Raw genomic sequence first — 72,089 nt, 5'->3', positions numbered from 1 at the left:
AAGGAGATAATAAACCCCCCAATGAAACAAATGAACGTGGCTAATACACGTACCATATATAACACACTAGAAAGAGAGGAGAGAGGCAGGTCTCAAGTCTCAACGTTTGGGTGCATGTCTCCACATATATACTGAGCCTGATTCTTTGTGGCCGTATGGATGAGCCAAACTGTGTGCAATTCTATAATATTAATAACAACTATATTAACACCGTCTTGTGAACTTTTTTGTTCCAAAAAAAATGATGTCTATATATATTTCATAATTAGTTCTAGAAACTTAAGATGCTAGAGAGTACTATTATTTGACTTTTATATTGTTTTTAATTATATGTATTCAATAGGTAATATTAATATATTATTATAGCTGCAATTCTATAATATTAACACCGTCCTCTGAAATTTTTTTTCCAAAAAAATGATGTCTATATATATATTTCATAATTAGTTCTAGAAACTTAAGATGCTAGGGGGTACAATTATTTGACTTTTTATATTTTTTTTTATATATATTCAATAGGTAATATTAATATATTATTATAGTACTAAATAAAATTATAAAAATCATCTAATGTGATGTTCTAAATTGAAAATAATATATATATGGAATCTGCATTAATTTACCTTTTTTAAGAAAAACATTGAAAGTCATGCCAATGCCATCCACAATAATTTACTTGTTAACTCGCCATATGGTATATATATATATACTTGTGAATTTTACATCAGGCCCATGCTGTAGATGATTGGGACTTGTACCATGGGCTGATGTAAAATTCCAAGCACTAGTGCATTAATATTTTATGTTATTTTACTTTAATCTTAAACAGAATTTTAAAGAAAAACACATTTATTATTGTTCTTCATATAGATACTTGTCAAAATTTGATACCAGACGCGCAGTCATGAGTACCAACCATATATTTCCTCAAAAAAAAAGTACCAACCATATATAGATATATGATTGACACTTCATTTTCATAAATGTGTTTTATATGTTTCACTCTATATGTTAAGTTATAGCTAGCCGGTCCCATAATTATTAATATTTTAAGAGAATCTTTTTAATTTACCCCTCAACTTCATTTTCACATATTGTTTACTCCCCAACCTTTACATCTTGTTAATTTTTTTTTTTTTTTTTTTTTTTTGTAAAGTACACCAACTTGATCTCTTTAATGTGTCGGCTAAAGAATGGACTACTTTGCACCTCTTTCTTATAAATAGCTAGCATTCCATGTTGAAACAAGAAAGAGAAAACACCATAAAAATATTCCTGGTATATATACAAGATATTTTTTTGAGCTACATAAGAGTTTTGAAGATTCTACTGAGACTAGCTAGCTGATCAGGTAATATATAATGCATGCGTATTAAGTTTATTAAAATACCTAGACTTTATTTTTGACTTGTTTGTACTTTGTACCATATTTTGCTTATCTGTATTTGTCTACTTGCACAAAGTATGGGTATATTAGTGCCTAGTTGTTGTTCTTCAAAAGATATGTATTTTGCTCGTAGCTTAGACATGCATGCATGGTTCTTAATACTTGCCTTATATGCATGTTAATTTCAAGAGCAGCAAATGCTCATTTTACTTAAACCATTTATTTGCTTAACTTTTTCTTCACAAGTTTATCTAAATGTAATATAGAATCCTCATCTATATATGTACATGTTATATATATGCAGTGTTGTAAAATGTGGTTTTGTTCATGCATGCGGCCGTATATGCGGAAGTACGTACATATGCGGTTTTACTATATTCTGTTAAAGAAATATATATAAAATAAAACTAATTTATATCTAAATACTTATTTAGTCTAGTGATTTATGCTCTTTACCATATTATAAATGTTATAGATTCTATTTTTCTCCACCGCAAAATAATTTTTAGATTTTTTTTTTCAAGTCAGCATGTACCATATATGTACCAATATATTCAAAACTGCGTGAAATTTTGTATGCGAAAGATCACTGCATAATAAGCATATGCAGCTGCATTTTACGACAATTGTTATATCAGTGTATCTTCATTTCTATGAAATATGTCTTTATTAATTTGTACAAGTGCACAGTTCCAAAAATATGCTTTACCCTTCTGGTATCTCCTAGTTCACGGAATTGTGATTTCACATCAACAATCAACATCTCTTTTTCTTGGTGAATTGTGATTTGTGATATCACATCAACATCTCTTTGTCCAAGAAAGCGACAATGCTAATTATATATGGGACCTTCCCTTGCCCTTTTTTTCTCGTTGCAGACACGAGTTCAACTCTTAATTCAATTTGGGATCCTCTCTAGTAGTATAGTACTCTTTTTTTTTTTTTTTTTTTCTGAGAAAACTACACACAGTGACTATCTAGGAAGAAGTATGGCAGCTGTTTCTTCAGATCTGAACCATTAATTTTTGTAGCAAAAAATGGCTCATGTTTGTTAATTCTGATGGAAGATCATTTGATCAAATACAAATGACGACTTATAATTATATATTTATTATGGTATCAATTTAGGATGGCCGTTTTATTGTAGCTATACAGTATTGCAACAATTTTTGTTACAGTTTTTGTATTGGACCGTGTTGCATGCCTTCTTTTTCTTTTCCTCTATCGAAACTTCTTAATTTCTCTCTTCTTTGTTCCGATATCATTTTCTCAATATCTTCTCTTTTCTCTGCTCTATGTGCGGCCAGCAATACATTTCTTTTTCATCAGAATGGAGCACACAAATTATAATAAAATGTAGTGCATACTTTAATGTTTACTTATTTTGGTATGATTTAATTTACATAAATACATTTTTTTTGTAATTGCTCAAAAACACTTTTTACCTCTCATTTTCTTTCATTATTTCTTCATTTCTTACTCGCCTCTTATTTTTGTTTGTCTCATCATTTCTCTTAGATTTATATTTTTGTTTGTCTCATCATTTCGCCTCAAAAAAATCAATATATATACTTGCTAGATAAAATTTCTGTATAATGTTATTTTATGCTGTAGATTAACTCTACATATAGACACACACACACACACACAATGAATTTTATTGATTTTTTAAGCTGCTCATTTTGTAATCAAAAGCTGATTACATGATAGTAACTTTGGAGCTTGAAAATGGATTATAAATATATGAGCATTGTTTTTATTTGATGAAAAGGGTATCGATTGATTTTGAAAGGAAATTTTCAAGTTTTTATATACTGATTTTTGTATTTAAATATTATATATGTTGTAAAGTAAGAAACTTATGCATTCGATTTTGATATAGAACATAATTAAATAAATGATGATGTATGATTACACGAAATGAAGTTTCCATTGGAGAGGATCCAAAACATTTCCTGTGCCCATGTCATCATAACATAAAAAGTAAAAAGGGCAAAATAAAAGGAAAAAATCACAGTTCCTTTTCTATTGGCTCGGAACAAAATGGCATTATCTAACCAATGAAACAAGTAGGCCATATATGAAATAATTATTGTCTATCTCAATCGTCGCCCCCCCCAAAAAAAAATCTTGATTGTTGAGTATGCCATATATAAAATGTTATGTTTTGCTACTTTGGTCTACTTGCATGAATTATATATATATATATCTTTCATTCGTCTTATTGTGCAGAAAATAGCAATATATCACAATAATTATATATTTTTAAGTTGGTAGTACTTTACTCACTGGGAAAATGATACATTTGTCTTATATATATAAATTTAGGTTCGACACGTTTAAGGCAATATATATATTAATTAGAATGATTTATTATGCCTTGAAAATATCTTGTTAAATAAGAACATATTATCAAATTTCATTTTTTGTCATCTCTATGTGATTATATAAATTAAAGTCATTTAGCCATTTGTAGTAGAAGTAAATACAAGTACCGTAAAAAACAATTTGTGCTCGGGAAATAGATTTTTTTTTTTATAAACCATAATTAGAAAAAAGATATTTTGATGAAACCAACATGATTACGTTTTTTTTACAAAAACCGTAAGAACCGAAATGCCATTTCGGTCCCAACTATTTTCACGGATTTCGAGAAAAAATACGTTAAAAATTGTGAAAATACATGGGACCGAATTGTCATTTCGGTCCCCAAAAAAAATTTGTTGTCAAGTAATAAACTTCTGAGAAAAAAAAATATAGAACATAAATAAATGATGATGTATGATTACACGAAATGAAGCCTGATTCCACAAAATAAATTATGTTAGTAAAGCCTGAATGCCTGATTCCACGAAATTAATGAAGTTCCCATTGGAGAGGATCCGAACCGTTTCCTGTGTGTCCATGTCATCATAAGATAAAAAAGACGAAATAAAAGGAAAAAAAGAATAGTTCCTTTCTTGGTAATTTTCTATGGCTCGGAACAAAATGGCATTATCTAATCAATGAGACAATGACACAAGTAGGCCACTGACCGTTGAATAAAAATAATAATTGTCTATCTCAATCACCGCCACACACACACCAACCCACCAAAAAAAAAATCTTGATTGTTAAGTATATGCTATATGAAATGTTATGTTTTGCTACTTGCATGAATTGCATATATTTCATTGGTTGCACAAAATTAGTAATATATCGCAATAATTATATATTTAATTTTAAGTTAGTAGTATATCACAATATATATATATATATATATATATATATATATATATGAGGTGGGCTACGGTGAGTTGCGAAGTAAAGCTACTATTTTACTTCACGCTCATATTTTGCGATTTTAAAATTCAAAACGTCGATCCGAACCGTTCATCTTGTTCTCCATATTGAAATGTGCTTGGAGACCAAATTTTACATTTTTTGAAATTTTTTTACTATTTATTAAGCAATTTTGAAAGTCGCTGATCTGATGGTCTAGAAAATTTTACTGTTTCTTACTGTTCACAGCAAAACAGCAATCTTCAAAAATACTTAATAAATAATAAAAAAATTCCAAAAAATGTAAAATTTGGTCTCCAAGCACATTTCAATATGGATTAAACATCTAACGGTTCGGATCGGTCATTTGGACTTTCAAAATAAAAATACAGCGTGAAGTAGAAACGCATTTTACTTCGCAACTCACCGTAGCCCATCTCTCTCTATATATATATATATATATATATATATTAGAATGATCTTTTATGCCTTGAAAATATCGTATTAAATAAGAACATATTATCAAATTTCATTTTTGTCATCTCTATGTGATTGTATAAATTAAAGTCATTTAGCCATTTGTAGTAGAAGTAAATACTAGTACCGTAAAAAGTAAAAAACCAATTTGTGCTCTGGAAATGTGGCACATCTAAATAGTTAATTGTTATATAGAAAATTTTCTGCTGTTTGGTAACTGAACTAGGATGATTTAATCGGACAAAAAGTCTATTTTTGGACAGCACGGATCGCTTTTAGAATGCCAGATAAGACAAATAATATTTTAGGTCTCTTTTGCTTTTTGCTTTTTTCTTTTTGCTTTTTGCCTTTTGTTTTTGTATTTTTTTTCCAAGCAGAAAAAAATGCATGGCTATTTATATTACATCAAGCTCCAATCCAACGATGCGCTGGCTCTGACAGATTTTTTTTTTCTTTTTTGTCACAGTTTTTTTTTAGCAATTCATGCTACACGTTACAAAATGGATTCAAATCCACCACTGTCGTCAACCTACAAGACCCTCTTTGCTAACCATCCCCAACTACTTGACCCCAGTAGGATCGCCGCCGCAGAATGCGATCTCCCAATAATCGATCTTAGGGATCTAACTAGTAGCAACTTTGATACAGTACAAAAATGTAAAAATGAAATTGTTTTAGCTGCTTCAGAATGGGGTTTTTTCCGGGTTATAAACCATGGTATTTCCCATGATCTACTTTTGCAGTTGAGAAAATTTCAAATGAATTTATTTCATGAACCCTTTGAGAAAAAGAAAAAGGAGAAGTTGTTAGAATTAGCACCGGAGAATTATTGCTGGGGTACACCGTCTGCAACCAATGTGGAGCAGTTGTCATGGTCCGAGGCCTATCATATCCCCCTCAACTCAATTAGTGAATCGGTTGGAGATAACATGAGGTAATGATAATTAGTAATGTTTCTTGTGTAACTAATTCAATTTAATAAACACATACATCTTCTTATTTTCTACCTTTTTAATTTTTAAAAAAAAGGCAGTTAATTCATTTTATATAAAAGAAAATTAACTAAAATATTTGTGTACATTATGTAAAGTTTAAGCTTTCAAAATAATTTACAACTGTATCATATTGATTATTTTATTTGATAACAAGTAGAAAAATCATTCAAGATGTGTCAAAGGCAATGTCAAGACTAGCACATGAGATGGCATCAATACTGGGAGCAAAACTAGGAGACATGAATGGGAAATACATTAAAAAATGTTGTACATCCAACACATGCTACCTAAGGCTGAACCACTACCCACCATGTCAAGAGCCAAGCGGTGCATTTGGATTGGCACCACACACTGACAGTGACTTTCTAACGGTGTTATATCAGGATCAGGTCGGTGGATTACAACTGATGAAGGGAGGAAGCTGGGTCAATGTCAGGCCTAATCCTGGCGCTTTAATAATCAATATTGGAGATTTATTCCAGGTATATATTTACTTTAATAAATATTAATAATCAATATTGGAGATTTATTCCAGGTATATATTTATCCTGGCGCTTTAATCATCAAAGTTCCTTAATTTGAAAATGAATATTGGTATTTAATTTGTTTGTTTAACTTTTGATTTGGGCACATTTAAGAATTTTTTTTTTATGAAACCAACATAATAATTTTTTTTTTACAAAAATCATAAGAAATGAAATGTCATTTTGGTCCCGCAAATTTCATATTTTTTTTATTCGGGACCGAAATGACATTTTGGTCCGAGATATTTTCACAATTTTTCAACATATTTTTTCTCGAAATATGTGAAAATGATTCGGATCGAATTGCCATTTCGGTCCACAAAAAAAGGAAAATGAGACCAAAATGACATTTCAGTTCTTATGTGTAAAAGACAAATCAATCAAGTTGGTTTGGTAAATTTTTTTTTTTTTTTAATTTATGGTTTCTAAAAAAAAATTCCACATTTAACATCATTGCAAATTAAAAAAAAACATTGCAGGCATGGAGCAATAACTTGTACAAGAGTGTGAAACACAGAGTTGTGGCAAACTCAAGATTTGAGAGATTTTCTGTGGCGTATTTCTTATGCCCATCGTATGACACAACGATTGAAGGCTATTCAGATCCTACAATTTATAAAAGATTCACCTTTGGAGAATACAAGCAGCAAATAAAAGAAGACGTTCAATTAACAGGCCACAAGATTGGGTTAAGTCGATTTCTACGCTAACGATAAAAGATACTTTTTTGAAGAGGAGAACAAAAACTAATAAAAAAACGTATGGGATTAAAATTCACTGTTGATTTCGTGCTCCAATTATGTTTCACATTTTTTATTTCTTTTATAAAAACTCAAACAGCTAATTAAATATGATCTTCATAATGCTTGAAAACAAATTTTATATGTTTTGAAATTCTTTTACTATTTTTTAGATAGGTACAAAATCATTGTTTTTAATGGTTTAGAATCATCTGAAAATAATGATTTTGTATATATCTAAAAAAATAGTTAAAAAAAAAATCTAAAAAATGAAAATTTGGTCTCCGAGCACATTTTAATATAAAAATCATGTTGAGCAGTTTGAATTGACTGTTCGGACTTTAAAAATAGAAATACAAATGTGAAGCATGACTAAAACATAAAATCAACGGTGCGTTTTAACTCTACAATATATATATATATATATATATATAGGACTTGGCTACGGTGCTATGGGTAGCTAAGAGGCCTCCCGTGCTACGGCTCAATATTCGACTTTTCAAAATTCTAACGGTCGATCCGAACCGTTTATCTTGTTCTCCATATTAATATGAGCTTGGAGACCAAATTTTACATTTTTTGGAAATTTTTTACTATTTTTTTAGATTGATTGAAAATCGCTGTTTTTCAGACAAATCTGGACCATAAAAAACAGCAATATTCAATAAATCTAAAAAAATAGTAAAAGATTTCCAACAAATGTAAAATTTGGTCTCCAAACACATATTAATATGGATAACAAGATGAACGGTTCGGATCGACCGTTAGGATTTTGAAAAGTCGAATATTGAGCCGTAGCACGGGAGGCCTCTTAGTTACCCATAGCACCGTAGCCAAGTCCTATATATATATATATATATATATATATATATAGAGTTAGGCTGGGGTGCTATGGATAGCATAGTGGCCTCTATGCTACGGCTCAATATTTGAGTTTTCAAAATCCAAACGGTCGATCCGAACCGTTCATCTTATTCTCCATATTAATATCTGCTTGGAGACCAAATTTTACATTTTTCTGAATTTTTTTACTATTTATTAAGTATTTTACAAAATTGTTGATCCAACGGTGGCTGCACAAAACAGTAAAACCGTTGGATTAGCGATTTTCAAAGTGACTTAATAAATAGTAAAAAAATTCAGAAAATTATAAAATTTGGTCTCCAAGCAGATATTAATATGGAGAATAAGATGAACGGTTCGAATCGACCGTTTGGATTTTGAAAACTCGAATATTGAGCCGTAGCATAGAGGCCACTATGCTATCCATAGCACCCCAGCCTAACTCTATATATATATATATATATATATATATATATATATATATATATATGTATATCTATGTATGTATGTATATATGTGTATGTATGTATATATGTGTATATATATATGTGTATGTATATACTCTATAGAGTAAGGTTTGGGTGCTATGCATAGCATAGAGGGCTACGGTGCTACGACTCAATATTCGAGTTTTCAAAATCCTAACGGTCGATCCGAACCATTCATCTTGTTCTCCATATTAATATGTGTTTGGAGACCAAATTTTACATTTTTTGGAAAACTTTTACTATTTTTTTAGCTAGCTAGAAAATCAAATATCTGAATGGTGCAGAATTTTTTAGATCAAGTGATTTTCTATTTAGCTAAAAAAATAGTAAAAAATTTCCAAAAAATATAAAATTTGGTCTCCAAACACATATTAATATGGAGAACAAGATGAACGATTTGGATCGACCGTTAGAATTTTGAAAACTCGAATATTGAGCCGTAGCACCGTAGCCCTCTATGCTACGGCTCAATATTCGAGTTTTCAAAATCCAAACGGTCGATCCGAACAGTTCATCTTATTCTCCATATTAATATCTGCTTGGAGACCAAATTTTATATTTTTCTGAATTTTTTTACTATTTATTAAGTATTTTACAAAATTGTTGATCCAACGGTGGCTGCACAAAACAGTAAAACCGTTGGATTAGCGATTTTCAAAGTGGCTTAATAAATAGTAAAAAAATTCAGAAAATTATAAAATTTGGTCTCCAAGCAGATATTAATATGGAGAATAAGATGAACGGTTCGGATCGACCGTTTGGATTTTGAAAACTTGAATATTGAGCCGTAGCACGGGATGCAACTATGCTATCCATAGCACCCCAGCCTAACTCTATATATATATACATATATATATATATGTATATGGCTGTGGCTAAATTGCTGCTGGTAGCAGTTCTGCCCAGGTGCTGCCGGGGCTATATTTAGCCTTATGATGTCCAAATTAACAACAAATCCAAACCGTTAGATGTTTAATCTATATTATAATCTACTTGGAGACCAAATTTTACATTTTTTTACATTTTTTAATATTTATTAAGCTGGTTTGAAAACCGCTGATTTCAATGCTGCAGAAAATTACTTAAATTAGCGGTTTTCAAACCAGCTTAATAAATAGTAAAAAAATGTAAAATTTGGTCTCCAAGTAGATTATAATATAGATTAAACATCTAACGGTTTGGATTTGTTGTTAATTTGGACACCACAAAATAAAAAAGAAAGGCGGCAACACCTCCGGCTAAAATGCTGCCGGCAGCAAATTAGCCGGACCCTATGTATATATGTATGTATATATATGTATATATGTATGTATATAGAGGTAATGTTTTGATTGATATCTTAGTCTTTGACTGCGTTTGGAGCACCAAAATATAAGAGGAGAGAAAATGAGCTGAAACAAAATAGATAATTTTGCTCATGAAAGATAATGTACATTATGATTAGATTTTGAGAATACTATATATGCTTAGTTTATTTAGTATATATATCTTGACTGCTTCGTGTTTCTTGAAGACACTTCAATTATTTTCTGATCACCTAAGAAAATAACACATACCAAAATATAATTGCTCCTACAAAACCTATATTGGCCATCTAATGATATGCAAAACATGTACATTTCTTAACAATGAATTTTGACTACATTACTTTCTGTAAAGACTCAACATAGAGAAGTTGCAACTTGCTTTCTCAATTCTTCACAGAAACATTGAATTGCCTCAATTAGAATTCATATGAAAAAGATAACATAAGATTGACTTTGATTTGAGATTATGGAAACAACAACAACAATAATGGCACGCCTTTAATTTGGATTGAATGTATGACATAATATTATTGTGACTAGGCTTGTGATGCACAGGGGCAAAAAAATATCGAATCGTGTAAATAGCTAATTGAATTTAAACCCATTAATTAATTAGGTACTCGATAACAAAAAAAAAAAAACAATGCTTTGACTTACATTTTTCAATGCTCTAACTTGTAATTTCTGATGCTTTAACTTATAATTCTAATTTTCAATCATAATTCAAGAAATTTATTTTGATTTTAACACTAAATTTTATTCGAATTACAAATCAAACATCCAGAGAGGAGCAAAATTTCTTTCAGAAAGAAACAAAGTCAATCAATACTGATAGATCACCACTAAAACTCCCCTGTTACATGCTAGGTCCGCCGCTGGTGATAAGGTAGCTTGTGTCATATAACTCTGCCAACATGAACTATTAATATGCTAGGACGAATTTTTTGTACAAGCTTAACATTGTTGTCAGAATCTGGAAAGGTTTAACAGGAATTTGGGAGAGCATAGGAAGCCTCTAGTTAGTTTCATATGTAATTAAAGTAGGATGATTTTGAAGAGAAGTAAAACTAAAAAACGATATTGGTACCATTACAAGTCATGATGGTACTGGTAATAACTGGTATACTGCGACAAACAAGCTGGTTATTGTTATAGATATACTACTGTTACTAGATAGTGCTTCCATCTCTTTCCCTGAAACCGGAACAATACCGTTCATACAGATAAAATTTTCTACTTTTAAAACGAAATATTCTTTATTTGTAAGTAAAAATGTCAGCCTTTGAAATATCCTTCCAGAGAGTTTATGGATGATTTCGTCTTTGAAACATCCTTCCATCTATTATTTCAAAGGCTGATATTGCGTGCACACTTGATCCGTCTGAATCTTAGAGTTCTGTATGAGTCTTGATGCAAATTAAACGACTTTAATACTTTAATTGAGCATCATCTAGAATTTGGTTTGATGCCCATCGAATTGCCCTCTGTTTCCTGTCAACATATGCTAAAAGGTCTAGATCACTAGAGTGGGAAAAATGGCACGACAGAGCCGGTTCCGTCACTATTACGGCACGGGCACGTGTGTCAGTTACATGCCGTGACTATTTTTTGAAACTTTGGCACGTCATGTGAAGAATTTAGACACGGCACGTAGTCACGTGTAATTATGGCCAGTAGATATTGATTAAATGATGAATCTTGAATAAACTAATTTAAATTATGATTAAATGATCACGCGAGTCACATGAGACACATTTGGAGCGCGACCATTCTCGTACCATGACCACCTCTTGATATTTTAGTCACGACATGTGAAAAATTAACTTAATCACGGCACAACACTGCACGAGATCAAAGTCACAGCGTGTTAGTTACAGCACGCATGACACGACACCTTTTTTCCACTCTATAGATCACTAATATCTTCTCTCCAAGTTCGGTATGGCAGGGGATAGAATGAAGTTCCAGACTAGTAATAAGAAATTCGGACCTATTCAAAACATGAGGGCCTACTTTAAAATTCGCACAAAGTTACGTTGAACGGCCCAATGATAAGATACCTAACCAGATTTGAATTCTTCCAAGCCCAACTGCTAATACTACTGGGCCTGTATGCAAGTGGCATTGCAGCCCATTTAACAATTAGCCCAATTCCTTTTAACACCAAATTCTCTCCTGACCTCTCTCTCTTTCTTGACCACACATCCAATGAAAAACCTTGCAGTTGCAGGACATGACAGCCTCACATGCTCTTCCTTTTTCTCTTTCCTCCCCCCTTCATTTCCTTCAAATGAATTGAGAACTTCTTGGTCTATTGGGTGCATCGAAACCAAGTAAGTTGGGTATGCTTTATTTCAAGTTGTTATAATAGAAGCTTTTCATATTTTGGGTAACTAGAAACAATTAGAATGATGTGTGATTTTTCTTTTTAAAAAAATAATGTCTAATTTGCTGTGTTTACAAACTGGTTTCCTAAAAGTATTGTGATATACCTACAGAAATTTTCTGAATTAGATTGCACATTGAGTTCAAAGAAAAAAAAAAGTTGTATTAATATGCCTGGTAGTTCAAGTAGAATTAAAACCTTTCCATACTCCTTTCAAGATAGCTAATCAGGCCTACCCATAAAATTTTGCAATTAAATCTATATGTATCATACTAAAGTCCTTCAAGTGTAGTTCATCTTACATGATTCCTAACAAGGTTGGCCCCAGTTTCCTAATGTTATGGTACAATTATTATTCTTGAATTTTCCAATAGCCAACGATTAAAATGGAAGTTTTTTAGTAAAAACCGAGTATTATGGTATTTTGGGTAAAAAATCTGAGTATTCAGGTATTCTGGTACGAACCAGGGCAATGCTAAATTTTAGCTATCTATTATGCATCTGTTTAAATTCTGGCATTCTTAGCCATTGTTTTACATATTCCAGCATTCTATTAATGTTACAGGTGAATTCCATTTATTCCAGGGGCTTTGACAGCCCAGAGGGTTGACCCTGTAAATTTAGGGATCTAGTTGGAACAGCTCTGCAGTATTGGAAGGAAAAACAAGAAGTCCAATGGAAATTTCACGAGAATACCCATTTTTGTATAAAATTTGATATACAAATTGAGACAAGAAATATAGATTAATAGTCTATGGAAAATACCCATTGAACTGGGGGCAATTGGTTTTGTCAAATCTAATGGTTTATGAAAATACCCTTTGAACTGGGGGAAATTTTTTATAATTTAAATCAAAGATTTAAATAGCGTTTATTGCATAATAGTAGAACGGTTAAAAAAACTGCGCTATGTTCATATAGCGGTGCTATAGTGCATAATAGTTTGCTATAGCGCCGATAAAATCATAGTTTTTATGATCCGAAAGCTTAATGTTACAACAGAGCTATAACGCACTATTTAGAACCTTGATTCAAATACATGCCTAATGTTTAATGGTAAAAGCCATAAGTTATTTCAAACTTCTAGGAATATATTTTTCTTTAAGTTGGAATGAATATTTTTATGCTAGTGCAAAGAAAAATACTTAAAATAAATAGTTGTCTGTTTATATTTCTGTCACATACTTTTAACTTTGTCAAATCATATTTAAATAAGAGAAGTTTTATGTTTTTATCGTGCCTTCAAATCTAAATTCTATATTTTAATTTTCAGCAGATCAAATTAATTATTCTTATTTTTTGTTACGCTCACCTCCCTTTCAAAGTGGACAAGCACTACTAAAATTCTCAGTAATGGCAACGGTAGGATTGGACTTGTTGCAACAGCTTAATTACCATTGCTATAGGCCCCAAAAACGCCATTTGCAAGCGCTACGCTTGCAATAACTACCGTTGCTTTAAACCTCCATGCAAATACTCAATTTCTGACTTTTTGCAAGCGCTTACACTTGCTAAAACAATTCCCTAGACTTTCTGCAAGGGCAGCCGTTGCAAAAAGTCACGCTTGCAAAAACTTTGTCCTGCATGGGCAACTGAGTATTAGCAAGCATACTTATCGTAGGCCCCACTTAGTATTTGCAAGGATGTCCCTCGTGGGTCCCACCTTGTTATTAGCAAGGATATCATTTGTGGGTCCCACTTATCATTTCTCGTAAAAGCTCTAATAAAGACGTGAAACTCTTATCGCTCCAACCATTGTCTGCGTTCAACAATTTCAACACAGCTGACAGTTTCGAAAATTTGATACACCCGGGATATAAAGGCTTTTTGGATTCCTTAGACATATACTGAAATTTTTTATAATTTTTATCACTAATTTCACCTTCCACATCACGTAACATGTCATCTAGATTTTCAGTAAAATCGTATTCTACATTTTCATCAATAATCTCACAATCATCCTCGTTGCAATCAAGTTCAAGTATATTATCAAAATTTTCGACATTCTCAAAATCATCGTTGGAATGAAGCTCAAAATTATCAACAATTTTTACATTATCATAATTCTCTTCCAAAACATAATTTCTATTGGTACCACTACATTCTCCAATTTTCTCACCATGCATAAACCAACATGTATATCTTTTCTTAAATCCCCGACAAATCAAATGAGCTCTAATTTCTCCCGAGTCCCCAAATCTTTTAAAATTGTTACAATCTCTACAAGGACACAAGATGTTGTCATCTTTTGTCTTCACTCTATAACTCTCGGCAAATTTTATGAACTCATCAACGCGAGCCAAATATTTTGCACTATCACGTCGCAATTCGTACATCCAATTTCGATCCATCTGTAAATTAAATTAAAAAAATGTTTCCAATTAATCATGGTGGTCGATCAACATATATATTGTTCCAAATTCTTGGCTTACAAAGGGCCGGTTTACAATCCTAACCCACTCTTTGAATATTATGCCTCGTATGTGAACACATTAGCGAGATTTAATTAGTGTTTGAGAAAAATTCGGCAGCATTGCCCCTTGACTCCCCAAGTATGCATAAAAACCACATACTCGTAGGAGCAATAAGGAGAAATACTGTCGAACTTTTCTCAAACACTAATTAAATCCCGCTAATATGTATTCACATCCTAAATGAGATACAATATTCAAAGAGCAGTCCCAAATGGGGGACTATCCAAAATTAATCCCTATTGGATTAATTTTGAACGGGCATGGACCTAAAAGCATCAATAGGTCGGTTATTGGACCACAATACACTAATTATTTACATTATCTAAACAAATCAAGCATGCATGCATTAATTAATAATTGACCTAAATAATTAAGCAATAATAAGTAACAGAAAATTAGAGAAAGAAAAGAGGAATATATATGACTAACCCTAGCAAGATAGAGAGGAGAAATGCAAATTAACTTCAAAGATCTCAGATCCGGTCTCGATCCTTGTGCGCAGAAATCAAACCAACATTCAATACAGAGAGAGAGAGAGTATTAATTGATCAAAACGGTGCTGGAAGAAGGCCTTTTATAAGTTACAAACCCTAAAATAACCTTTCTACATGGATATTTAGCTATAAATCCATATAGAAAGCCTTGAGAGAGCTCACAGACTTTTATATAAATAGCCGTGTAGAATTACTCTTTCTACACGGACTATTATATAAACAGCCGTGTAGAATTCTCATTTTTTTCCAATTTTTTTTTAATTTTTTTCTGGCCTAGCCTCCATTTTTTGCTAGCCAGTATTTCTATGTTTTCAGATAGCAAAACAGAGAATTTCTAAAACTGAGTAAGCACAATATATATGAAAATATCAATTGCTATTAATTTCCAAAACAGAGTTAAAGGTGCCAGTAGGGTTTAAAGAGGGTAATATGTACACAACATCAAAAATTACCCACTGTAAACCCCAGTGTTTTAAAATGCGGCCGCATGGGCCGCATATGCGTATGCGGTCGGCAGCCGTGCTCAGAATTCTCATGCGGTTTTTCCATGCGGTCCGAATATGTGGTCATGAGGATTAAAAATGTGGCCATGCTGTCCGAATATGCGGCCATGCGGTCTGAATATGCGGTCATGCGGACTGAAATATGCGGCCACGCAGTTTTTCATGCGGTTTTGATAATTTGATTGTATTTTAATTAAAATTTATATTAAAAAAATCAAAAAATTATTGTTGGTTATGTTATTATGTGAAAATAAATTCAAATATATGAATATGAATATATATATATATATATACATGAATTTTTATTTTAAAATCCGCATATATAAATCCACATGAAAATCCGCATATGCGGTATGTAGCGGCCTTCCGCATGCATGAACAAAACCGCATTTTAAAACACTGGTAAACCCTACATGGCACTTTTAACTCATGTCAAAATCTTTCTTTTTCTTCTTCTCTTGCGAAGGTGTTTAGTTTAGTTTTGGAGAAATGAACATAATATGTTTCGGGAGGGAAATATGAAGATACATGTTTTAACAGTAGGGTTTGTCAGAATATTCCAAGATCTCAAATCCGGCCAACAGTAATAACATGTATCATCATATTACCCTCCAAAAACACTTTAGCGCAGAAATCAGACCAATTAATTGGGGAAATGAAGCAATTCGCATGGGAATTCGAGATGTAGGTTATCAATTATATCAGACCGCTCATCTTCATATATATGAGCTCTAACAACAGTAGCTCATCTTTATAGATTTGCGATCCAAAATAATTGATAAACCTAAATCTCCACCCAATTGTTTTCTGCGAGAGGGAGAGTACAAATTGATCAATACATGTTTTAATAAAGAAAGAGTTGAATAAAAAGTTGGATGAAGGACCATAAAAAAAAGGGATCGAAGAGGTGGATGACGAAGGACCGTCAGAGCCGGATGAAGAGTCGAATGAAGAGTCGGATGATCTCGTCCGACTCTTCATTTGACTCTTCCTCCGGCTCTGAAGGTCCTTCATCCACCTCTTCATCCGGCTCTAAAAGTCCTTCATCCACCTCTTCATCCGACTCTTCATCCGGCTCTGAAATGATCAAAACGGCGTGAAGGCCGGCCTTTTTATATAACGTCAAAACCCTAAAATAACATTTCTACACAACTCTTTCTTAAATGTCCGTGTAGCTCTCTAATGGCTTTCCACACTGTTAATTAAACAAAAAACCGTGTATAATTTTCACCTTTCTACACGGCTCTTTATGAAATGGCCGTGTAGCTCTCACAAGCTTTCTACACTATTATTTAAACAAACATTCGTGTACAATGCCGACCTTTCTTCACGGTTCTTTAATTAAATATCCGTGTAGCTCTCTCAAGGCTTTCTACACTGTTATTTAAACAATAAGCCGTGTACATTTTCTACTAAACGTCTGTGTAGCTCTTTCAAGTCTTTCTACACTGATTCTTTAATAAATTTCCGTGTAGAGATCGCACAGACATTTCAGCCTTCCAAAAAATTACAATTTCTGCACGGTACAAATCCGTGTACAATGTGCAGTGTACAATGATCATTTCTGTAGTAGTGTGGGTTCCACCAGATTATTAGCAAGGCAAGCAAATATGGACCCCACCTAACTATTAAGAGCAGATTTAAAGGATGTTCAAAGATGATTAAGCCGTTGTATCGATCAGGATTCTAAATAGCGCGCTATAGCGACGCTATAGTGTTTTCGGACCATAAAAGCTTTAGCGCTATCCGCGTTATAGTGAGCTATAGCGTGCTATTGCGGTGCAATATAGACATAGTGTCATTTTTTTAACCGTTCCGCTATGTCGTGATAAACGTTATTTAAATCTTTGCTCTGTATAGTTTAAAAAAATGTCATAAATTTTATGTATAATTTATGTTATTTTTAATATATTTTATTATTTGCCTTCTATTTTATAAAGTATTTATTTAATTAAAGTAACAAATATATATGTCTTGTTCAAAATATAACTTTTAAAAAAAATTATTAATTTTAATTCTTTTATAATAAATTCCTGCTCCGAAAAACATTCTCGTTTCTTCTTTTCTTCCAAAGTTCCAACAATCTTCGTCTTTACAGTTTACACAAAAAACATGTTTCTCAAGATCTAATGTGACTCTTGCTCCGCTTCCGTTGATGACTCCAAAAATTCCTCTCCATCTGGAATTCATCACCTAAGGTACCTTAAATTTTGTGTTTGAATCAGGACCGACAGATCAATTTTTTTTTTTTTTTTTTTAAGACGTGCTTGCTCTGTCTCGTAACTCCAACTTCTTGCCTTTTATTAATTAGTTCTTTCCAAAACAATTAAATAGATGAATGACTCAACTTTGATAATTGATATCGGCTTCCAACCAAATCAAACGTTACAAAATTTTCCTTTTTTTACAACACTATAAATATTTTGTCTATTCACATCCCAATTTATTTACAATGGAGATGGAGATGTGGGACCAGTATCATTTGTGCCTGGAATTAGGGTTGAGACCAGAGTGTACCCGACCCGGTTGTAGACCTCATCAGTGAATCTATTTACAAGTAGGGTTTTTGGATGTCCTTGTAAGGAGCTTTCAATCGAATGCAAGGCATGTATGTTTCGGCTTTCTGATATGTATAGCTTACAACATGCAAGCATATTTTTTAGCATTTCCCTCCCTTCTTAAACCTTATTTTTTTTAAATAGAGGATTTCCTTTACAGTATGCTCACCTACAGAAGAGAAAATAAATAATACATTATTCAACAGTAACATATGTTATCTTCAACTCATTTATATGGACAGTGTCATTTTTGTTCAAAATTCAGGAAATAATATTAATATAAAAGTATATAACAACTCAGTACCATGATGACAAGTAATGGTACCAATATGCTTAGTATCATTATTTTAGTGGAGTTTTCTCCTGAACTTCTTATGAAATTAAACCACAACATCTTATTTGATTAAATATGAAACTATTCAAAGGGTATTTTCATAAACCATTAGATTTGACCCAATCAATTTCCCCAATTAATTAAACCTTTAGATTTGACACAACCAATTGCCCACAGTTCAATGGTATTTTCCAAAGAACTATTAATCAATATCTCTGTCTCAATTTGTATATCAAATTTTATACAAAATTGGGTATTCTCGTGAAATTTCCATTGGAATTCTAGTTTTTCCTTCCAATACTGCAGAGCTGTTCCAACTAGATCCCTGCCTGGGGAAATTTACAGGGTCAACCCTCTGGGCTATCAAAGCCCCCTTTTTTTTTTTCTGACATTATCTAGATGAAGCATGGGAACACTGATACTGCTATATTTCACTCTCTCGATTACCAAGTCAACTACCAACCAAATGGATAACCAGTAAAGCTCACTAATTATGCTTCTAATGTCTTTTTTGTAAAAAATTTGAACAAATCAGGGACAATTCAGGTTGATAAAGAAAGGTAAAATGTAACAAAATGTTTACTTACAAAGAGACATATGAAAATATTATGTGGCGACAGTAGTTGTTGTGTATGTACTGCCTGTGTTTTGTTCTCTCTGCTTGTGTATGGTGTGAAATTGAGAAAAATCCATCATGTAAATATCATTTACTTTTCACAGCATATAGCAATTGATGGAACTCTAGAAGGTGACAGGAAAATGATAGAATCTAATCAGTAAGCAATGGCTCCTTAGATTCCCACTTTTCAGCACTCAGGGGTTGGTACCATTGTCTACAAGCTACTTTTTCGTCCTGAGATTTGCTTGTTCATTATTTATTTGAGTGGTAACTATGTATAAAAGTTGGTATGATATCAGAACGAAATTATAGAGTATTAACTCGAGCAGGGTATGTACCAGAAAAGGGAAAAAAAAAGAGATGTACATAAGATAGTATGTATATTAGTACAAGGTATTGCAAGAAGATTGAATTAAAATTTGCTTGAATCAAAATTGATTGCATAGATAATCAGTGGAAGGTAACAAGATTCTCAACACATTTGTGGCCACATCTTTTTTTTTTAGGGTTAATGGAAATTTGGTGCCTACATATTTGTTGGGTAATCAGCTCAATTCAGAAGCTATCTTACTGGCTAATTTGATGTTGAACTGAAATATTCATGTAACACAAAAGAGAGATTAATTAATAATACCCAATATCTTTTTCTGACATTATCTAGATCAAGCATTGGAACACTGATACTGCTATACTTCACTCTATCAATTGCCAAGTCAACTACCAACCAAATGGATAACCAGTAAAGCTCACTAATTGTGCTTCTAATATCTTTTGTAAAAAATGTGAACAAATCAGAGAAAATTCAGGTTGATAAAGAAAGGTCAAATGTAACAAAATCTTTACTTACCAAGGGATAGATGAGAATATTATTTTGCGACAGTGGTTGTTGTTCTCATTGCTTGTGTGTGGTGTGAAATCGAGAAAAATCTATCATGTTAATATCATTCATTATTCACTATAAATAGCAATTGATGGAACTCTAGAAGGTGACAGGAAAATGATAGCATCTAATCAGTCAACAATGGCATCTCAGGTTCCCGCTCACTTAGGGATTGGTACCATCACTAGTACAAAAAACTCCTTCACCGACCCTTAATCACTGACTGTTTTAAGCAAAGCATCAGTGTTACTCATACTACACTGACTCTTTTATTAAATAACAGTCAGTGTTTGTTATCAACACTGACTGTTTTTAAAAAAAAAGTCAGTGTAGAACACCAACACTGACTGTTTTAAAGCATTAGTGTTGGTACTCAACACTGACGCTTAAAAAAGAGTCAGTGTTGGTGTTCAACACTGACTGTTTTTCAAGCGTCAGTGTTGAGTACCAACACTGACTGTTTTTGGAAAACCGTCAGTGTTGATAATTTAGTGTAAGAATTCAGTTTAAAGTATGAGATTCATCGTTTATCTATCTAAATAGCAATACAGTAAGAATATATTATTTTGTTTTGAACATAAATAGCAATACGATAATTTAGTGTAAGAATTCAGTTTAAAGTATGAGATTCATCGTTTTTTTTTTTTCAAATATCATAATTAAAAATATATTATTTTGTTTTGAACATTTCATTGAACACATGTAATACATCAATTTATTTAATAATATCAAGTTAAAACTTAAAATCTTTCAAGTTTTTACAAATACGAATTTAATAATCACAAGATAATACAAGAAGACGGAGAATCCTCAAGAAAATCACGAGTTAATTATATGAAATGTGATTTCAACCGGGTTTTTGCTTTCATTGACAAATTTGATAAGGGAATCCAATTAAGTAATTTGTGGATATTTTACAATACAATTAAGTCTTCCAAAATTTATAATATATTTTTAAACTTTGATTAGTTGTTAAGAAAGTATGTACATAAATAAATAATATGATAATATAGTTTATGTTGAAGAAAATAAAAATAAAAATATGTTAATTAGAAACTTAGAATTTTGTAAATTTAAATTGTAAATTTAAAAATAAATTGTTAAATAATTTTGACACATTAAATTATACAGCATTACATGCATGTTGCATATATGAATTTTGCATAAATTAAGGTACATTATTCTAAATTCAATTTAATTCTAACTTCAAATTTTGCATAAAATTATTCTAATGTTGTGTATATATTTATTGCAGAAAAAATTGGATTCACCCTAAAGGGAAGGCAACAGTTGAAATTATGTTAAACACAAGCAAAACAGAGAGCATGTGTTAAGCCAGCACCAAATTTTCTGTCTGATCCCAGTATCCCACATACATGAGCCATGTATAAAGGGCATATTTGGTTACTTCTTTAGTTAAAATGGCTTAAATAATTAATCTTATTATTTGATAGAAATTTGTTACGTAGGTCATAAATTATTGTTTTTAATTGAAACACATTAATAAAGTCAGAGTGGATTAACACTGATTGTTTTAAAGAAAACAGTCAGTGGTGGCAGCCAATACTGACTATTTTTTAAAAATAATCAGTGTTAGTTAGCAACACCGACTGTTTTTTCAAAAAGCGTCGGTGTTGGTTATCAGTACTGACGGTTTTTAAAGAATTAGTGTTAATCACTAACACTGACGCTTTAAAAACAGTCGGTGTTGGTAAATTTACTGACTGTTTGTTTCGGAACCGTCAGTGCTAAGTTATTTACTGACTGTTTTGTTTGAACCGTCAGTGATTTTGTTTCCTTTTCCTATAACAGTTTAGGTTAGCCGCTTGTAAATTTCATTTCGCGGGTTTGTAACTCAAAATTTCGATCAGCCGCGAAGTATTTCTCCTCCTAATTTTGATTTTCCTTCTAAAAACCCCGAAACAATCGCACAACTCTAAATTTTCGGCTTCTTTGCTCTCCGCCTCAGCTTCTCAAGAAACGGTAAGGAACTCCGCCTTAGCTCTCCGCCTAAGCTTCAGCTTCCCTTGCTCTCCGCCTTGCTGTCTCTACCCCGCCTCAGCTTCCCTCGCCCGGAGCTCAAACCCTACCCCGCCTCAACCTCCCTCGCCCCGAGCACAAGCCCTACCCTGCCACAGCCTCCCTCTCCCCGAGCACATACTAGGCCCTATCCCGCCTCAGCCTACCCCGCCTCACCTCTGGATACATGAGTACTAAGCACGCAGTTGTGCTCTTCAACCGATATTCAACTACACGTCAACTCTGAGCTTCTCAAGGTAATTAATTTCATTAATTGACAGGGCGTGGGGACAAGAAAGTAATTACAAACACTAATTTGGTCCGGGGTACTGGTACTGGTTTCATTGGATACTGGTACTGGTACTGGTTTCTTCTAGCCACTAATTTTTCCCTTTTGGATGCTGGTACTGGTTTCTTCTCAACACTAATTTTTCCCTTTTGGATACTGGTACTGGTTTCATTGGGTCATGGGTACTGTTTTCTTCTAGCCACTGGTACGGCTACTGGTACTGGTTTCACTGTTATTCCATATTGTACTGGTTTCACTGTTACTGTTACTGGTTTAACTGTTACTGGTTTCACTGTTATTCCATATTGTACTGTCATATTGAGAAATTGGTTTTTCCTTGATGCAAATTCAGATAGGTTGTCGTACGTTATTTCGGGATCCATATTGAGAAATTGGTTTTTCCATATTGTACTGTCACAGAATCCATTGCTGACCTTCTACAAGAGGGTGGTGAGCGGGATCCAAAGATCCTTGAACAGGTTTGACCTTCTGGTTTGACACATTGTGAAATAAAAAAGATATGTACCAGAATGGAAATGACTCCTTAGTTATGTACCAGAATGCATTGTTAAATGCATTTGTTCCTCTTGATTTTAATCTATGGATTTATGTAAGCTAGTAAAATTGTTGCTTTCAGATACTTAAGTTGACTACATCTCATATTTGCCCTTACCTCATACTAGCTTTTCTCATTTGTTAAATCCATATGCTTATTTTTTTTTTCCTTAAAAAATGATAATATGAGTTGGGCTGTCTAAAACCTGTACATAATTTATTTATATTCTGTTTGTTAGTTTGTTCATTTCATTTTATTTTACTTTATGCTGTTGTATAGGTTCTTCTTTGTTACTGGTATGCTCTCATTTGGGGAAAACCGCCCAAATTGGTTGCTGGAAAGTTGCTTGCTTCTGGTTACTGGTATGATGTTTGACTTGATCATAATTTTTTTTTGTGAAATATTATGTTTCCCTTCCTAATAGAACAAAACACATCTCAACTGCACTAAAATTATATTTGCACTCTGTACCTTGTATTTTTATTGAATTTGAAAAATAATAATTAACTCTGTACATTGTGAAATAAAAAAACACACACACACACTATACTGAATTTCAATCTCCTACAACTTTGTTTATTCCTAAATCTATAGGTTCCCTATCCTTAACAATTCCTTTTAAGAAAGGAAAAAAAATCTCATTGATTGATTCTATTTTTATTGTTTGATCGAATTATATTTTTCCGACATCCCTGAACTGAGAGAAATCAGTCCGTATGACTCACCTTTTTCCTAGCAATGATTATTCATTAGTTCCAAACTAAAAGTCCTAATCCTCCCTGATTTGTGCTTCTGCACCAATAGTAGGCCTTATTTCATTATAATAGTAATGAATCAATAACCAGTGGGCTGTATATTGTGTGAAATGCTTAGTCCTTTTCAAATTTCAGTGTGGATATTTGGAGGTGATTAATGACATTCTGTTAATACAGGTTGTGCAAAGGAGGTCAACTGCTTGATCGTATCCTTGCAAGGTACCTTTCAAAATTGCTGAGTTTGTTGTCAAAGCACACATGAAGTAAGCCTCTCTTGTCAAGCGATAATTGGAGCAATTTTGGGTAATTAGACTTCTCGTGTCCTTGCTTAGTCCAGTCAACTACAAGAATTGTATATTTTTCTTGGACAACTTCTAACCTATTTACAAGAAATACAATGTTATACAATGTTGTTAATTTCAATTGCATATTTTGTTTTTATGGGTTATGTAAATTTTGCTATAGTGTGGTTTTTTGTGAATGAATATGTTATGTTGTTAAATTGTGTTACCTTTTATTTATGTTGCCTACATTATTTGCATGATATTCTATTTAATGTCAATGAATGTCGAATAGTTATATGGCTACCAAAATATGGAGGCTAGCCTCGATACAAGCGGAATCGTGCCAAAATTTTTATGCCAACACTGACTGTTTTTAGGACCTACACTGACTCTTTTTTAAGCGTCAGTGTTAAATACCAACACTGACTCTTTTTAGAGCGTCAGTGTTGGTGTTCAACACTGACGCTTTAAAAAGAGTCGTTGTTGAACACCAACACTGACTCTTTTTAGAGCGTCAGTGTTGGTGTTCAACACTGACGCTTTAAAAAGAGTCGGTGTTGAACACCAACACTGACACTCTAAAAACAGTCAGTGTTGTGTTCAACACTAACTCTTTTTCAAGCGTCAGTAAAAGGTAACCTTCACTGGCGCCGGCTTTACTGACGCCGCTATAACAGTCGGTGTAGGGGTATTTGAACAGTCGGTGAAGGGGTTTTTTGTACTAGTGCAGTGTCTACAAGCTACTTTTTCATCCTAAATTTACTTGTTCATTATCTTGGTATCAGAAAGACATTATAGAGTCATGCAGGGGTATGTAACAGAAGGGAAAAAAAAATGTAAGAAGGATGTATACAAGATATTATGTATATAAGTAGTATAAGGTATTGCTAAAAGATTAATTTAAAATTTGACTGAATCAAAATTGATTGTATATATGTGGAAGGTAACAAGATTCCCAATAAATCAAGATATGCCCAGCACCTGTGCCATCAGCTGGACCCAAATATTAAAAAAAAGACCAGATTGAATTTACTTTGAATTAATCAATTCCATATACAACTCTACAATTCTTTCTTGTGAAAAGTCAGTAAAATAACCATTCCCCACATTCAACCCTTCTTTCCTCCCCAATCTCTCAACCTCAGCCTGAACCCGTCCTGCACCTACCCTACCCGGATCCAACAAGTTACACGCCACCTCCATCACACCCTCCTTGTGTACCAAACCCATGGCTTGCACGGACTCAAGCCCGCCACCCCTTTCACTCACTTGCCTTGCAATCCTTTTGACACATTCTATGTCAGTACAATAGATGGGTACATTGTAGTTATCAACCCACTTTGTGGCACCCAATGTTAGAACTCCTTTGGAATTTTGGGCAGGATTGATTTGACCGTAATCTGGTTTTAGGTTTAAGGAATTTGGGCTTAGTGACCCAGCCCATTGATTTTGGGAAGCACTGGGTTTAAAATAACCTAATTGTCTCCGAATTGAGGCTAAAGTTCGACCACTTGTATGGGCTGCGCCATAGAGGTATGTAGGTACTGTAATGCACAATTAAAAAATTTCAAGTAAACCCTTGCTTCTGATTTTCTTTTCAAAGTTACATACTTGCCCTTAGATTGTATACTTGAAAACATCTCCAGTAGTGTATATCAAGATAGTAAAATGTGAAATAGAGATATAATTAGTCAAATTTTTAATAGGTATCCCATAGCTTAAATAAAAAGTAAATAGATTTTATTTAGAGAGAAAAAATAATGCAAAGAGGCAAGAACCAAACCACGTAATATACCCAGTAATCATATTTAAAGCAACATAAAACGAATCGACTCTTTAAATAATCATACTGACCAAGGTTAAATGACGAACAAGAGAGGTATCCAAAACTATGTAACTACACAAAAGAAGGGGGAAAATTTTTAAAGCTACCTGCGAGGTCCTCTCCCACTCGTGTCGCTACTGATCGGGCCAAAGCTGCAACGGGATCCAGTGTTGCATCTCTTAACGGGTGAAAACAAACATGGTCCACTACACCAAGTCTTGGGTGGGTCCCACAATGCAGCCCCAAATCAGAAAACTCATATGCAGCTTTCACCATATCAAATACAGCTTCAGTCAATGGAGATGCGGGACCAGTATCATTTGTGCCTGCAATTAGGGTTGAGACCAGAGTGTACCCGACCCGGTTGTAGACCTCATCAGTGAATCTATTTACAAGTAGGGTTTTTGGATGTCCTTGTAAGGAGCTTTCAATCGAATGCAAGGCACGTATGTTTCGGCTTTCTGATATGTATAGCTTACAACATGCAAGCATATTTTTTAGCATTTCCCTCCCTTCTTAAACCTTATTTTTTTTTAAATAGAGGATTTCCTTTACAGTATGCTCACCTACAGAAGAGAAAATAAATAATACATTATTCAACAGTAACAAATGTTATCTTCAACTCATTTATATGGACAGTGTCATTTTTGTTCAAAATTCAGGAAATAATATTAATATAAAAGTATATATCACAGAAACAACTCAGTACCATGATGACAAGTAATGGTACCAATATGCTTAGTATCATCATTTTAGTGGAGTTTTCTCCTGAACTTGTGAAATTAAACCACAACATCTTATTTGATTAAATATGAAACTATTCAAAGGGTATTTTCATAAACCATTAGATTTGACCCAATCAATTTCCCCAATTAATTAAACCTTTAGATTTGACACAACCAATTGTCCACAGTTCAATGGTATTTTCCAAAGAACTATTAATCAATATCTCTGTCTCAATTTGTATATCAAATTTTATACAAAATTGGGTATTCTCGTGAAATTTCCATTGAAATTCTAGTTTTTCCTTCCAATACTGCAGAGCTGTTCCAACTAGATCCCTGCCTGGGGAAATTTACAGGGTCAACCCTCTGGGCTATCAAAGCCCCCTGGAATAAATGGAATTCACCTGTAACATTAATAGAATGCTGGAATATGTAAAACAATGGCTAAGAATGCCAGAATTTAAACAGATACATAATAGAATGCTAAAATTTGGCATGGCCCTGGTTTGTATCAGAATATCTGAATACTCAGATTTTTTTACCCAAAATATCATAATACTCAATTTTTACTTGCCTATTGGAAAAATCAAGAATAATAATAGTACCATAACATTAAGAAACCGGGGCCAACCTTGTTAGGCATCATGTAAGATGAACTACAATTGAAGGACTTTAGTATGATACAAATAGATTTAATTGCAAAATTTTATGGGTATCATTAGCTATCTTGAAAGGAGTATGGAAAGGTATTAATTCTAATTGAACAACCAGGCATATTAATACAACAACTTTTTTTTTTCTTTGAACTCAATGTGCAATCTAATTCAGAAATTTTCTGTAGGTATTAATTCTAGCTATCTTGAAAGGAGTATGGAAAGGTATTAATTCTAATATGAACTCATCATGGTAGTTAGTACCCATATATATAACTAGACCAAAATTTCTTATAGCTAGATTAATTAGTCAAAGTCCTATCAGATAACAAAGAAACCAAGTAGACAGAGAGAGAATATACCTTGTGCCAACGTTGAATTTCCAAAGAGAAACAAATATTAAAACACCAATTCCTATTACAAAGATTGTCAAAAGGAATTCATATATGTGGTCTCGCCGAGAAAGAGAAGAAACTTGGAGAAGAGAAGAAGTCCAGAGAGAGAGATTTGGCGGTGGGGATTGGGCAAAGAAGAAAATAGAAGAGATAGGAATAGTCTCCTGTGGGTCCCACTTGCCAATAAAAAACAAATTTTCGTTTTACATATTTTACCTTTACATTTTTCAATTTTGTACATGAGTCCAAAAGTAAATACAAAAAATACCAATAATATTACAAGATTTTAATTTCATATTTTTTTTTATCCTATATTATTTCTATTATTTTCTTAACAATCCATATTTACTTATAAATATTTTACAATTTCAAATTAATAAGCATATCTTCATTAGTCAAATAAAATTCTAAATGATCTAATTAATAGTAGATAAATTTCAAAGTAACTTAATTATCTTGCTAATATATATGAAATATGCTAGTTATTCTTTGAATGTAACATTTTTTTCGTTGAAAAAAAAATACATTCAGATAGTTCGTATATTATTTTTAATAATTAAATCATATACGTAGTTTGTATAATGTTACAAAAAATGACTTCAAATTTGTTGTTGTAAATAAATAGAATTATAAAAAAAATCACTAGGATATTTTGGTGGGATTTTAATAGATACACCGTGTGATTGTAATATTTGTTGTTGTGAATTAAACAATATTCTTTCAAATAAGTTTTTTTTTTTTTTTTAGTTTACTTTAAAAACAAAACAAAAAAAGATGAATTTGTTTGGATATTTATTGTAGTTTATGGTCTTATAAATTTTAATTAAAAATTGAACAACAATACTTGAGGAATTGAGAAATATAAGTAATATTTATGATGTCACAATTTGGCTGCATATTGGTGGTTTTAACATGATTAGAATAATCGATGAAAGAAGGGGCACGAATTTATAATTATATAATTAGCCGTATGTTTAACAATTTTAGTTGAGATATGCAGCTGTTAGAATTATCTTAATTTAGTTGGTCTAAATCTTAATTCTCTCATTCTCAAGCAGTAGATTTAATAATTTTAGTTGAGATATGCAGTTATTAGATAGATTTATCTGCTCTAGAAACTATATTATTCACATTCAGGCCTTTAATATCGAATTTTTTGTTATTATCCAAAAGAAATTCAAAGTTTAAATCTACATCATTTGCAAAAATTTCGGAATCTGCCCAGGCTGGAAAATAATTTCCCAGATTCAGCCCCTGAATCCGCAAAATAATTTTTCAGATCCAAGCTTGACTTCCCGGGAAATTATTTTATGGAAATCCAATTCCGGGAAATAATTTCACGGATATAAGATTTTATGTTTTTAATTAAATAGAAAATGTTATGATTTATTTATTTTTTTATAGAAATATTAGAAATATTTTTATATTTCTTTGAAAATAGATGTAATTAATTTAATAGAAAGACTGCGACAAATATTCCGGATCAATATTTTTCAGGCCGGATTTTCTACGGTTGTATGAAAAATTAAAATATTTCTTTGTGTTGCTAGAAAAAAATGTCTTGAATCTGAGTTATTGATCCCGGTTCAAAAATCACTTCTAAGTAATCCTTCTAGTACATTCAAAGTCTAAGATATTGCTTCTATTTTGAAAAAAAATTGAAATGAAATCATTTCGGTATGTCAAGATGTCAGATCAAACTGTGTTTTTTTTTTTAAATAGAAGAACCACGATATTTTCTTTATTTACTCAGAAGTGACTTTTGAACTGGGATCAATAACTTGGACCCAAAACATTTTTTTTTCCACCAACACACAAAGCAATATTTTAATTTTTCTTACAACTGCAAAAAGTCCGGCATAAAAAATGTTGATCCGAATTATTTGTCACAATCTTTCTAATAAATTCAATCATATAATATTCCATTTATTTTCAAATAAATAAATAAATATTTCTAATATTTCAATAAAAAAAATTATTACATTTTATATTTAATTAAAATAATCAGAAAATCCTAAAACCGAGAGATTATTTTTTGGAATTAGGATGCTCAAATCCGGGAAATAATTTCACAGATCTAGGGTCTTAAATCTGTGAAATAATCTTTCAGTTTGGACAGATTTTGAAATTTTTATAAATAGAGTGTAGATTTGTAAATTTTAATTTTTTTAGATATTCATAAAAAATTTGGCCTTTAATATCTACCTTGAGCATATTCAGACATGAACCTCTAATGTGAATACATGTAAAGTTAAAATGCATAATTATTATTACTTTCAATCATGCCTCACATTCTTGTATTTTTGTTTTTAAAGTTGTATAGCCCATCTAAACCACTTAACATGATCTATATATTATGTTTGGAGACCAAATTTTATATTTTTTTCAGAAATGTTTTTTTACCAACTTTATAGATTAGTATAATATCATCGTTTTTTTTTTTTTTTTTATGGTTCGAAATCTTTTGAATAACACTAGCTCATTGATCAATTAAATAAAAAGAAACGGCAAGTTGTCCGCACAACTTCTATATTTTAGTTTTAGAAAGATTGCGTAGTCTACATAAATTTAATATCAACAAGCTTATTTGACCTTTGGGATTTACATGGCAATATCTTAAAAAGAACTACACCAAATAAATACCGACCCACATAAGATTAATTACCCCTCAAAGTCAGACATCCCCCAGTCATTCGGCTTCTTTATATATATATATATAGAAACACAAATGTCAAATTGTCCTCACAGCTTGGGAATAGCCACTAAACTCGAATCACACCAAACCTAGAACGTAAATAACTCCAGTTTACCATGTTCGAGGTAGAGTTTAGGCCACGGCGGCAAAGCGATGCCAGATCGGAGCGGTGTAGTAAGCTTGTGCTACTGTGGTTCACGATCATTGCAATCATATGCATAGTCTTCTTCTTTCTCAGCTACGTTTTGGCCTCTGTCATAACTGTCATTGTTCTGCTTTCCATGATGTGGTTTACTTGGTACTATTTTCACTCTGCACCGCCCGAGACCGAGCCAACTGAAGTGCACCGTGCTACCATGGAAGTTTTAAGCCCGTCGGATATAGCAGAAATCCCTAGTTTTTCTTTCCAACGAAATATTGGTGATGATGTCAAGGACTTCAATGGCAGCAATGGAGGTGTTGGTTGGTTGCAGTGTGCGGTTTGTATTGCCACGGTGAAAGAAGGGGAGATGGTGAGGCGGCTGCCAGTGTGCAAGCATGTGTTTCATCTGATGTGTATTGACACGTGGCTCGGATCGCACTCGACCTGTCCCATGTGCCGTGCTGATGTCAAAACCGGGGAGTTGTCATCCGAGCCGCCTGTGCCACCGGTGTAGTTCAAGCTACAAAATATTTGTCTTGTAAATGTTCATTAATTATAAGAAAGCAAATATCTATTATAAATAAATTATTATCGTGGATGTTCATAACTTCCAACATTCATTTTTCACTACCGCACTACTATTGGAATTCATTTTATCATTTATTAATGTAATTAATTTAGATGGCTTTTCATTGACAATTTGTGGCCTATAAATAGAGCTAGCCTTTGTAATCTTGTATTGTACATGAATGAAAAATATATGAATAAAGAGATTGCTAATTTTTATGTGTTCTCTATCTTGTTTATTATTCTTTGTCTTTATTTTATAACACGTTGTCAGCACGAGAGTTCTACTAGTTGAAGATTCGAGGTAACTTTGATGTCTCTTATTTCAATTCCATTTAAATAAATAATTCTTATAATAAGTTATTGCTAAATGGAATAAGTTATCAATTTATGTACATTTATTTTAAGATGTTTAGTATGATTCATATAATTTTACATGAATTGCAATTTTTTTAATCTTCCTGAAGAAGATATATATGATATAGAAAAATTGATTAATATGAGAAGATATATTTTAAGAAATATTTTTAAAGAAGATTTATATGATGTATAAATTTTGTATGATGTTCATTTTATTATTTTTTCTCAATAATTTAATCTTCTTGAAGAAGATTTCAAAGAATATTAAGTTCTTCCTGAAGAAGATTTCAAGAAATATTAATATCTTCTTGAAGAAGATTTCAAAAATATTTGAAGAAGATTTTAAAAAATATTTTGAGTCAATTTATTGTCTTCTTGTGATTGAACAAAATAGCGAGTTGTTGATAAAAAAAAATTATGAATTTTGTCCAACTAATTTTACTTCATTCCCAGAAGCGAGTGTTGCTGCATATAATATTTGATCATTCTAAGCCACATCATTTCAGCCGAAGTGGAAAAATAATAAAGAAATAATGAACCGTGAAGAATTATTAAAATGATAACTCCAATTTGGAATTGTAATTCAATTTTAGAATTATAATGTGATTAATTTTGAAGTCAGATTTTGTTATTTGATCTAAAATAATGAGTTAGAAATCTGTTTTTATTTCCCTAATAAAAACAGATAGAAAATCGACATCAGTATATATTTGTATTAAAATCGGTGTTATTACCCATTTAATTTAGTTAACTAGTGACCTTGTTGCGGCTCCGCCGCAAATGTTATTTTGATGTTTGTTTATGGAGGTGACAGTTTAATATTTTTCTCCATGGTAACCTAATCAGTGTATTTTCCGAGAACAATATGTCACCAGCAGTAAACCGTAAGCTGAGAATTTTAAATCTTAGACGGAAAAGGTGAATAAAACTGCAGGAATAGGACTGATAGTGTTAATAGTCATAAGAAACAATAATTGCATGCATAGTTCACATATAGAGTATTGGATATGGCAAAGGTGTTGTGGGGCTTTTTTTTCTCTTTCTAATAAATGATTTTTGGGATGAATTTTTTGGTAAACGGTTTTCCTGGGAAGGGTTTATGTAATAAACTGATTTTTTTTTTCTGCAAGTTTTTGGTTGGGGCTTTTTGGAGAATATTTTAAAGAATATTTTGCTCCATCAAATTGAAGCATAGTAGCCTCATTGGAGATGTACTACACAAATTGAAGCATAGTAGCCTCATTGCTCCATCAAACTGATTTAGTAGAGATTATTTGCTCAAATCTTGTAAAAATATATTTAAAAATCACTACTTTCTCATCCTTTTTTTTGCCCCATACGTTGGCATACATGGGGGGGAATTTTTTGCCAATTCCAAAAATTGCAATGTTGACGCTTGTTTCCTTCTTGAAAAGGGAGGGCTTGTGTTCAAAGAAAGGGTTGTCGAAGCTGATAGTGGGTTACTGAATCAGTTCATTGAGGCGAGGATCACAATATACGAGCTTCTCAAAATGCCTAGTCATCAAACCTTGTTGGTACCAGATAATGTTTCCTGTCAAAAAAACATTTTCTGATAAGTACCAACCATATGGCTGTCAACATTATGACAGTACAGGCTAAGGCAAGAAAGGTAAATAACAATTCAATTTCTCTTAATTTTGTAATTAACATTATGCCACTTGCTATGATTGGTACCAAGTATGAATTGCATTGGTAAAAGTAATCATAGGTAATTAATTGACTATTTAGCATGGATTTCCACTTTTGTTGTTCGGCTTACTATCCTCCTACTACTAAAGATGGCTTATGAGAAGGACATAAATAATTTCAGAAAATCTGACGTGGTCAAATCTAAAATTCAGTTATCTAAGCCTGCATAAAAGTCAAACTTTAGATACTCCTAAACTATTAAATAGTCCCTATTTTACCAGTAGAACCATCAGCATATGCTCGGTGGAGACCAGGAATAGCACATCCATATGTCAGAACACATGCATGTCATTTATGCAGATACAAAAATAAGTTATTTGACCTTGTTTCAGTTATGAATCAAGGTTAAACATGTCATTCATGTGTTTATTGTGGATTACGTATGAACTGTAACTGAATCAAGGTTAAATATGTCATTCATGCAGATACAAACCTTAATTTAGCAGTGTGTTTGCTTGTACCTTGTTGTTGTTGGCAAAACTCAGTTGAATACAAACATAAGTTAAAAAACAAAGAAAAACAAAGAAGAGCAAAGACACTGGCATACCTCCACCAAGATGATTTAATTTTTCCCTAGCCAGTAATCTATTTGCAATACGAATTGCTCATTCAAAATGAATAGCAACGAAATTAAGTATGTAAATAAGGATAACATACAAACCTGAATAACTGCACAGAGGAAGCAGAACCAACACGTGCAATCCAAGAAGTGAACTCATCCAAGCGTAACAACTCCAGATGCAAATCAGAAAATGAGAAGGAAATAAAAACAAATAAAAAAAGAAATCAAAACCGACATTTCAGAATAACAACAGTAGTAAGAGAATAAGTAAAAGAGAACAAATTTGATCTAGTAGTAGTATTTTTCTACCTATGTAAAAAAATAGTGAACATATTTTAAAAATGTAAAATTTGATCTCAAAGTACATTTTCGTATGAAGATCATGTTGAATGGTTCAGATCAATTGTTTGCACACTGAGTGGAGACATTGACTCATACTGCGTACTAATATTTGCTATGTATAGCCTCAGTCCAGAACATATTAGGGTGGGTAAGAAAATTTCGAACTAACCGAGACCCATTTATTTTTGAAACCAATTAGAAGCTTGTCATGTAAAAATTGATAAATCATGTTTAAAAAGGGGAAGGAATGTAAAATAACAAAAATAGTTTACATCCAAGATGTTTATGTAATCTCGGCAGTCAGTGCCCAGAATTTAAAAAAAAAAAAAAAAATAGTTACATCCAAGATGTAACAGCACAACATGAATTGGGTGAGTTCATGGAATTTGGAACAAATTTAGTGATAATGAAAATAATGGTGTGAGAGAGAGTAAAGTGACACTCGAATTGGTAACTTTTCATTAATGTTTTCATGTCCCAATTATGTAATGTGGTTAGCTTATATAGCCATCTATGTACTCCAACTAATTACCTTTCTATATCTATCATCTAATTTCCTAATTACTCTAAACATCATTAAAATCCTAGGTTGTTACAAAAATCAATTAACTTATATAATCTTGTAGTGTCCTGTGGAATGTTTGTGAACATTAGAAAGATGCATTTCTATCTCATATAAATACTATTTGAATCTTTCTCATTCCTACACACACAATACCAATAAAGCACCTACCCTCGCAAAACTCCAGTCATACCTTCAGACAATTATATATTTTGTAACAATCCCAGCTTGTTAACAAAAGTATGATAAGGGGAAGGGATCCATTAGCATCGAGTCAGATAATAGGTGATGTGTTGGATCCCTTTAATAGATCAGCTACAATGGAGATTCTTTACAATGATAAGGAGATTATGAATAGTACCAGTCTGAAAGGATCTCATGTCACTGGTGAACCGGATGTTGAAATCATTGGTTCAGATTAGACTAAGCTGTGCATGCTTGTAAGTTAGTGGCAATTACATGTGCTACACATTATTACCTAATGGCTATTACATATATGTTGTACTCTCTTCTTTAGTTTCTCTTCCATTTCTTATCTAATTTGTACTTCCCTTTTCTTGTCTTCTTATTTTTTTGTTTAATAAAATTTAAACAGATAGATGTACCTATAGCTCTTTCAAACTCAGATGAAAGCATTGTTCATGAAGTGTAAAAAGATGTTAAAATAAAGCTTTCATTGGAGTTTCTTTTTAATTTATTTCGTGGGTTTTTCTTATTCTGTACTTACTTCTAGTTTTTAGATAGGTTATAATGTAATAATACACATCAATCATAGAGAAAATGAAAGGAATTGCTATACTGTTACTGTCAAGGGCAGTTTAGGGAATTTTGCAGTAAAAATTATAAATCCCAAACGGTTCTGAATCTATGTTTGCAATCTGTACAACATGTAGAACATGTATAGATGTATATATTTTTCATTTTTATAAGTTTTTTTGAAGTAGTAGAGTAAGAAGAATAATCATACTTACATTCAGAGCACCAGGCGCATCCCTCATACTTCCATTCAGACGACTTCTCATTGTGCGTTTGCCCAGCCCCATGGTACCTTTTGTCATCATGGCAACAAATTCATCATAGGAAATTCGCCCATCGTGTCCAAAAAGAAAACTGTTATAAATAAACAAATGAAGAACAATATATAACACACAGCAATCGGTCAGATGGTTATCTGATTAATCAGTGGTTTAAGCTGAGGTCTACTTTGATAAGTTCTTTAATGGAAAATAAATTAATTGAAGTATGTAAGGGTAATATATATACCTTCAGGTAGTAGAAAGTTTTTCCCTAATTATTCTGCTGTTTGCATGTTTGCTCTTTATGTTTTTTTGAAGTGTGCTTTCTTACAGCATGAGGAATTGGCATATTGTTTTTAATGAAATGTGCAGCTCTGAGGCTGATCGGAGACGACATTTGTTTTCTTCGGGTAGAACCTGGTGCAGGCAACTTATCTAAGGAGTTGGCAAAGGATGATTGTAATGAAATGGTAATTGTAATTTCTTTAGGGTAGAACCTGATGTAGGCAACTATGTAAGATGTGTAATTTTTTTATTGGCAAATATGCAACTTATAAGGTCTCATGGGTTTATATGTATGTGGTTTCCTTTAGTACAAAGTAGAAACAAATGTGCTTCTCAATTGGAAATATTGAACTATATACCAGTACGAGTTGAAATTGATTATGTATAATTTGTTGTCCGTTCCTGTCTACCTGTGGTAATGTGAGAGATACAAATCAGTTTATTAATCAATTCTGAGAAATGCATAATTTTTAACATTGATTAATAAACATTTATGCATTTCTCAGAATTGAAGCACCATGGGGTCATTGCTTCATTCAGAATAAGTTTAATAGTTGGTTGTAGTATTTGGCGTTAGGCTGAAATCTGAATGAGCCAGAAGAAAGCAAGTTTGTACAGTTGGTACAATAACATCATGGAAGAATTACTTGAAGTGGGTTGCTACTTCATATTTGATATAGCTAAATAAATCATCAGGCAACAATCCAACTCGAGGCCTTAAGGGGAAGCGAAAGGGAAAAAGGACTGACCTCCTTGAATGGATATATTTCCCCAATACTTGCCTTTCTCTAACCTATAAGCAAACACAGAGTAAGTAGGGCATCAATTAATCAACATTTTCCATTTTAAATTTCCTCAAACTCTAACAAAGGGGCATTCACAGGTTAATTGATGGGAAATAAATTGAAATATGTGCTCTGCATTTGTGGAAGGACTTTTCATTCTCAATTGGACAAGTCAGCCAAGCCCAATATATATTCATCAATTATCGCACTTAAAATAGCGGTGGAGCCTAAATTCCCATTAATTTTGGAGCCACGAAAAAGAGGTATGAAACTAAAGTAATTTCAGGTACGTGGAACGGCCGTCATCAGCTATTCAAGCAGTGGTACTGTTGATTACGTTGGTGCCTAATTACCTTTGTAACAGTTGGCAACCAGTGTCACGCAGTCACAGTGGAGGAAAATCACCCGTACCAGGAAAAAGCTGTTGATAACCAGTGTCTCCTGCTCAAGTTCTCATTTCTACATCAGAAAATCACACGTACCAGAAAAAAAAACTGGCCAGTACCAATTTTCTGTTATACCAACAAATAAACCCTGCTCACACTTGAAAAAACCGAAAAAAAAAAATTCAGAAATCAGCAGAACCGATCAGCAACATCTGTTCCTACAGATCAGAACCACAAAAAATAAATTAAGAAAAAGGGCTTCATCAGTCTTACCAGCAAATACCCTAATCAGCAAAAACCAAAAAATTACCATGAACTGGGAAACCTTGAGTTACCTCCATAAAATACTCAGTGAGTATCAATCCTCCACATCCGAGAACCTTGTCACAAAAAAAACCTCAAATCCTAGTCTTCTTAGCGTCGGAGTAAAGTAGGCACAGTGGGGGCACGCGGCGTGGAATCAAGCGACACGCGGCTGGGAGCTGATGAGTAGTGCAGTGGGGAAAATTGAAGGGTTGGATGGAGTTTGAGATACGTTGTGAATGCAACGAGCTTGGATCTCGTTGAGGAAATTCAGATAAGAAAGATTCGAGCTTTGCAATTAAAAGAGAACAATTTGAGATAAAGCGATGGAGCAACAGCAACCAATCGCACGAAAAGCTCAAAGCAATTCGCCTATTTCACTAGATAATTTCTGGATACAATTCCACACGTGCATTTGCCTTATATAGGCTATGCAATTTGTAAAAAGAAGTAGGAAAAACGATTACAGAATAGCGGAAAGTAATCTACGATTGCCATGTCAGCTGGAGAGCTGAGTTGGCGTAACTAACTTGAAAACTGAATCTGAATTCTGTCGGAAACGATCCTTTATCCTTCATCTCCTGTATCGTCTCCAGTTCCTCTCTAATTTGGCCTTCTTACAACTGGGACCCCTCTATCAGTCTTTCCCTTCATTATCTCTTCCTGCCCGATAGCTCTGACCGCGCTGCCCTTACTCTCCTCTTCTCCCATCAAATTAGCGATGCCAACGGTCTCCCCCAAATCACAGCTGCCTTGTTGCAGTGAAGAGGAAGCTCAAATTGATGACGTTAGATGACATCACTGAAAAAAAATCTGAGTCGTATATTACTGATCGAACGGCAGGTAATATGGGTGTTAGTATGTTATTGTTTAATCTATTTTATTTAATTGTACTATTAATACTTTTAATAATAAAAATATAATTTCAAACATTTGAGAAAGAAAAATAGAATTTTTCACAACTAATTTCACGGTACAACCGAACACTCATTTCAGCGCATTCCCATATATTGGCCATCTAACGATATTTTCTGATCACCTAAGAAAATAACACAAACCAAAATATAATTGATAGGTAAAATGAGTGTTTCTTCAAGACACTTCAATTATTTTCTGATCACCTAAGAAAATAACACAAACCAAAATATAATTGATAGGTAAAATGAGTGTTTCTTCAAGACACTTCAATTATTTTCTGATCACCTAAGAAAATAACACAAACCAAAATATAATTGATCCTACAAACCTATATTGGCCATCTAACGATATGCAAAACATGTACATTTCTTCACAATGAATTTTGACTACATTACTTTCTGTAAAGACTCAAAATAGAGAAGTTGCAACATGCTTTCTCAATTCTTCACAGAAACATTGAATTGCCTCAATCAAAATTCATATGAAAAAAGATAAGTTAAGATTGACTTTGATTTGAGATTATGGAAACAACAACAACAACAATAATGGTACGCCTTTAATTTGGATTTAATGTATGACATAATATTTTGTTGTGACTAGGATTGAATGTATGACATAATATTTTAGTACAAGCTTAACATTGTTGTCAGAATCTGAAAATGTTTAACAGGAATTTGGGAGAGCATAGGAAGCCTCTAGTTAGTTTCATATGTAATTAAAGTAGGATGATTTTGAAGGGGAGTAACTAAAACTAAAAAACTAAAAACAATATTGGTACCTTTACAACTTTACAAGTCATGATGGCACTGGTAATAACTGGTACTGCGACAAACAAGCAGGATATTGTTATAGATATACTGCTGTTACTAGAAAGTGCTTTGATCTCTTTCCCTAAAATTTTCTACTTTTAAAACGAAATATTCTTTATTTTTAAGTAAAAATGTCAGCCTTTTGAAATATCCTTCCAAAGAAATTCGGACCTATTCGAAACATGAGGGCCCACTTTAAAATTCGCACAAACTTACGTTTGAACGATACAATGATCAGATACCTAACCAGATTTGAATTCCTCCAAGTCCAACTACTAATACTACTGGGCCTGTGAGCAAGTGGTATTGCAGCCCATTTAACAATTAGCCCAATTCCTCTTAACACCAAATTCTCTCCTGACCTCTCTCTCTTTCTTGACCACACATCAAATGAAAAACCTTGCAATTGCAGGACATGACAGCCTCACATACTCTTCCATTTTCTCTTTCCTCCCCCCTTCATTTCCTTCAAATGAATTGAGAATCTCTTTCCTCCCCCCCTTCATTTCCTTCAAATGAATTGAGAACTTCTTGGTCTATTGGCTGCATCGGAACCAAGTTAGTTGGGTATGCCTTAATGTCTAATTTGCTATGTTTACAAACTGGTTTCCTAAAAGTATTGTGATATACCTACAAAAAATTTATGAATTAGATTGCACATTGAGTTCAAAGAAAAAAAAAAGTTGTTGTATTAATATGCCTGGTTGTTCAATTAGAATTAATACCTTTCCATACTCCTTTCAAGATAGCTAATGATACCCATAAAATTTTGCAATTAAATCTATTTGTATCATACTAAAGTCCTTCAAGTGTAGTTCATCTTACATGATGCCTAACAAGGTTGGCCCCGGTTTCTTAATGTTATGGTACTATTATTATTCTTGATTTTTCCAATAGGCAAGTAAAAATTGAGTATTATGGTATTTTGGGTAAAAAAATCTGAGTATTCAGATATTCTGATACAAACCAGGGCCATGCCAAATTTTAGCATTCTATTATGTATATGTTTAAATTCTGGCATTCTTAGCCATTGTTTTACATATTCCAGCATTCTATTAATGTTACAGGTGAATTCCATTTATTCCAGGGGGCTTTGATAGCCCAGAGGGTTGACCCTGTAAATTTCCCCAGGCAGGGATCTAGTTGGAACAGCTCTGCAGTATTGGAAGGAAAAACTAGAATTCCAATGGAAATTTCACGAGAATACCCAATTTTGTATAAAATTTGATATACAAATTGAGACAGAGATATTGATTAATAGTTCTTTGGAAAATACCATTGAACTGTGGGCAATTGGTTGTGTCAAATCTAAAGGTTTAATTAATTGGGGAAATTGATTGGGTCAAATCTAATGGTTTATGAAAATACCCTTTGAATAGTTTCATATTTAATCAAATAAGATGTTGTGGTTTAATTTCATAAGAAGTTCAGGAGAAAACTCCACTAAAATAATGATACTAAGCATATTGGTACCATTACTTGTCATCATGGTACTGAGTTGTTTCTGTGATATATACTTTTATATTAATATTATTTCCTGAATTTTGAACAAAAATGACACTGTCCATATAAATGAGTTGAAGATAACATATGTTACTGTTGAATAATGTATTATTTATTTTCTCTTCTGTAGGTGAGCATACTGTAAAGGAAATCCTCTATTTAAAAAAAAAATAAGGTTTAAGAAGGGAGGGAAATGCTAAAAAATATGCTTGCATGTTGTAAGCTATACATATCAGAAAGCCGAAACATACGTGCCTTGCATTCGATTGAAAGCTCCTTACAAGGACATCCAAAAATCCTACTTGTAAATAGATTCACTGATGAGGTCTACAACCGGGTCGGGTACACTCTAGTCTCAACCCTAATTCCAGGCACAAATGATACTGGTTCCGCATCTCCATTGACTGAAGCTGTATTTGATATGGTGAAAGCTGCATATATATGAGTTTTCTGATTTGGGGCTGCATTGTGGGACCCACCCAAGACTTGGTGTAGTGGACCATGTTTGTTTTCACCCGTTAAGAGATGCAACACTGGATCCCGTTGCAGCTTTGGCCCGATCAGTAGCGGCAAGAGTGGGAGAGGAACTCGCAGGTAGCTTTAAAAATTTTCCCCCTTCTTTTGTGTAGTTACATAGTTTTGGATACCTCTCTTGTTCTTCATTTAACCTTGGTCAGTATGATTATTTAAAGAGTGGATCCGTTTTATGTTGCTTTAAATATGATTACTGGGTATGTTACGTGGTTTGGTTCTTGCCTCTTTGCATTATTTTTTCTTTCTAAATAAAATCTATTTACTTTTTATTTAAGCTATGGATACCTATTAAAAATTTGACTACTTAATCTCTATTTCACATTCTACTATCTTGATATACACTATTGGAGATGTTTTCAAGTATACAATCTAAGGGCAAGTATCTAACTTTGAAAAGAAAACTGGAAGCAAGGGTTTACTTGAAATTTTTTAATTGTGCATTACAGTACCTACATACCTCTATGGTGCAGCCCATAGAAGTGGTCAAACTTTAGCCTCAATTCGGAGACAATTAGGTTATTTTAAACCCAGTGCTTCCCAAAATCAATGGGCTGGGTCACTAAGCCCAAATTCCTTAAACCTAAAACCAGATTACGGTCAAATCAATCCTGCCCAAAATTCCAAAGGAGTTCTAACATTAGGCGCCACAAAGTGGGTTGATAACTACAATGTACCCATCTATTGTACCGACATAGAATTGGTCAAAAGGATTGCAAAGCAAGTGAGTGAAAGGGGTGGCGGGCTTGAGTCAGTGCAAGCCATGGGTTTGGTACACAAGGAGGGTGTGATGGAGGTGGCATGTAACTTGTTGGATCCGGGTAGGGTAGGTGCAGGACGGGTTCAGGATGAGGTGATGAGATTGGGGAGGAAAGAAGGGTTGAATGTGGGGAAAGGTTATTTTACTGACTTTTCACAAGAAAGAATTGTAGAGTTGTATATGGAATTGATTAATTCAAAGTAAATTCAATCTGGTCTTTTTTTAATATTTGGGTCCAGCTGATGGCACAGGTGCTGGGCATATCTTGATTTATTGGGAATCTTGTTACCTTCCACATCTATACAATCAATTTTGATTCAGGCAAATTTTAAATTAATCTTTTAGCAATACCTTATACTACTTGTATACATAATATCTTGTATACATCTTTCTTACATTTTTTTTTTCTTCTGTTACATACCCCTGCATGACTCTATAATGTCTTTCTGATACCAAGATAATGAACAAGTAAATTTAGGATGAAAAAGTAGCTTGTAGACACTGGTACCAACCCCTGAGTGAGCGGGAACCTAAGGAGCCATTGTTGACTGATTAGATGCTATCATTTTCCTGTCACCTTCTAGAGTTCCATCAATTGCTATACACTATGAATAATGAATGATATTTACATGATAAATTTTTCTCGATTTCACACCAAACACAAGCAAAGAGAACAATACACTTGCAGTACTTACACAACAACCACTGTTGCAACATAATATTCTCGTCTATCCCTTGGTAAGTAAAGATATTGTTACATTTGACCTTTCTTTATCAACCTGAATTTTCTCTGATTTTGTTCACATTTTTTACAAAAGACATTAGAAGCACAAGTAGTGAGCTTTACTGGTTATCTGTTTGGTTGGTAGTTAGACTTGGTCTATCCCTTGGTAAGTAAAGATATTGTTACATTTGACCTTTCTTTATCAACCTGAATTTTCTCTGATTTGTTCACATTTTTTACAAAAGACATTAGAAGCACAATTAGTGAACTTAATTTACTGGTTATCCATTTGGTTGGTAGTTGACTTGGTAGTGGACTGCATGAAGTATAGCAGTATCAGTGTTCCAATGCTTGATCTAGATAATGTCAGAAAAAGATATGGTGTATTAATTAATCTCTCTTTTGTGTTACATGAATATTTCAGTTCAACATCAAATTAGCCAGATAAGATAGCTTCTGAATTGAGCTGATTACCCAACAAATATGTAGGCACAAAATTTCCATTAACCCTAAAAAAAAAGAGGTGGGCACAAATGTGTTGAGAATCTTGTTATCTTCCACTGATTATCTATGCAATCAATTTTGATTCAAGCAAATTTTAATTCAATCTTCTTGCAATACCTTGTACTAATATACATACTGTCTTATGTACATCTTTTTTTTTTTTTTTTTTCCTTTTCTGGTACATACCCTGCTCGAGTTAATACTCTATAATTTCGTTCTGATATCATACCAACTTTTATACATAGTTACCACTCAAATAAATAATGAACAAGCAAATCTCAGGACGAAAAAGTAGCTTGTAGACAATGGTACCAACCCCTGAGTGCTGACAAGCGGGAATCTAAGGAGCCATTGCTGACTGATTAGATTCTATCATTTTCCTGTCATCTTCTAGAGTTCCATCAATTGCTATATGCTGTGAAAAGTAAATGATATTTACATGATGGATTTTTCTCAATTTCACATCATACACAAGCAGAGAGAACAAAACACAGGCAGTACATACACAACAACTACTGTCGCCACATAATATTCTCATCTGTCGCTTTGTAAGTAAAAATTTTGTTACATTTTACCTTTCTTTATCAACCTGAATTGTCCCTGATTTGTTCACATTTTTTTACAAAAAAGACATTAGAAGCATAATTAGTGAGCTTTACTGGTTATCCATTTGGTTGGTAGTTGACTTGGCAATCGAGAGAGTGAAATATAGCAGTATCAGTGTTCCCATGCTTGATCTAGATAATGTCAGAAAAAAAAAGAAAAAAGAAAAGGGGGATTAGTTAAGCTCTCATTTGTGTTACAGGAACATTTCAGTTCAATATCAAATAAGACAGTTAGATAAGATAGCTTCTAGATCTGATTACCTAACAAAGATGTAGGCACAAATTTGTGTGATTTATAGCAGTCATTTTACGAACTATTTAATGAAAACAGCTGCCTTTATGGTTATTTATGGGTACAGCATGATTTGACATGCTTGGTTAGCTGATTTTCTACACCTACTTTGCATTATTATTTGGTCATTTTCAATCAGATCTTTGGTTGTGTACTTTCGGTACCAAATAAAATTCTTCTATGGTTATTTATGTATTTTCGCCGGTTAAAAGAGCACACACTACCGTACAAAGGCACTCAGTACTTGACACGTGGTAAACCACCAACCACTACATTACAAAAAAATCTAATCGAATACCCATTTGATGTATCCAAGAAGCTTTTAACGACAAATGTACGAAAAACAAGAATACAAAATCGATATCAAGGGCATTTTGGTAAAATCTAGCAAACTCACAAAGCGGCGAAGACAAAGAGAACGTTTCTTGGAACGAGCCACGTGGACCGTCGCCGAGTCGAACGCTTACACTTTCCTCCTATTCTTGGGGTCGTAACACGAAACACCTCACTGGGGCCACCAGCTTGCGCCACGTGGACAAGAGTTACCTCCTCGTCTTTCCGCAAACCATCTGCTGATGTAATTAAACCATACTAATTGTGATTAATAGCAATAAGAAAACCTAAACGGGTAAATTTTTTAATAGAACAATTTTGTCTTCTTGCAGCGGACAAACCAAATGCAGCGCCGTTTTGTTTTGATTCTATAGGACGCTGTGCGCTGTATGAAGCAAGAGCTGCTCTGTTAAAATCTTGATCCCTCAAAACCCAGAGCAATAAGAAAACTTAAACTGGTAAATTTTTTAATAGAACAGTTTTGTCTACATGCAGCGGACAAACCAAATGCAGCGCCGTTTTGTTTAAATTCTATAGGACGCAGTGCGCTGTATGAAGCAAGAGCTGCTCTGTTAAAATCTTGATCCCTCAAAACCCAGAGCAATAAGAAAACTTAAACTGGTAAATTTTTTAATAGAACAGTTTTGTCTACATGCAGCGGACAAACCAAACGCAGCGCCGTTTTGTTTTGATTCTACAGGACGCTGTGCCCTGTGTGAAGCAAAAACTGCTCTGTTAAAATCTTGACCCCTCAAAACCCAGAGCAATAAGAAAACCTAAACGGATAAATTTTTTAATAGAACAGTGTTGCCTTCATGCAGCGGACAAAATGCAGCGCCGTTTTGTTTTGATTCTACAGGACACTGTGCGCTGTATGAAGTAAGAACTGCTCTGTTAAAATCCTGACCCGTCAAAACGCAGAGCAATAAGAAAACCGCCTATACTCAATTACTCATGATAAATTTTACCCAAAAAAAAATTTTACTCATGATATAATTTTAGATTTCTCAAAGGCATCTGAAAATTAGTGGGAATACATAAAGATACACTTACCAGTGTTCTCTTCTCCGTTTCTTTGATATCCTTTACGAGAAGGGGAATTCTCCAACTTTTCAATTCAAGAAGTACATGAACAAAAGTCAAACAAATTATTAAACAAATTCAAAAGTAGAAAGTATGCTTTATGGAGGATTACATAATTGGAAGTAACAAATCAATTAGGGATATCGTACATGCTCTGTTTTTGACGAGAGAGCTCCGATATCAACAGCTACAAATCCATGATCAGGTGATCGCTCGATCATGTCTTCATTCTTTCCATGATTTTCTGTCTGAAATTCCAAATAAGAAAAGAGTATTACCAGAACTGACAGAGGATAAATTTAAATGTTTTTAGTAAAATCAGCTAAAAACAAAAGAGAAACAAGAAAGAACAAGAAATGACTACAGATTGCTTACTGGTAGAGAGACCTCCGCCATGAGAGATAGTGTATTTTATTTTAGTAACCGAATCGGTGGAGTGCTTAGATATAACTCTTCTAGCTTTATTGATTTTCTGTGTCTTTTTAATACGTGTGCTTTTCTTTCTTTTTAAGCGGTGGTTGAAATATATGATGTTGAAGAGACAGAAGAGTGCAAGAGAAACAGATATTTGGTTGGGAAAATTACATAATGGTCCTCAAAATTTGAATAGTCAAGCATGGTTCCGTGATATCATGCTGATGTACTTTTTTGCAAGGTTGCAACATAATCTTCTTTTTGTTGATTGGTTTTTGACTTTCTAATATGTCATGCAAAGCAGGGATTATGTTACATATCAAAATAGGAATCGTGGTGAACTAAATAAAATATTATTTGTTTTAAAAAAAATATAAACTGCATTAAAAAAATATTATTTGATTCGGAAAAAAGTTTGTAATTAATTTGATTTAAAATTAGTTTGTTCTAAAACAAATCAAATCAGTTTGGTTCGAATCTTATTCAAACTCAAACTCAAACTAGGTATAGTTCGTTTGAAATTGGTTTGTAAACTATTTAGATTCGAGTCTCAAATAATGCAACTAATGGCTTTAATCATCAATCTATAATAATATAGGAACCAAACTTATATCAGAGCTCAAAATTGTTAATATAATAGTAACTTATAATAGAAAAATGCTTCAACATCGTAACGAATTAACAATGAAAATAAGTTTCATTTGACTGGGTCCATGCCGTGATTTTAATCAATTGAGCAACATAAAAGGTAAGAGAATTTTGGACTGACCCATAATTTATCAGTGTGAATTTGTGAAAGGTAAAAGTAATAGGAAACCGCGTGAATATTGTTCCGCGTGAAGAAAACTAATGCATAAACTACTGGTGATTGTAAAAAAAAATCCATAGTTCGTGATTTGATTAACTTCAATTCAATTCGAAAAAAATCGCAATTAATTCATTCGATTGAAGCTTGTTCTAAAATAAATTAAATTAGTTTGGTTCAAATCTTATTCAAATTCAAACTCTAACTAAGGTAAATGATTTGGTTCAATTCGTTTGCAGTCCTAGTTAGCGGCATTATAATCGTACGATTGATAAAAAAAATTATTTTCCGTACGAATGCACTAAAATATTGTACAAAGTCTATTTAAGGAATAAATTGCCAATATTGTACAATAACACACGTACGCATGATTGATCATCCCCATCTTATTTCTATTCTTAAGCAAATAATTGCCAGTTGTGAATATCTGTTGTCGTCTCACCAATGAGTATGCTCAGTGGTTTACTTATACCCGAGAAGGCATTATGAATATTTGACCCAGAAAATTGCAATAATTGTTGTTTTTAATTTTACCGTGTAACATAACACTTTTGTGCAATTGCTGCAAGTACAGTGTAAATCGTTCATCTTTTGTGTTAGTTCTCGCCGGTCAAGTTGTCGAAGCGGTTCAAGTAACATGGTTTGGGGGTGCTAATTATATATATATATAGTAAAGCCACGCTACTAAATTTTATATTTTTTGAAATTTTTTTACTATTTATTAAGCCACTTTTTGAAAATCGCTAATCCAACAGTAAAAATAAAATAAAATGGCATTGTTGGATCAGCGATTTTCAAAGTGGCTTAGTAAATAGTAAAAAAATTTCAAAAAAATGTAAAATATGGTCTCCAAGCACATATTTATATGGAGAACAAGATGAACGGTTTGGATTGGTCATTTGGACTTTGAATCCGGTGATTTATAATTCAATGCACATGCATTGCAATGTATAGTAGCCTTACTATATATATATATATATATATATATATATATATATATATATATATAGTACGGCTAACGCGCTTCCTCTAGCATATGGGCCGAAATGCTTCCGGTGGAAAGTTGAAATTTCAAAATCCAAAAAGTCGATCTGAACCGTTCATCTTCTTCTCCATATTAATATCTGCTTGGAGACCAAATTTTACATTTTTCTGAAATTTTTTACTATTTATTAAGCCACTTTGAAAATTGCTGATCCAACGGTGGCTTACCAAACAGTAAAAATCAGAAGCTACCGTTGGATCAGCGATTTTCAAAATGGCTTAATAAATAGTAAAAAATTTCAGAAAAATGTAAAATTTGGTCTCCAAGCAGATATTAATATGGAGAAGAAGATGAACGGTTCAGATCGACTTTTTGGATTTTGAAATTTCAACTTTCCACCGGAAGCATTTCGGCCCATATGCTAGAGGAAGCGCGTTAGCCGTACTCTATATATATATATATATATATATATAGGAATATGCTAGCATGCTATGCAACGGCTCAGATTTCGAGTTTTCAAAATCCTAACGGTCGATCCGAACCATTCATCTTGTTCTCCATATTAATATGTGTTTGGAGACCAAATTTTACATTTTTTAGAATTTTTTTACTATTTCTTTAGATTTATTGAAAATCCCTGTTTTCAGCAAATCTGGACCATAAAAAAACAGCGATTTTCAATAAATCTAAAGAAATAGTAAAAAAATTCCAAAAAATGTAAAATTTGGTCTCCAAACACATATTAATATGGAGAACAAGATGAACGGTTCGGATCGGTCGTTAGGATTTTGAAAACTCGAAATCTGAGACGTTGCATGGAGTATGCATAGCATGCTAGCATATTCCTATATATATATATATATATTATGTGTTGACAACTTATGAATCAGTAATAAAATGTGTTCTACTCATGAATATATGGAATGTCACTTGTAGGACGTCTAGGCCTTGCTTAAATTACTATAGATTATTGGATTGCACAAGTATAAATTAGTATGGATTATTGGAGAGAATTTGGTAAAAATTTTGCGATTTGGAGAGTACTAAAGGAGTACTGCCTCAATTATGAATGCCGACATGTAAATTTTGAAGGCCGATATGTAGACAAGCCTATAGGTTTTGGCTTGACTATAGCTAGCAAAACAAACAAGGGAAATTTGGATGGAACTATACACACTTATCCGATGTTGGCACATGCATGGGATCAGATCTTGAACAGGGTTACCAGGTGTCAGGTCAGGTTTCTCTGGGTTGATTCTTTTTTTTTGTTTTTGTTTTTGTTAAAAGTCCGTGTTCGATTGTATTGATTGAAAGAATTACAATTAGTTGTTACAATAATATTAGACAACATATATTTATGAAAGTATTTAGTTGTAAACAAACTAAAAGTATACACAAAGAGTGTGTATTCTATGAATACAAATTTGTTCATTCTTACTTGATTTGATAGGAGATTAGTGATTGTTTTTTTTGTGTATATATTTTGTTATGTTCCTCTGACAGAAGGCACTGAATCAAATTGGATTGGAAACTGAAAAAAAAAACAAACTAGGATAGTCACTACTCAGAGAAATATAAAACCGAGAAGGCACTGAATCAAACTAGACCAAAAACTGATGAATCAATCGAATCAGGAAAGTCACCACTACTCGGAGATCAAGAGGAGAATGATAGCACAAACAAACAACCAACAAAAATAACAACAAATAATATATAATATAATTAACTATATGCTCATATTGAAGAAACAAGATGGTATAGCAAAGCAAAGAGCAGTGGTCAGATCTCCTAAATGGAAATACCCAAAACAATAGTCAAATTTACTAAACAGAAGCACCTGTTTTTTTTTATTTTTATTTTTTATTTTTTTATTTTTATTATTATTACCATTTGACTTATTTGCACTAAATGAATATTAAACTTTTAAAATTTGACATATACATACATCACTCTTGAAATAGATTAATTAGTTTCAACGGTTTAGATTCGTCAATTAAAGCCAGTTTCATAATTTTTTAAAATTGTGCTCACCAAACTCTCTTGATGAGTGCAACATACTAGCTTTGTTCAACATATGGACTAGACATCTAATTGTAATAATTGAGTTTGAGAAATTTACAACATAGACACATAGACGCATAGCTCCGTAAAAACAACGTTGGCATTCATTTCCTTTATTTCTTGCTCATATATATCCAATCTCATATAAATATTACCATGAAGAGATATATAATGAACAAGGCACCATTTTTTTTCTTAAAATGTAATAAAATGAAAAATGAATTAATTGACAACAACAGAGAGAAATATCTACAAAATTCTGCAAATTCACCTTGGATCCACAGAAAGCAACAGTTCCAAACCTCACTAAACAACCACAATATCAAACAATTTTTCTAAGAAATTGTAACAAATCAAATTAAATTAGAAGGAAATAAGAAAATTAGCACCCATTAATAGTTAACAATGGAGCATTTCTTTCTGATCTCACCCTGATCTCCTGTAAGCACACCAATGTTTCCCATCTTGATCATCGACTCGGCAAAATCTTGGAAGAACTCAGACTCAAATCCATTGACATGCTTCAGGACATATGCTCTGGTAAAACTGTCTGTCAAGAGGGCCCAGTCAGAATGGAAGGCGGATCTTCTTTTAGCCACTTGTTTGAAATAACTCAGATCGAATGTCTTGTAACTGCCAGGATCCATCTCAATGAGTGTCGTGGTATCAGTCGGGCTACACTTTGATCTCAGTTTGGCAATGTAGTTCCTGTCCAAGAACGGGTCGACATCATTCAAGTTGTTTTGGCCTGTGAAATTGTACAAACGGCCTTTGATGGCTGCACAGTCTGTGGTTCCAATTGTGTGGGCACCTAAAATATAGAGATAAAAATAAGTACATTCTGTTAGAAGCATACATTATAAAAATATAGTTGTTATAACAATATGTCAGTTATTATTAACGAGTACCTAAACTGTAAGCATTTAATGGGCTTGGATTTGAAATGAATCAGCACCTTTCAGAGTCTAATAAAGTACAAACAAATGATGGATATAATCATAAATTTTGATATTGATTTATTTTGGAATAATGTATTAATAATTACCTGAAAGAACAACAAGGTCCTTAAGATCAAGGCCCTTGACAGCAAACATTTGAATCAATTGAGTGAGATTTGCTGTAGGTGGCGGAAGCTGCATGGTCTCATCTGCTATTGATATCCTTCCATCTCTCCTTCCTAGGGACACCGGCCATGTGGGTCCCTTGCTCTGAACATTGGTAACAAGAAAGGCATTTTTTTCAGCTTTCTGTAAATTTCATATTATTATAACTTTGGTTGTTTAAAATTTGCTACCAGCAGAATATGGACATAGTTAATATCCAACTTGAGTCAACCAAGCTGGGACACAAATGCATGTTGTATAAGACATTTTTATAGATAATTTTATCCGGATTGCCTCGCCATTAGTAGTATATATAGTGCAATATGAGACTAAAGGCAACAATTGGTCCCTAAACAATTATACTTTCATTAAATTAGTCCATGGATGAAGAATAATTTTGTCAAAAAATTTCACAATTGCAAGAAAATGACGTACCAACCACACAGCATCTCGAGCCATCAAAGTAAGAACATCGGCACAAGAGACTGTGTTTGGGCATGCCTTCTCAAGCTTAGCCTTCACCCTCTCAACTGAACCAAAACCACGAAGGCTACGGTTCGGAGGGGCTTCATTCTCTGCTTTATTGTCCTTTGTTGAGTTCAATAGAACCGATCCATCACAACCCTACATTTCAAAAATAAAAGTACAAATTGCAGGACCAATAATCATATTAGTGATATAATTTCAAACAATACAGGATATAGTGCACAACTTTTATAACATAAGATAAGTAATAAAACTTTGTATATGTAAATATACCCTAACAAAGCAATCATGGAAATGTAATCTAAGAAAAGGAGCAGCAAGGCTTGGTGCTACTGAGAGAATGCTAATCATCTCTTTTCGTACAATGTCTTCGACATTTGGGCATGTCTTGCTATAGTAATCAACACTCAATTGTGCTCTGGTTAACCCTACGAGTAGAAAACATGGAACCATAGTTATCAAAACTGCCAATATGCCATTTTTTGCCATGTTAGGAAGTTGCCAAGGCAATGATAACAGCACTTTGATTAAATGGTCCTTTGTTTTCAAGGTGGAATGAGATTGCTTCATAGTTCATAGTAGTTGTATAGAAGCCAAAATGGCATCTTATTACCAACTGGAGGTTACAAAAACCCTTTTTTTAATAATATATATGATATAAATGCCTAGTTACAAACACTTTTTTTATACAATATATATGACATAAATGCCTATTACAGTATTACTCTTAATTATGTTAGAATAACTTTGAGTCTGCTCTGGGAAGTTATACCTACCAAAGTTGACAATTTTACATCAACTGTTTTGCTGGATTTGGAAAGGAAGCATCCACTGGAAACGTATAAACAGTTATGAGCAAACTCGGTTCCTCTATAATTAGGGGTGGAAACGGATCGGATAGTGGTAAAATCATCTCCGTATCCGTTTTTATTTTCTGAATACGGATACGGATCGAATATTAGGCGGATACAAATACGGATCGGATATTAACCAGATACAGATACGGATATCTGCTTTTTATAATAGTAAATAATATAATTTTTTTCGCTATATATATTAAACTATATAGTATATCTACTATTCTGATGCATATAATTAAAATTAAAAACCATATCCGTATCCGTATCCGTATCCGTATCCGCACGGATATTCGGGTATCGGATATCTGTATCAAATTTTTGGATACGGTCGGATAATATCCGACCCGTTTGCACCCCTATCTATAATGCATGAAAGAGGAATGAGTTGTACCATGTTACCTTGTACCTATATAGGTTCACTTTAATTTACAATAATATTTTTCAAAGTCGGTTTGAAGTTCTTAGTTCTCTAGCACATGCCATTGAATTAAATTTATTTGGGCTAGCCACAAGCGCGCGTAGTCAATTAGACCATTTAAAGTTTTAAAACAATGCTGTCAATGTTGACGAAATTTAGTACAGAGTACATATATTCTTCCACCTCACATGTTGGTTAGACATCAAAATTAAAAGATTCTTCATTGGTCAAAATTATTACCCTTCCGTGAGTTAATTAGTTATGTGTATTACTTAGAAGGTAAACATCCATAAAAAATTTTGTTTCCCCAGTCATCGTACATAATTGGATTATGATTTATGATGATATAATAGATAATATGGATTAGCCAACTTTTGCACTCCATATATAGTACGCACAAATTTTTTATTTGTTAACATCATTGTTTTCTTTCTTCTGTGTGTTTTTCCTCCTTTATTTGATGGTACACATTAATGGCAGTTAAACGGATGGTGTCGCAGTAGTATTATATTTGGCTGGCATTTCACGAAATCTGATTATGTCTGTAGAAAGTAAATAATTTTTCATTAAAATTTTACATATTGTGTCTAGGTGAGGCAGACATCAGATTACTTGATTAGGGTTAATTAATTACTTAGCTAAGTAAACAGTTCGTTTTAATTCTCAAAATTGATTGTCTTGAAAAGCTGTTTGTAAATTGAGATTTGTTTTCTTTTAGTAAATAATCAGGTCATCTATCAAATCTGGTAAAAATAAAAAAAACCATTTGGTCAATAAATAATAAGTTGATTACTGACAAAAATTCAATAAAACCAGATTGCAAAACTTTCTAATTATTCCATGCATCCAGACTGGTTGCATCAAAATGCATCAACAATAATTATCATATCAGGGGGGATGACTGTTGTAAAGTAGAATAATACTGGATAGAAAATTTCTTTTTAATTTTGTTACTTAAATAATTAATTGAATTAAATACTCAGTACTTGCCACGTGGTAAACCACCAACCACTACAGTACAAAAAGCAATCTAATCGAGTACTCATTTGATGGATCTAAGAAGCTTTTAACGACAAATGTACGAAAACCCAGCACAAAAAATCGTATCAGGGCAATGGGGACATGTTTATATCAGGGGCATTTTGGTAAAATACGAAACACCTAACTTGGGCCATCAGCTTGCGCCACGTGGACAAGAGTCACCTCCTCGTCGTCTTCCCGCAAACCATCTGCTGATGTAATTAAACCATACTAATTGTGATTAATAGCAATAAGAAAACCTAAACGGGTAAATTTTTTAATAGAACAGTTTTGTCTTCTTGCAGCGGACAAACCAAATGCAGCGCCGTTTTGTTTTAATTCTATAGGACGCTGTGCGCTGTATGAAGAAATTTTTTTATAAACCATAATGAATAAATCAATTCTTCCGGAACCAGCATGATTACTTCGTTTTTTTGAAAAATCAGAAGGACCGAGTGCTCCATTCGGTCTCCAGTTTTCCCTTTTCTCCAGACCGAATGGAGCACTCGGTCTCAACCATTTTTTCAACTTTTTCACAATTTCCTGTGCAGCGGATGGTGCGGTATATGCCTCCAGACCAAATACAGCATTGGGTCTTGATTTTTTTTTTTCCAATAAAGTCCATTTCCACCGACAATTCACATCATTAGAAGTTAGAAATGGTGCAGTATATGGTAGCACTTTCACCTTTTGTTTCTGTGCACGCACCGACATAATCTGTCTATATAAGACATAGAGCATTATGTTAGCTGAAAATCAATTCTCTCAAGCGTATCCAATTCACTCCCTTCTCAAGTTTTGCTTCTCCAATTCACTCTTCCATTTTCACCATTTATAGCTAAAAATCAAGCTCCATCACAATATTGTGTTTTTACATATCGGCCTCTGCATTGTGTCGGTAGCTTTCATCTAAAGATTATAGTAAGTTTTTTTTTAATTACGTTCATAAGAGCATCTTTTATTTGAAGATATTAACTGTATTTTTCTTTTCATTAGAAAAATCATATAAAATAAATAAATCGATATATAAATATTGATTGACATTAGCTAAATACTTTTTAAGACAAAACATACACATAATTATATTTTATAGAAGGAGTCAAAATGTTTACCATTTCTTATGCTCCACTGTATATGGTCAAATTTTCTTGCATTAGGAAATTAAGATTTTAAAAGAAAAATGTAACTTCAAAAAAGTTATAATTATTTAGTTTTTTTTTATACAAAGTAATGAAGTTGAAAAGTTTTTTTTTTTTTTTTTATTGATCTTGAGGGTTTACCATTTCGTGATTTTATATAAAATGAACTATATTTTTTAACATTCTGACATGATAAGAAAATAAAAGTTACATACAACTTCATAACTTTTATAAATTCTCAGTTTGAAAAAATAATATAAAGACTAAGGTATATTGTTTCACAAGCGCTTGCTTCTTTTGAATGATAATTTTTTTTGTGTGGTGATATACTGATAAATAATTAATTAGATAGTTTTGACAGTTCTTAGCAATTTTTGTGGTGATATACTGCTTTTTGAATAGTCAAATTATTATTTTAACCTGACACAAAACTTAAATTAAATTAAATTCGACTTAAACTATTTAATACAATTATTTATACTACATGCAAATAAATATAAATTAATACAATTATTTATACTACATGCAAACTACATACAAATAAATTACAACATAAACTATTTACTTAAACTACAATTATTACATAAACTACATGCAAATAAATTACTATATAAATCATTTTTTTATACTACAATTACTACATAAACATTTATTTATACTACAATTAGTCCATAAGCCATTTATACTACTAAAAGAATACACATAAATCATTTATACTACAAAAAGAAAAAATTACACAAAAACTATTTATTTATACTACCATTATTACATAAATCATTTATGCTACTAAACCATTTATTCTAACTATTTATTTATAATTTCGGATTATTAATAAAAAATAAGAGAATTAAACTCCATACCTAACGAAACTTGTAGATCTGAAGCTCTTCTTGTTCTCCTTTCAAAAATACACAAACCTATATAATTAGAATTAAAATTAAACTAATAATTAGAGAGTAAAAAAAAAATTTGAGGCACCCACGGAGAGAGAAGAGAGACAGGGGGGGAGGAAAAATGGTGAATGGGGGAATGGGGAACGCAACACAGAGACGGAGTCACTTTAATAAATCTCAAGACCGAATGGTCTACTCTGTCTGGAATTTTCAGGATCTTCTGTGGCGCCTGCAGGGAAAATGTGAAAAAATGGTTGAGACCGAGTGCTCCATTCAGTCTGGAGAAAAGGGAAAACTGGAGACCGAATGGAGCACTCGGTCCTTCTGGTTTTTCAAAAAAACGAAGTAATCATGCTGGTTCTGGAAGAATTAATTTATTCATTATGGTTTATAAAAAAATTCCCTGTATGAAGCAAGAGCTGCTCTGTTAAAATCTTGATCCCTCAAAACCCAGAGCAATAAGAAAACTTAAACTGGTAAATTTTTTAAAAGAACAGTTTTGTCTACATGCAGCGGACAAACCAAATGCAGCGCCGTTTTGTTTTAATTCTATAGGACGCTGTGCGCTGTATGAAGCAAGAGCTGCTCTGTTAAAATCTTGATCCCTCAAAACCCAGAGCAATAAGAAAACTTAAACTGGTAACTTTTTTAATAGAACAGTTTTGTCTACATGCAGCGGACAAACCAAACGCAGCGCCGTTTTGTTTTGATTCTACAGGACGCTGTGCCCTGTATGAAGCAAAAACTGCTCTGTTAAAATCTTGACCCCTCAAAACCCAGAGCAATAAGAAAACCTAAACGGATAAATTTTTAATAGAACAGTGTTGCCTTCATGCAGCGGACAAAATGCAGCGCCGTTTTGTTTTGATTCTACAGGACGCTGTGCGCTGTATGAAGTAAGAACTGCTCTGTCAAAATCCTGACCCCTCAAAACCCAGAGCAATAAGAAAACCGCCTATACTCAATTACTCATGATATAATTTTACCCAAAAAAAAAATTTACTCATGATATAATTTTAGATTTCTCAAAGGCATCTGAAAATTAGTGGGAATACATAAAGATACACTTACCAGTGTTCTCTTCTCCGTTTCTTTGATATCCTTTACGAGAAGGCGAATTCTCCATCTTTTCAATTCAAGAAGTACATGAACAAAAGTCAAACAAATTATTAAACAAATTCAAAAGTAGAAAGTATGCTTTATGGAGGATTACATAATTGGAAGTAACAAATCAATTAGGGATATCGTACATGCTCTGTTTTTGACGAGAGAGCTCCGATATCAACAGCTACAAATCCATGATCAGGTGATCGCTCGATCATGTCTTCATTCTTTCCATGATTTTCTATCTGAAATTCAAAATAAGAAAAGAATATTACCAGAACTGACAGAGGATAAATGTTTTTCGTAAAATCAACCAAAAGCAAAAGAGAAACAAGAAATGACTAGAGGTTGCTTACTGGTAGAGAGACCTCCGCCATGAGAGATAGTGTATTTTATTTTAGTAACCGAATCGGTGGAGTGCTTAGATATAAATCTTCTCGCTTTATTGATTTTCTGTCTTTTTATTACGTGTAATTTTCTTTCTTTTCATGCGGTGGTTGAAATAAATGATGTTGAAGAGTGCAACTGTGAAAGAGAAACGGATATTTGGTTGGGAAAATTACATAATGGTCCTCAAAATTTTAATAGTCAACCATGGTTCGGTGATATCATGCTGATGTACTTTTTTGCAAGGTTGCGACATAACATAATTGCCTTTTTGTTGATTGGCTTTTGACTTTCTAATATGTCATGTAAAGCAGGGATTATGTTACATAACAAAATAGGAATTATGGTGAACTAAAAAAATATTTTTTTTTTTTCAAAATAAAAACTGCATTGAAGGGGGACTGAAAGAAGTTTCTTAATAATAATTCCTTGGGCTGCTTTTTGAATGTAATGGCATCATGAGTATTTTTTTTTTTTTTAATGGTTAGCGGTAAGGCTGCACAAAAAGTTCGTATTTGGTGGTTCGATTTGAATTTGATTCAAAAAAAATTAATAATTAATTCGATACGAAATTATTTTGTTCTGAAACAAATTAAATCAGTTCAATTCGAATCTTATTCAAACTCAAACTCACACTGGATATAGTTCGTGAGTTATTTAGATTCGAATTTCAAATAATGCAACTAATGGTTTTAACCATCAATATTTAATAATGCAGGAACCAAACTTATATCAAAGCTCAAAATTGTTAATATAATGGTAATTTATAATAAGAAAATGCTTCACCAGCGTAACAAATTAACAATGAAAATAATTTTAATTTGACTAGGTCCACGTCGTGATTTTAATCAATCTATCAGCGTAAAAGGTAAGCGAATTTTGAACTAATTCATAATTCATCAGTGTGAATTTGTGAAAGGTAAAAGTATTAGGAAACTGCGTGAATTTTGTTATGTCTGAAAAAAACCGCAAGTAATGCGTAAACTACCGGTGACTGTAAAAAAATCCGTAGTTCGTGATTCGATTTGAAAAAAAATCACAATTAAATCATTCGATTGAAGTTCATTCTGAAATAAATCAAATTTAAACCAGTTCAGTTAAAATCTTATTGAAAGTCAAACTTAACGGCTAATGCTGACTACAATCGTACGATTGATAAAAAGAAGTTATTTACGAATGCACTAAATTGTACAAAGTCTATTTAAGGAATAAATTGCCAATATTGTACAGTAACACACGCATGATCTATTATCCCCATCTTATTTCTATTCTTAAGCAAATAATAGTCAGTTGTGTTTTAATTCGTCTCACCAATGAGTATGCTAAGTGGTTTACTTATACCCGATAAGGCATTATGAATATTCGACCCAGAACATTGCAATAATTGTTGTGATCAATTTTACGGTGTAATGTTAAATTATAGATCTCATTATTTAATTAATATGGAAGCATCTAATTGTCCACAGCCTTTTGTCCACCATTTGTCCACAGCTTTGACTTGCGCGAATACTGTAAAATTACTTCTACATGCTGTAAAATTATACAATATATCACATAAAATATATCAGTTAATCACAAAACATCCAGCAACTATTTGAAGTGGTCCCATGATAGTTAAAAACATATTGCAACTTGCACTACAAGACAAAAAAATTGTACTTTCAAACTGTACTTTTAGAAATTGCAGTTATAGGAAGTTATTGGCAGTTAATGTTAGTTATTAGCAGTTGTTTTGACAAAAAACGTGATAAAAAGGAAAAATTAAAATTTTTCAATTAATTTTTTTTGTCAATTTAATGAACACATAAATAAATCATTAAAATATTGAATACTGTAAAATTGACCACTTTATCTATAAAAATAAAATATACAAACTATTAAATTACAGAATTGCAAAATTCACAGATGAAAACAATAAAATATAATATTAAAAAATATTTATTTTCAATACTGTAAAATTATCAAATTAAACTGTGAAATCAAAAGGTAAAAACTATAAAATTACAAAATTGTAAAATTAGCATATCAAATAAAACTTAAAAAATATCAATTTTCTATTATTTCTTTCTTTCAAATTTTCACAAGATTAATACTGTGAAATTACAAAATGAATACTGTAAAATTAATAGGAAAAATACTGTAAAATTAACATATCAATACTCCATATCGCCTCTCTATCATATCTTTCCTCCATATTTCCACAAGATGAATACTGTCAATATGAATACTGTAAAATTAACGGGGGAAATACTGTAAAATTAACAAATCAATACTCCATATCGCTTCTCTATCATCTCTTTCCTCCAGATTTCCACAAAAGGAATACTGTAAAATTAACGGGAAAATATGGTAAAATTAACATATCAATACTCCATATCGCTTCTCTATCATCTCTTTCCTCCAAATTTTCACAAGATGAATACTGTAAAATTACAAGATGAATACTGTAAAATTAACAGGAGAAATAATGTAAAATTAACAGATCAATACTCCATATCGCCTATCTATCATTTCTTTCCTCCAAATTTTCACAAGATGAATACTGTAAAATGACAAGATGAATACTGTAAATTTAACGGGGCAATACTGTAAAATTAACAGATCAATACTCCATATTGCATCTCTATCATCTCTTTCATCTAGATTTCCACAAGATGAATACTGTAAAATGACAAGATGAATACTGTAAAATTAACAGATCAATACTCCATATCGCATCTCTATCATCTCTTTCCTCCAGATTTCCACAAGATGAATACTGTAAAATGACAAGATGAATACTGTAAAATTAACGGGGCAATACTGTAAACTTAACAGATCATTACTCCATATCGCCTCTCTATCATCTCTTTCCTCTAGATCTATTACTGCAAACAACGAAAACAACAAATTCAACAGAAATAACTTACTAGATTTGAGTTTTGCTGTGCTCTTCAACAAAAACAACTTCTATTCGATCGCGCTCCATGATCGAAGGTTCCATTGCGATCATATATAAAAAACGAGATCGAGTCAGTAATCTCAATTAAAATCGACATTGCAAAAGAAAAATGAATCAGAGAAGGTAAATACAAAAAAACAACAATTTTGGCTTACTTTAAGGGATCAGAATTATGATTGAATAACGTCATTTGAATCGGGGGTGTTAGATCAGTGTGGTCAGATCCGCCTTAAGAATCGTGCAGATCAACTATCCACGACTGTTAATGCGGTTAGAGATGAGCGTCGGAACGAATTTGAACTGTCGATCAGACTGGCCATATTTTCACCCATGTATGGTTTGGTTTCTTCCTAACATTCGTCTCTCCAGTAGAACCTCCGAGAGAGATGAAGAAGAGAAAAAGGAGAGAACAATCATGATGTTTTGTCGCTCGTGGGGACTGGTATGGCCTACCTTATTCTCATCTCAATTTATCTGCATCAAGGAAATTTAATATCTCGTGTGAATCAAGTCATCTTTATGCCTATTCGTATGTATGGATTGAAGTCAATCATTGTCTGAAGCATCTGATCGTCATGGAGGAAAGGTCCAAACGAAATGATGAATTTTTGTTTGTTTTTGGATGAATGAATGGAATAAATCATCAAATTGATTTGGAGAAAAACGAATTGAAGGAAAATTTCCGAAGAGAGAGAGATTCATTTTTTATCGGCAAAATTGAATTGGGAAAAAACGGAGAGAAGAAAAATATCGGAAGAGATCTGTCTTTTATGAGGGTGGGGACCGGAGTCCGTTAAAACAAGTTAAAAGGTACTGGATAAGACACTGTGGACAGATGGTGGACAAAACTCAGTGGACAGAAACCTTTTCTCAATTAATATAGAAATAGAAATTTACTTATTTACAAAAATAGATAGATACCGGTAACGTGTACCTTCATTACTAAAATAGGAAATAGTACCAACGGCTAGTTTTGGAGCCTTGTAATTATAAATAGGAAATCTTGTAATAAGAAAAAAACCTTTTTTTTTCTCAATATAAATTTTCTCTCTTCATTTTATACTATCTATCTCTAAAATTCAACATGGTATCAGAGCGACAGATCTGAAATATACCGCCCGAGTATCACATAAACTAGCAAAGCTAGTCGGTACCAAAAAATAGCGAAAATCTGCAAGAATCTGCCAAAATCAAAATGGCTCAAGAAGGGCAAGGGCAACAAAAGCTAACACATATTTTGCTCAATGGCCAAAATTATTTGTCATGGGCAAAGGCTGCATATAGAGCTCTAAGTGGTCGGGAGGTGTTAGAATATATCACCGGCGAAATGAAAGAGCCAACGGTAGTAAATCTAGAAAATAAGACCGAAATCGAAAAAAAGGCAGCAAAAAATTGGAGAACGAAAAATGATAGAATCATAACCTTGCTCATGTTGTCAATGGAGCCAACCATAGCTGACCTCTTCGAGACGGCCGACACGGCGTATGAGTTGTGGGAAGCCGTAAAAACCATGTACGGGCAACAAAATAATTTTTCCCATATCTATCAACTTATGCAAGAAATCCAACAGGAAAAGCAAGGATCAAGAAGTAATACCGAGTACCTCGGTGCTCTTAAGAAGAAAAAGGCCGAACTTCGGACTTACCGGCCTCTAACCACAGATCTGACCACACTTCAGAAACGAGATGAAGAAGATGACATCTTTCAATACCTCGCCGGGCTGAATCCGAGCTATGAAGCGGTAAGGTCTCAAATCATGACTACGGCACCTCTTCCCTCTTATTCTCAAATTCAAAACTTAATTCAACAAGAGGAAAGTAGGAGATCAGTCATGGGTGGTCCACAGATCACAAAATTTGAGGAACACGAGACTCGTGGTTTAGCTGTAAAAAACCCCAATTTCAATCCAAATCGACCAAATCAAAATAAAAGCGAAAAATGCAATCACTGTAAAAGAGAGGGTCACACTCAAGATCGGTGTTGGTTTCTCTATCCGCATCTCAAACCTAAAAAAATTAGAGGGGAGAAAGGAGGAGATGGACAAAATTGGGGAAGAAACGGTGGAAAAAATAAGACATTCGCTGTTTCGAATGAAGAAGAAGGGGTCAATAGACTAACGGGTCCGAATCAAGTCGGATTGGGAACCCACATGTATCCAGGCGGACCCATTAGCCACTCTGGAGGATTCAGCGACCAAAGGTTCAGACCCATTACAAATAGCGGACCCGTTAATGGTTATTTCGGACCCAACAGCAGCTCTGGCGGACCCAATAAACCAGGCGGACCCGTTAACTCTGTTTTTTCGGAAACGGGTCAGGTCTAGCGGGTCAGTTCCCATATTGCGCTGGCGGGTCAGTTCAACCGGGTCAGGGGCAGAATTGCGCTGGCGGGTCAAGTTCAACCGGGTCAGGAACCTATTATGGCGCTGGCGGGTTAATAAACGGGTCAGGAGGTGGATATGGCGCTGGGGATCAAGTGCAACAAGCTCTGGAGCATCTTTCTGCGCTGCTTGGGAGCCTAAACACCCCTAGTGCATGTGGTATTGTCTCTTACTCAAAAGATTTATTTTTTAACCAAATTATTATAGATAGTGGAGCAACCGATCATATGTTTGGTAACAAACAATTGTTATCAAATATAAACCCGACCAAGAATGATAAATTTGTCTTAGTTGCAAATGGCATGAAGGCACCAATAAATGGCATAGGGGAAATTAATTTATGTAACAAGTTAATTAAAAATGTTTTATACTTAGAAACATTTCCCATAAACTTACTTTCTATAAATAAACTAACACAAGAATTAAATTGTAATGCAATTTTCTCTTGTAAAAACGTCGTATTTCAGGACCGGGAAACCGGAGTCAAGATTGGTGAGGGATTTTTACAAAACGGACATTATTTATTGAACTCCAAGCAATTTAATTTGTGTGCTTCCGCAAAGACCGTTAATTTTGATCTATGGCACAAGAGACTTGGGCATCCATCCGACAAGACTTTAAGTAGTATTTTAGATTTTAAAAATTCAAATTATATGAATTGTGAAACATGTAAGTTAGCTAAGCAAACAAAGCTTCCTTTTGTACCTTCCTTTAGCAAAACTAAGGCTTTATTTGATTTAGTTCACTCCGATGTATGGGGACCGGCCCCAATTGATTCATATAATGGATTTAAGTATTTTGTTATTTTTATTGATGATTTCTCAAAAACTACTTGGTTGTATTTATTAAAATCTAAAGATGAAGTGTTTGGGTGTTTTTTTGAATTCTTATGTCTTATAGAAACTCAATTTAATGCCAAACTCAAAATTTTTAGATCGGATAATGGAACCGAATTTATAAACAACAAATTTTCAAACCTTTGTAGAGAAAAAAGAATCATACATCAAACAACTTGCATAAATACTCCGGAACAAAATGGAGTATCGGAAAGAAAAAATAGACATTTATTAGAAATGACACGGACTTTACTATTTCAAAATAATGTTCCTAAAATTTATTGGTCGGATGCCCTACTTTGTGCCACACATTTAATTAATAGACTACCAAGTGTGGGTTTATGTAATAAAAGTCCGTTAGAAATCATCTACCAACAAAAAATTACATATGACCATTTAAGAATATTTGGTTGCACAAGTTTTGTGCATATCAAAAGAAAAGATAAACTTGATTTTGTGTCACAAAAAACTATATTTTTAGGATACTCATATTACAAAAAGGGTTATAAATGTTATGATCCGATTAATAAAAAATTATATCTTTCTAGAAATGTTACATTTTTTGAAAATGAGCCATACTTCAAGGAAAAAGTATTTGACCAAACAAATATAAACAACCACATTGTGATGCCTTATATGGATGACTTAAATTGTGAACCAACCAATATTTGTGAAAATGAAGTTAGTGAAATTAATAATAACACAAGTGAAGGTTTAGTACAAAATAATTTAGGAATTAGAAGGTCACCTAGGATACCAACACCATCAACTAGACTTAGAGATTATGAAACCTACACGGTTCAATACCCCATAGAAAATTTTGTTTCTTATGACAAAATTTCATCCGAATACCATACATTTCTCACTTGTGTTGAAAATAAATTAGAACCAAACAATTATCAAGACGCCATTGAAAATCCAATTTGGTGCAAAGCCATGAAGGAAGAACTTAGTGCCTTGGAACAAAATGAAACTTGACAAATAGTCCTCTTACCAAAAAATAAGAAACCGGTTGGATGTAAATGGGTATATAAAATCAAATATAATAGTGATGGTACCATAGAACGGTATAAGGCAAGATTAGTTGCCAAAGGGTTTACACAAACCTATGGAATAAATTATAATGAAACCTTTGCACCGGTGGCAAAAATGAATACCGTTAGAATTTTATTCTCTATTGCCGTAAATAATGGTTGGGATCTTTACCAAATGGATGTTAAAAATGCTTTCCTTCAAGGAACACTTGAAGAGGAGGTGTATATGACATTGCCACCCGGTCATAAATTGGAAAACAATTCTAACTTGGTTTGTAGGCTAAATAAATCAATCTACGGATTGAAGCAATCTCCAAGAGCATGGTATGACAAACTTAGCTCTTATTTAATTTCTTGTAATTTTAAGGTTAGTAATGCCGACCATTCTCTATTTACCAAGTGTGATGGAACCAACACAACTCTAATTTTAGTATACGTAGATGACATTATAGTTACCGGAAATAATTTTGAACATATCCAAACAATAAAAAAAAACAATTAAAAGAAAAATTTGATATAAAAGATTTAGGATACCTCAAGTATTTTTTAGGAATAGAAGTGGCTTTTTCAAATAAAGGACTTTTTATCTCACAAAGGAAATATACACTTGATTTATTAAAAGAAACCGGTAAACTAGGATGCAAACCGGCCTCTACCCCATTTGATAACAAACATAAATTAAATAGTGAAGATGGTGAACCAATAAAAGATATGAACCAATTTCAAAGACTTGTAGGAAAATTAATCTACCTAACGGTTACTCGTCCGGATATATCCTTTTCCATAAGCCAAATTAGTAAGTTCATGCACTCACCAAGAACACCACATTTAGAAGCTATAAATAGAATTTTGAGATATTTAAAAGGGAATCCCGGAAGGGGCATTTTGATGAAAAACAATAACTCTAACAACATATGTGGCTATTCCGATGCAGATTGGGCCGGAAGCTTCGATAGAAAATCGACAACCGGCTTTTGCACATTTGTAGGTGGAAATTTAGTCACATGGAAAAGCAAGAAACAAAATGTTGTGGCACGTTCAAGTGCCGAAGCGGAGTATCGTGCCATGGCATCAACCGCAAGCGAATTAACTTGGATTAAGCAACTCTTATCGGACATGGGGTTTAAAACTCAAGAACCTATGAAAATGTTTTGTGATAACAACTCGGCACGACACATAGCATCAAATCCCGTGTTTCATGAGCGAACGAAACATATAGAAGTAGACTGCCACTTCATTAGAGAGAAAGTTCAAGCAAAGGAAATAGAAACACCGTACGTTAAAAGTGAAGATCAACTTGCAGATATTTTCACCAAAGGCTTGGACCCGAATCCATTTGAAAAGATTATTAGCAATCTAGGATTATATGATATATACATTCCTAGCTTGAGGGGGAGTGTTAAATTATAGATCTCATTATTTAATTAATATAGAAATAGAAATTTACTTATTTACAAAAATAGATAGATACCGGTAACGTGTACCTTCATTACTAAAATAGGAAATAGTACCAACGACTAGTTTTGGAGCCTTGTAATTATAAATAGGAAATCTTGTAATAAGAAAAAAACCTTTTTTTTCTCAATATAAATTTTCTCTCTTCATTTTATACTATCTATCTCTAAAATTCAATATGTAACATAACACTTTTGTGCAATTGCTGCAAGTACAGTGTAATGATCAGTTGCACTCTACTTCTCTGATCAGCTTGACTCTATATATAATTGTTGTCTATATAGAGGGCTCGACATCTTTTGTGTTAGTTTGTAGTTGCTGTTGTAGTTTTAAACACATCTTAATTCTTATAATTTTGTAGCTGCTACCAATGTTTCAAAAAAAAAAAAAAATCTTTTGTGTTAGTTCTCGCCGGTCAAGTTGTCGAAGAGGTTCAAGTAATATGGTTTGGGGTGATGATTATATATATATATATATATATTGACATCTTATGAATCAGTAGTAAAATTACTATAGATTAATTATTTGATGCATGCCGACATGTAAACTTTGAAGGCCCACATGTAGACAAGACAATTGGTTTCGGCCGACTATATATCTAGCAAAACAAACAAGGGAGATTTGGATGGAACAAACAAGCCAATTGGTTTCGGTCTACTATCTAACAAAACAAACAAGGGGCATATGCATGGGATCAGATCTGAACAGGGTTACCAGGTGTCAGGTCAGGTTTCTCTGGGTTTATTCTTTTTTTTTTTTTTGGTTTTTTGTTTTTGTTAAAAGTCCGTAGTAAATTACATTGATTGAAAGAATTACAATTAGTTGTTACAATAATATTAGAAAATATATATTTATGAAGGTATTTAGTTGTAAACAAACTAAAAAGACACACAGAGAGCATGTGTATCTTGTGAACATAAATTTGATTATCTTTACTTAATTTGATAGAAGCTTAGTGATTGTTTTCTTTATGCGTATATATATTTTGTCATGTTTCTCTGACAGAAAAAACAGAAAGCACTGAATCTAACTATATTAGGAACTGAAAAAACCAAACCAGGATAGTCATCACTCAGAGAAATATATAGTCGAGAAGGTACGGAATCAAACCAGACTAAAATTGAATCAATCGATTCAGGACAGTCACCACTCGAAGATCAAGAGGAGAACAATAGCACAAAGAAACAACCAACACAAATAACAATAAATAATAGGAAGCGTCTAATTATCTACAGACTTTTGTCCACCATTTGTCCACATATTTGACTTGCGCAAATACTGTAAAACTACTTCTACATGCTGTATAATTATACAATATATCACATAAAATATATCAGTTAATCACAAAACATCCAGTAACTATTTGAAGTGGTCCCATGATAGTTAAAAACAGATGGAAACTTGCACAACAGGACAAAAAAATTGTACTTTCGAAAATTTCAGTTATAGAAAGTTATTGCCAGTTAGTGTTAGTTATTAACAGTTATTTTAACAAAAAAATGTGATAAAAAGGCAAAATTAAATTTTCTGATTATTTTTTTTAATTATTTTTTCTCGATTTAATGAACATTCATCAAAATAATGAATACTATAAAATTGACCACTTCAACTATAAAAATAAAATGTACAAACTATAAAATTACAGACATGCAAAATTCACATATGAAAACGATAAAATAAAATGTTAAAAAGTATCAATTTTCAATACTATAAAAATATCAAGTTAAACTATGAAATCAAAAGATAAAAACTATAAAATTACAAAATTATAAAATTAGCGGATTAAATAAAATTAAAAAAAATATCAATTTTCAATACTATAAAATTGTAAACCTAAACTGTGAAAATAAAAAGTAAAAACTATAAATTAACAACAATGTAAAATTAGTAGATGAAAACGATTAAATACAATTTAAAAAATATAAATTTTCAATACTGTAAAATTGTGAATTTAAACTGTGAAAACAAAACGTAAAAACTATGAAATTTCAATAATGTAAAATAAGCATACAAAAAGGATAAAATAAAATATAAAAATAAAAAATTTCAACTTAAACTACAAAAACAAAACATACAACCTACAAACAATTAATACTGTAAAAATTTCTAAATCTAAACTATAAATCAATTCCATATATACTGTAAAATTTTTAAATCTAAACATACTTCCATCATCTGTTCAACAAAACTATAATATTCACCACACAATGAGATACATTCTTCCATCGCGGTCATATTTAAACAATGAGATCGAGTCAGTAATCTAAAAAAAAAATCGTCATTACGAACGAAAAAAGAATGACAGAAGCAAAATACAAAAAAAAATCACATAAATTACGATTTTGTTTGAATAAAAGTCAGTACCGATGAAATGACGACTAGCTTGATTGAAATCGTGGCGAACTAGGGAAGAGAAATTCGAAAGAACAAATTCACGCCTGAATATTGTAAAACAAAATATCCAATCCTATAAGTTCTTAAATAAAAAATGTTTGACTTTTTGACCGTTTTTCAATTATGCACCCAGATAAATCAATATCTCACTAATAAATTTAAAACAAGAGAATTGAGCAGTAGATAAGGCCACTTCAAAACTAAAATTTGGCGTTGTTAACTCTTCACACACTTTCGAATCAAGTGATTACCTTAGATCGAGTCCGTATATAAATCGATGAATCTATTAAAGGGGTGAGAGATTTAACCTGAGAGCTTCTACCGCCTCTTTATTCCTCAGCGTCAACAATCAGAACAAATAGTCAAGATCTTCATCCCTGCCGCTTCTACTTATCAGATCCAAGCTCGACAACAAGACATCATCTCGCTGCCGTCGTGACCGTTGCGTCCGTCTTGTCCGTCGCTATGGGCTTAAGGTGATTTGTGCAGAGAAGCAGAAAAGAAGGGACCGAGAGAGAGAGAGAGAGAGAGAGGGGGGCTACTAGAGGAAAAATAGTAGGGAGAGGCGAAAGATTGAGAGAAAGATCTGATTTCAAAATTGAGAGATTGATCGGGTCAGAAAGTTTATAAAAGAAAGGTCAAACAGTTAGAGTTTGAAGTTTGTTAGAAAGTGAATAGCGTTGTGGACAAATAGTGGACAAAAGACAGTGAATAGAAACTTTTTTTCTAAATAATATTTAAATAATATAATTAACTATATGCTCATATCGAACGTATAGCAAAGAAAATCACAGTAGTCAGATCTCCTAAACAGAAATATCGAAAACGATAGTCAAATTTACTAAACAGAAGCACTTTTTTTTTTACCATTTAACTTTATACTAAATGAATGTTAAATTTTCAAACTTTTACATATACATGTATCCCTCGTGAAATAGATTAATTAGTTTCAACGGTTTAGATTCATCATTTAAAGCCAATCCGATAATTTTTTGGAATTGTGCTCACCAAACTCTCTTCATTAGCACAACACACTAAGTATGGTCAACTATGGATTAGACATCTAATTGTAAGAAAACCGAGTTTGAGAAATTTACAACATAGACGCATATAGACGCATAGCTCCGTAAAAACAACGTCGGCATTCATTTCCTTTATTTCTTCCTCATATCCAATATCATATAAATATTACCATGAAGAGATATATAAATGAACAAGGCACCATTTTTTTCTTAAAATGTAATTAAAATGAAAGATGAATTAATTGACAACAACAGAGAAATATCTAGAAAATTCTGCATATTCACCTTGGATCCACAGAAAGCAACAGCTCCAAACCTCACTAAACAACCACAATATCAAACAATTTTTCTAAGAAATGTAACGAATCAAATTAAATTAGAAGGAACTAAGAAAAATAGCACCCATTAATAGTTAACAATAGAGCATTTCTTTCTGATCTCACCCTGGTCTCCTGTAAGCACACCAATGTTGCCCATCTTGATCATCGACTCGGCAAAATCTTGGAAGAATTCAGACTCAAATCCATTGACATGCTTCAGGACATATGCTCTGGTAAAGCTGTCTGTCAAGAGGGCCCAGTCAGAATGGAAGGCGGATCTTCTTTTAGCCACTTGTTTGTAATAACTCAGATCGAATGTCTTGTAACTGCCAGGATCCATCTCAATGAGTGTCGTGGTATCTGTCGGGCTACATTTCGATCTCAGTTTGGCTATGTAGCGTGGGTCCAGGAATGGGTCGACATCATTCAAGTTGTTTTGGCCGGTGAAATTGTACAAACGGTCTTTGATGGCTGCACAGTCTGTGATTCCAATTGTGTGGGCACCTAAAATATAGAGATAAAAATAAGTACCTTCTGTATACATTAGAAATATAGTTTTTATAAATATATGTCAGTAATTGATAGCGAGTAGTAAAGGTTGTCATGATGGATATTAGCATAAATTTTGATATTGATTTTTTTTGGAATAATGTATTAATTACCTGAAAGAACAACAAGGTCCTTAAGATCAAGGCCCTTGACAGCAAACATTTGAATCAATTGAGTGAGATTTGCTGTAGGTGGCGGAAGCTGCATGGTCTCATCTGCTATTGAGATCCTTCCATCTCTCCTTCCTAGCGACACTGGCCATGTGGGCCCCTTGCTCTGAACATTGGTAACAAGGAAGGCATTTGTTTTCAGTTTTCTGTAAATTTCATTTTATAACTTTTGTTGTTTAAAATTTGCTACCAGCAGAATATAGGCTTAGTTAATATCCAACTTGAGTCAACCAAGCTGGGACACAAATGCATGATGTTTAATACATTTTTATAGATAATGTTTTCCGGATTGCCTCACAGTTAGGAGTATAGTTAAGCTTATATATAGTGCAATATGAGACAACAATTGCTCCCTAAACAATTATACTTCATTAAATTAGTCCATGGATGAAGAATAATTTTGCCAAATTTGTTCACAATTGCAAGAAAATGACATACCAACCACACAGCATCTCGAGCCATCAAAGTAAGAACATCGGCACAAGAGACTGTGTTTGGGCATGCCTTCTCAAGCTTAGCCTTCACCCTCTCAACTGAACCAAAACCACGAAGGCTACGGTTCGGAGGGGCTTCATTCTCTGCTTTATTGTCCTTTGTTGAGTTCAATAGAACCGATCCATCACAACCCTACATTTCAAAAATAAAAGTACAAATTGCAGGACCAATAATCATATTAGTGATATAATTTCAAACAATACAGGATATAGTGCACAACTTTTATAACATAAGATAAATAAGTAATAAAACTTTGTATATGTAAATATACCCTAACAAAGCAATCATGGAAATGTAATCTGAGAAAAGGAGCAGCAAGGCTTGGTGCTACTGAGAGAATGCTAATCATCTCTTGTCGTACAATGTCTTCGACATTGGGGCATGTCTTGCTATAGTAATCAACACTCAATTGTGCTCTGGTTAACCCTACGAGTAGAAAACATGGAACCATAGTTATCAAAACTGCCAATAAGCCATTTTTTGCCATGTTAGGAAGTTGCCAAGGCAATGATAACAGCACTTGATTAAATGGTCCTCTGTTTTCAAGGTGGAATGAGATTGCTTCATAGTTCATAGTAGTTATATAGAAGCCAAAATGGCATCTTATTACCAACTGGAGGTTACAAAAACCCTTTTTTTTAATAATATATATGATATAAATGCCTAGTTACAAACACTTTTTTTTATACAATATATATGACATAAATGCCTATTACTCTTATGTTAGAATAACTTTTGAGTCTTCTCTGGGAAGTTATACCTACCAAAGTTGACAATTTTACATCAACTGTTTTGCTGGATTGCATCCACTGGAAACGTATAAACACTTATGAGGAAACTCGGTTCCTCTATAATGCATGAAAGAAGGCATGAGTTGTACCATGTTACCTTATACCTATATAGGTTCACTTTAATTTACAATAATATTTTTCATAGCCGGTTTGAAGTTCTTGGCCTTTCAGTTCTCTAGCACATGCCATTGAATTCAATTTATTTGGGCTAGCCACAAGCGCGCGTTGTCAATTAGACTAATTAAAGTTTAAAACTAATGCTGTCAACGTTGACGCAATTTAGTACAGAGTACATATATTCTTCCACCTCATATGTTGGTTAGACATTAAAATTAAAAGATTCTTCATTGGTCAAAATTATTACCGAGTTAATCATGTGTATTACTTAGAAGGTAAACATCCTTAACAATATTTTTCCCCAATCATGGTGAATAATTGGATTATGATGATATAATAGATGATATGGATTAGCCAACTTT

The 72,089-nt window shown here is 33.0% G+C and overlaps 5 protein-coding genes, 3 long non-coding RNA genes and 1 pseudogene across 16 annotated transcripts; 3 read left to right on the top strand and 6 right to left on the bottom strand.

Annotated features, from left to right (window-relative positions):
- Positions 1–1,243: 1,243 nt before the first annotated feature.
- Positions 1,244–7,472, top strand: LOC144544678 (gibberellin 2-beta-dioxygenase 5-like). Its single transcript, XM_078293234.1, has 4 exons — positions 1,244–1,351; positions 5,592–6,059; positions 6,278–6,602; positions 7,124–7,472. Exons 2-4 carry the CDS (start codon positions 5,626–5,628, stop codon positions 7,352–7,354), a joined length of 990 nt encoding a protein of 329 aa, XP_078149360.1. The 5' UTR covers positions 1,244–1,351; positions 5,592–5,625; the 3' UTR covers positions 7,355–7,472.
- Positions 7,473–14,403: 6,931 nt separating this feature from the next.
- LOC144544539 (uncharacterized) lies at positions 14,404–15,503 on the bottom strand. Its single transcript, XR_013508250.1, has 2 exons — positions 15,312–15,503; positions 14,404–14,759 (listed from the first exon to the last, which is right to left on the bottom strand). It is a non-coding gene; the product is annotated as an uncharacterized LOC144544539 (long non-coding RNA).
- Positions 15,504–22,126: 6,623 nt separating this feature from the next.
- On the top strand, positions 22,127–24,376 carry LOC144544560 (uncharacterized). 2 transcript variants are annotated; one of them, XR_013508258.1, is made up of 4 exons: positions 22,127–22,546; positions 22,999–23,057; positions 23,414–23,496; positions 24,067–24,376. It is a non-coding gene; the product is annotated as an uncharacterized LOC144544560 (long non-coding RNA). The 2 variants fall into 2 exon arrangements; XR_013508257.1 differs by having other exon boundaries at positions 22,127–23,496.
- An 805-nt stretch (positions 24,377–25,181) lies between these two features.
- Positions 25,182–27,878, bottom strand: LOC144544666 (formiminotransferase cyclodeaminase-like protein). 4 transcript variants are annotated; one of them, XM_078293214.1, is made up of 3 exons: positions 27,739–27,878; positions 26,106–26,564; positions 25,182–25,717 (listed from the first exon to the last, which is right to left on the bottom strand). In XM_078293214.1, the coding sequence occupies exons 2-3, from the start codon at positions 26,500–26,502 to the stop codon at positions 25,203–25,205; spliced, it is 912 nt and encodes a 303-aa protein (XP_078149340.1). In that variant the 5' UTR covers positions 26,503–26,564; positions 27,739–27,878; the 3' UTR covers positions 25,182–25,202. The 4 variants fall into 4 exon arrangements, with proteins under 4 accessions (XP_078149340.1, XP_078149338.1, XP_078149339.1 ...); XM_078293212.1 differs by lacking the exon at positions 27,739–27,878 and adding an exon at positions 27,355–27,447; XM_078293213.1 differs by lacking the exon at positions 27,739–27,878 and adding an exon at positions 27,329–27,424.
- Positions 27,879–32,948: 5,070 nt separating this feature from the next.
- On the bottom strand, positions 32,949–38,083 carry LOC144544696 (uncharacterized). Its single transcript, XR_013508305.1, has 6 exons — positions 37,151–38,083; positions 36,762–36,805; positions 35,975–36,144; positions 35,683–35,821; positions 33,907–33,977; positions 32,949–33,087 (listed from the first exon to the last, which is right to left on the bottom strand). It is a non-coding gene; the product is annotated as an uncharacterized LOC144544696 (long non-coding RNA).
- Positions 38,084–39,629: 1,546 nt separating this feature from the next.
- Positions 39,630–42,404, top strand: LOC144544665 (formiminotransferase cyclodeaminase-like protein; annotated as a pseudogene). The gene is made up of 4 exons (XR_013508294.1): positions 39,630–39,780; positions 40,281–40,428; positions 40,847–41,310; positions 41,697–42,404. The product of XR_013508294.1 is annotated as a formiminotransferase cyclodeaminase-like protein (transcript).
- A 1,206-nt stretch (positions 42,405–43,610) lies between these two features.
- LOC144544667 (uncharacterized) lies at positions 43,611–57,345 on the bottom strand. 4 transcript variants are annotated; one of them, XM_078293216.1, is made up of 6 exons: positions 57,193–57,345; positions 56,983–57,081; positions 56,804–56,858; positions 53,884–53,912; positions 44,530–44,678; positions 43,611–43,972 (listed from the first exon to the last, which is right to left on the bottom strand). In XM_078293216.1, the coding sequence occupies exons 1-6, from the start codon at positions 57,211–57,213 to the stop codon at positions 43,891–43,893; spliced, it is 435 nt and encodes a 144-aa protein (XP_078149342.1). In that variant the 5' UTR covers positions 57,214–57,345; the 3' UTR covers positions 43,611–43,890. The 4 variants fall into 4 exon arrangements, with proteins under 4 accessions (XP_078149342.1, XP_078149343.1, XP_078149345.1 ...); XM_078293217.1 differs by having other exon boundaries at positions 53,884–53,909; XM_078293219.1 differs by lacking the exons at positions 53,884–53,912; positions 56,804–56,858; positions 56,983–57,081; positions 57,193–57,345 and adding exons at positions 45,519–45,573; positions 45,698–45,796; positions 45,924–46,080 and having other exon boundaries at positions 44,530–44,701.
- LOC144544668 (peroxidase 1-like) lies at positions 50,021–51,912 on the bottom strand. Its single transcript, XM_078293220.1, has 4 exons — positions 51,676–51,912; positions 51,352–51,540; positions 50,859–51,021; positions 50,021–50,624 (listed from the first exon to the last, which is right to left on the bottom strand). The coding sequence occupies exons 1-4, from the start codon at positions 51,889–51,891 to the stop codon at positions 50,206–50,208; spliced, it is 987 nt and encodes a 328-aa protein (XP_078149346.1). The 5' UTR covers positions 51,892–51,912; the 3' UTR covers positions 50,021–50,205.
- An 11,981-nt stretch (positions 57,346–69,326) lies between the features above and the next one.
- Positions 69,327–71,306, bottom strand: LOC144544083 (peroxidase 1-like). The gene is made up of 4 exons (XM_078292500.1): positions 71,091–71,306; positions 70,763–70,951; positions 70,268–70,430; positions 69,327–70,109 (listed from the first exon to the last, which is right to left on the bottom strand). Exons 1-4 carry the CDS (start codon positions 71,304–71,306, stop codon positions 69,691–69,693), a joined length of 987 nt encoding a protein of 328 aa, XP_078148626.1. The 3' UTR covers positions 69,327–69,690.
- Positions 71,307–72,089: the final 783 nt, after the last annotated feature.

Source organism: Carex rostrata, chromosome 26, assembly GCF_964058835.1.
Source record: "Carex rostrata chromosome 26, lpCarRost1.2, whole genome shotgun sequence".
Taxonomy (NCBI): Eukaryota; Viridiplantae; Streptophyta; class Magnoliopsida; order Poales; family Cyperaceae; genus Carex; species Carex rostrata.
The sequence above is the reverse complement of the archived record's forward strand: the minus strand, read 5'-3'. Positions and strand labels throughout refer to the sequence as shown.

Coding starts and splice junctions, on each gene's coding strand:
- LOC144544668 (XM_078293220.1), bottom strand. CDS start 51,891: ATGGCAAAAAATGGCATATTGGCAGTTTTGATAACTATGGTTCCATGT. Junction 51,022..51,351: donor CTCGAGATGCTGTGTGGTTG/GTACGTCATTTT, acceptor ACCAATGTTCAG/AGCAAGGGACCCACATGGCC. Junction 50,625..50,858: donor GGACCTTGTTGTTCTTTCAG/GTAATTATTAAT, acceptor TCTATATTTTAG/GTGCCCACACAATTGGAACC.
- LOC144544666 (XM_078293214.1), bottom strand. CDS start 26,502: ATGCTAAAAAATATGCTTGCATGTTGTAAGCTATACATATCAGAAAGC. Junction 25,718..26,105: donor AGTGGGAGAGGACCTCGCAG/GTAGCTTTAAAA, acceptor TGTGCATTACAG/TACCTACATACCTCTATGGC.
- LOC144544083 (XM_078292500.1), bottom strand. CDS start 71,306: ATGGCAAAAAATGGCTTATTGGCAGTTTTGATAACTATGGTTCCATGT. Junction 70,952..71,090: donor TCCATGATTGCTTTGTTAGG/GTATATTTACAT, acceptor TTTGAAATGTAG/GGTTGTGATGGATCGGTTCT. Junction 70,431..70,762: donor CTCGAGATGCTGTGTGGTTG/GTATGTCATTTT, acceptor ACCAATGTTCAG/AGCAAGGGGCCCACATGGCC.
- LOC144544667 (XM_078293216.1), bottom strand. CDS start 57,213: ATGGCGGAGGTCTCTCTACCA. Junction 57,082..57,192: donor TGGCGGAGGTCTCTCTACCA/GTAAGCAACCTC, acceptor TTTGAATTTCAG/ATAGAAAATCATGGAAAGAA. Junction 56,859..56,982: donor TCTCGTCAAAAACAGAGCAT/GTACGATATCCC, acceptor TGAATTGAAAAG/ATGGAGAATTCGCCTTCTCG.
- LOC144544678 (XM_078293234.1), top strand. CDS start 5,626: ATGGATTCAAATCCACCACTGTCGTCAACCTACAAGACCCTCTTTGCT. Junction 6,060..6,277: donor TCGGTTGGAGATAACATGAG/GTAATGATAATT, acceptor GATAACAAGTAG/AAAAATCATTCAAGATGTGT. Junction 6,603..7,123: donor ATATTGGAGATTTATTCCAG/GTATATATTTAC, acceptor AAAACATTGCAG/GCATGGAGCAATAACTTGTA.